This window comes from Abrus precatorius, unplaced genomic scaffold, assembly GCF_003935025.1.
Source record: "Abrus precatorius isolate BTA unplaced genomic scaffold, Abrus_2018 Scaffold3, whole genome shotgun sequence".
Lineage (NCBI taxonomy): Eukaryota > Viridiplantae > Streptophyta > Magnoliopsida > Fabales > Fabaceae > Abrus > Abrus precatorius.
This window is the reverse complement of record NW_020874373.1, coordinates 31,620,445-31,691,471: the sequence shown is the minus strand read 5'-3', so window position 1 is coordinate 31,691,471 and position 71,027 is coordinate 31,620,445. Positions and strand designations below refer to the sequence as shown.

Here is a 71,027-nt window from a genome sequence, read left to right as displayed (position 1 = left end):
AATTTATATATGATACGGTTTATTACTATTTTTATTTGTGATATACACATCTTTTAAATATATAAAATACCTTTAAATGTCTACTTTCAGTCATACATAAAACATTTTTCTAAAGAAAATTACAAATTGAAGGAACCTTCCTTGCTCCCTGTTGATTAATAATCAAACACTAAAATACGATCGACGGAAAGATATTTATGTATCGATTTTTCTATCAAAAGTTATATATAACAAATTTTATTAAAATTTGTAATATCCAATAGTCTCAATGTATTAAATTGACATTAAATTATTTACCTTTTAATACAAATTTATCATTTATAACTTTTTATCTTATATAATATTAATGTTAAAAAAGATAATTATTAATTATATGTCATCCACCTGCATTAATATTAGAAGGCATCTATCCAATTATAGCTGGTAACTATTTGACATAGATACAGCTCCCAATTGCGAACACAAATATATTAATGCATAGATATGGACATGCCTATTCAATTTACAAAACGCTTAGCTAAATATAAGCCTACAAAGCAAGGAATAGTATCGGTGGTTCACACGTATTTCTGTGGCTCTGCAAGACACACACACATATAATAATAATAATAATAATAATAATAATAATAATAATAATAATCCGAAATTAAAAGAAAAAGTTGAGTCGTGATTAGGTATGCAGAGATACAAGGGTGACCGTCACATTACATTTATGAGAGAAATGCCGAAGTGCACAGAAAGGACACGGTTTGATTCAAAGAATGAATTTTTAATTTCATGCACTCACATTATTGTACCTTATAATAACAATGTTGAGACTTGAAAGGGAAGCTTATTTATGTATTTGATATCATATAGTTTTATTTACTTATCTATTGCAAAGCGAAATTCAGAAACCAAATTTTAAAAAGCAAAACTTTGCATGAACAAACTTAATTAAGATGGCATTAGGATTTCAAATTTTAAAAAACAAATATTCATTAAACCTAGTCAAAGGGATGGATGTTTGATAACAAACTTAATTACACTTTTTAACTGTACTTTGTACATCAGTATATATGAAAGAATTAGTTAAATTTACTATGAAGTAATATAAATATATCTACATTGAAGAAAGCAAGATTAAATTTGCTCGCTTCTGCTTATGAGATCTAAGGTTGCAATTGCTTTCCTCTTTGCTCTATCTGTTCCATTTTGTTTGATCTCAGTTAAATGCTCATACACTCCAAACTGAAGTGCTGCCAATATAAAAGATGAATTATTTGAACACAACTCAAGAAGAACAGAAGCTGCACATTCCTTGTTCTTTGGACTTCCTTCTCGCATGAACTCAACAAGTGTTTCAATGAAGGAGAGTTGTCCAATCTCTTGTCTTCCTTCTGAATTTGATACAAGGAGTAACAAAATGGAGAGAGCTTCATCAATCATACCCAAGTTAATGTCCTTAAGCAATTGAAGTAAGGGTGTCACAATACCAGCTCTAATGGCTCTACCTTTATTTGCATGGTTTAAGGATAAGTTAAAAAGTGCTGTAGCAGCATCTTTCTTCCCTCTAATTGTTCCATTCCTCAATAAATCCACCAAAGGAGGGAACCCATTTGATTGACCCACAATTTCTTTATTTTCATCAAGCATTGACAAGCTAAATAATGCTGCTGCTGAGTTTTCTTTAGCCACACAACTCCCATTCTCCAACACTTCTATAATAGCTGGAATGGCACCTTCTTTAGATATAAGTTTCTTGTTACCCTCATCAATTGATAAATTTAAAAGTGCTGTCACAGCATGTTCCTGTATTTTTGAATCTGGGTAGGATAGGAGTAGAACTAATGGTGGTATTCCTCCGTGTTCAGCAACCAAAATCCTGTTCTCAGGATTCTCCTTTGATAGCATACGTATTTTCTCCACTGCCTTTCTCTGCTCTTCTAAATGAATAGACGATAGGCTCTCCACCAAAGATGGAATTTCATCTTTGTTCTCAATGGAACAGCTTTCTTGACAAGAAGCAGAATATTTTTTAGGTAGTTTGAAGTTGTTTTTCTCACACCATTCTTCAATCAAGTTTTTTAATGCACAGTTTGGTGCTAATGATAGGTGAGCCAAAGTTTGCCTAGTCTTTGGGCAGGTGTTATGGTTTGACTGGAACCACTTCTCTATGCTTTCTCTTTCATATGTCTTTCATGGAAACACACAATAGAAAGGAAAATAAAAGTTTTCAGTATCATATCATAGAGCAAGTCTCAATTTTCATCATTGAAACACTAGCCAATAAAACTAGCTTGAGGGTTTTTTTTTTTTTTACTGTGTGTTTGAAATAACGTTAAAAAACAAGAATCTAACGCATGAGTTATAAGTATTACCGTTGAAATAAGCATGAATACAAGGTTTAAACGTGAACCCAAACACGCTATTAAGCTATAAGTGTATGTTTGGTTAAACTATTTTAGACAAAAAAAATTGTTTATTTTATGCCCATTTCTGAGAGAACATTTGGAGAAAAAGAAAAGATTATTATTTCTTCAAGTTTAAACAATACCGAACATGAAAAAGCTTTTGCATTTCCTCTCAATAGATAACAAAAGAAAATCAATTGAAGAACTATGTGATTACCTGTCCACTTGCAACAATAACAGGATCTGTCATGATTTCTAGAGTTATTGGGCAGAGAAACTCATGAGGGATGACCAAAGATGTAGACCTCTCAAGCGTCTTGGGTGTGGTTGGATCATCAAGGACATTGGTTTCTTCCATTCCTGAAATTCGTTTGAATTTGTTAAGAAGGCCAATTATTCGCTTGGTACTCTCAGCATGTTGCCCTTTTCTTTCTGCAGCAAGGTTCTTAATAGCCATTGTTTCTACAATAAGATCCTCAACACTATGAAGCTCCAGCTTTATTGCTAGCCTTTCAATAATAGCACTATCAGCATTTCTATCATCCTCTTCAGAAAATACCACCATCATATCCATTGCAAGTTCTATGTCCTGTGTATCAGTTCTTCTTCTGGCTCGCCTCAGTTGCACGTGCATTAGCTCAAGCTGATGATGCAATGTGTAAGATTACCTCAAGATCTATGATATTCAAGATGCATGACAACAATGGGGCTATTTGTTTTTTTAAAAAAATGATTTTTAAGATATATAAAAAATCATTATATGAGGAAAAACTCATAATAATCACAGAATTACTTTTCACAAACATTTACAAACTTGAAAATTGATTCTTCCAAAAACATCTCTACCTGTTCTTTAACTTCATCGGAGATCCCCAATTCATCACAAGGCACACCATCAAATGCTTGGCTTAATTTGTCATACACACTCTGAAACCTAATCATAACGGACTCGCACTCCATTGCCTAAACCAAATAAATAAACAAATAAAACATTAGTTCATATATATGAGAGAATATATAACTCTATGGATGAAAAAGCTGAAGCCAAACATAACATTTGAAAAGATAGCATTGAATTATTACGAGGTGAATCTTGCTTCCTTGGCTGCACAATTTCAACAAGTCCTTGGCAGATAAAAGCGCGTCCTTGAGTTTGGTTAACCAAACTATGCCGTTTTGGGGAAAGGGTTGGGGAATGTCGCGAAGGTCTTCAAGGAGCGGAAGCATAAGCTTGAAACGACGCACGAGGTTGTGGCTTTCCTTTCTCTGCGTCCTTCGGTATTCGCCGAATTGCACCACCGATTCGATGACTCGCTGGATCTCCTCCACCATCTCCAATTCCTCCTTCGTCGACCGAGTTGACTCGTCCGACTCGTCTCTCTCTCCTTCCATCGCCATCGATCATGCCCTTCCTCTCACATATGCTTCCCCATGCATACACCTCTCTACGTAATACGTTGTCATCCAATTCACAATTAATTAATTAATTAAATCACGTGATTTGTTGTTTAATGACTATGTTAATCATTTAATTTTTAGTTCTGTTCCGACATTTTTGTGTACGGAAAAACATTTGTGAGCTGGTTCCGTTTCCTACTTTTGGCATTTAATCACCCGTTTTTTGCGGGATTAATGTTTCTCGTAAATGTTAAGGATTCTAAATCGTTTTTTTTTTTTTTGTTTTTTTTTATTTCTATGATTTTTTAAAGAAAACATTGACTTTTTTGGGTCAAGAAAAAATAACGTTGACTTGAGTTCACTGGACTTGTTAAGAGGGGAAAACTTGATCCAATACTATTGGTTTCTGGGCCAACTCAAGTTTTAATGGGTTGCTATTTATAAGGCCTGCATTGGGACTCGGTCAACCACAGAATTTATTGATGGGTTAATAAAAAATAAATGACAACCCTTTTTGTTTTTGATATTTAGATCGTATATATGTTTTACAGTGTTCAAGCACGGTGAAATTATTACATGAGATAAAAAATATTTTTAGTATTTAACATAATCATGTATTTAAAATTCAAATTTAAAATTATTGACTAAGCTGAAATCATTGTGATGAAAGTATTTAGTAGTTTTTATTTGAAAAATTGTATATTAAAAAATACAGCAAAGAGAAAATGTGAGATAAGATAATTGATAACAAAAAGAACAAAATATTGTAGAAATTTTTATTTGATTTTTTCAATGGCTTTCTCTTATAAATTTTTTTTTTGTGCAGAAAATATAACTTTTGCTCTTTTTATTCATGGAAAAATTCAAAGGAAATAATTAAATTTTTTGGGAAAATTTATATGACTTTTACCTACGAATTTATTGGGAAATAAATTAAAAATTAAATTTCCTAACGTATTCTTTGTGCAAAAAAAAATTATAGGAAAATTGAAATATTTCTACAATTTTTTAATGATTTTTTTCTGCAATAAATAACCAAAAGATTTCATTATTCACAATATAAATCCCAAGAAATTCCTCTAAAAAAATTGAAGAAAACTTGATAAATATAGGGAAAATTTAAGTATTATATCTTATTTTTAACCATGCATTTAATTTAAGATGAATTCCCAATTCTATGTAGTATTTGACAAATTACACGATCCTCTTGTTAAGGTGTATTATTTGATATATTTCAAAATGCACCGAAGAATATTATGAAACCGGTGATTAAATTTGAAAAATGAGTTAAAGTTGATGGCACAAAAAGGGCATTTATGTTTGTAAAATATTATTCCAAGTAATCAAAATTTGACAAATTCGAAACCACTTTTGAAGTGGGAGAGGGGGTCACAAACCACAAACTTGCAATATATAAAATGAATACAAACACCATTCTTTTTATAGCATATTTGAGAGTTTTCCAAGAATTTCCATTTTCCACCGACAAATCACCCTTCCATATATAGAAGACTTTCATTAGATCTCTCTTCATCGTCATTTATACTGTTTCATAACTTGAACTAAGTAATAACCTGGTTACCTTCCTATTAATGTCTGCAATTTGTCTCTATTTGGTCAATTTCTTGATTCAAAATAATAGCTTTCTTAATATGTGGTCCAAAATTGCAAAACTCTACTGGCACTTAAACCATTATGATCAATTTAAATATGATGAACTCCAAACTCAAGACACCCTTGTCCCTTCTTTTAATTTGTTTTAAATACATAAAATTTAGTTTTTCATAACAAAAACTTTTAATATATAAATTATCAATATAATTATTTCTGTCAAAATTTACTTATTGTATGCATTGTTTTTTTCAAAGTTATCAATCACAACCAAATTATTTAAGAAAGCACCATTACTGTTGAGTAAAAATACTCTTCCACTTGTAATTAGTTTATAATACTTGTAGAATACAGAGTACTAAAATTGTCATACTTTTCTTGCTTCACGGATTGGTTTTGGCTATATAATTTACAGTTTCCCTGATTCTATCTTACTTGAAGGTTCTTCACCTGCTTGCACTTGTAATACAAAGTTCACATATTTCCAAGTAATGGGTATTTAGCTACATACATATATTAATAATTACATCTCAAAAAATAGAATATGTATACATACGTATATTAATAATTGCATCTTAAAAATATTAAAGTAACTAAAAAGAGCACAAAAGAAATAAGAGAAAAAAAATTACATGGTATATCAAATTGTTAATAAGAGTTTAGGCACATGGTTTATTTGAAAGATTTATTTAAAAGACTTTCAAAATGTAACAAATTTTAGTTTTTAATTTCTAATTATATTAATAAACTACCCATACATTACAAAAACTAAATGAGGAAAAATCGTGTATTTGAATATAACTTTGGTACGAACTTCAAAAAATTCAAATAGAAACATATTAAAATATTTTTTCTTTTTATAAGTAAATTCTATTAAAATAATCCATTGCCTTTTGTTTAAACGATGTTAGAAATTATTTGGATGATATTATACTTAACAAATTTTTTCTAACTTTCAGGTATAACAAAATATAGTTTTCGATCATAAATTATAGCAACAAATTTATTATCCTTAAAGATAGATTATATCCCATTCCCAAAGGATAGCTTTTTAAAAAGTTTAACAGACTCAAACAATTATCATTTGGGATAATTGGGCAGTTATTGTATATTAAAACTTGATTTGATCAATATGAACTCCGAAGAATTTATCTTAATTAAAAGATAAAAATAAACCTACGAGTCACAGACTATCCAGTGTAACAGATGTGCCTTATTCTCTTCAGAATTCTTATTTAGCTCAAAGTATCACATAACCATAATTTTCAGTGTAACCTTCAAAGTCTCTACAAAACCCCCAAATTTCCCTTCACAGAATCACACATCACTATTCTTTCTCTCTCTCTCTCTCTGCTACTACTAATTTGTGGGGTTCTCTCTTCTCACTCTAACTCATCAAATCCTCAAAACCATATATGTCCACCATGAACATCAATGGCAAAGATTCAGAACACTTTCACTACTCATGGACCATAACAAAGCTAATGTCTTTCTTCTTCCTCTTAATTACCTCATCCTATCTCTTCTATTGCCTTGGATTCTTTACTCATTCATATGATTGTGCCCAAAAAAGACTTTACCTTCTTCCCATTACCCACCTATCTCACACTGACCCTCCAAAACCCTTTGAAAAAACCAACATCTCCCACATAGTATTTGGCATAGGAGCCTCATCCAAGCTCTGGAACCATAGAAAAGAATACATAAAACTATGGTGGAGACCCAATGAAACAAGGGGCAATGTGTGGTTAGACCAACAAGTGAAAACTGAACCTGGTGATGAGTACTTGGTCCCAACATTGAAGATTTCTAGTGACTCTTCAAAGTTCAAGTACAAGCATCCACGTGGCAACAAGTCAGGCATTAGGATATCTCGTATAGTGTCAGAGACAGTGAAGCTTAGGATGGAGAATGTGAGGTGGTTTGTGATGGGAGATGATGACACTTTCTTTGTCACTGAGAATTTGGTTAAGGTTTTGCAAAAGTATGATCACAATCAGTTTTATTACATTGGAACCTCTTCAGAGAGCCACATGCAAAATATTCATTTTTCTTATAATATGGCTTTTGGGGGTGGTGGGTTTGCCATTAGTTACCCTTTGGCTTTGGCATTGGAGAGAATGCAAGATAGGTGCATACAGAGGTACCCTGCATTGTATGGCTCAGATGATAGGATTCAAGCTTGTATGTCAGAACTTGGTGTTCCACTCACTAAGGAGATTGGCTTTCATCAGGTTAGTGCTGTCCCTCAATTTTTCACTTGCCTGATTTGTGAATGTGACACAGGTGCTGAATTTGGTTCAGTTTGTTTTAGAAAAAATCTTAAATTATAGTTTAATTTAATAATGTCAACCCTTCTTAATATTTTTTATTTATATTTTCCTAATTTAGTATTTCTTGTGCTGCTTGACATTGGTCATAAGTATATGATTAAGGTGGAGGTAAGTGCTTATAATAAAATAACAGAAAAGAAGGTAGATGATGGATGATTCATATGGTTTAGTTTCATTAAAAACTATGAGCTGTCACTTTAGGTTACCCACTTGATCCATAATTTCTCCATGTGGGTTATCTTCTTATTTTATTTTGTTTTGTTTTTCGTTTCTCAAAATTTATTAAATGGGATAATGCAGTTATAAAATGAAGCTTAGTCTTAGGCCAAAGGGAGGGTCATAAAATAGAATAGAAGCTTACCCACGATAAAAATGATTTTCTTTCACTCAAGGTAAATATACTTATGGTAGATAGTCTATGAATAATACAATTTTGAGATATAGAAACTTGTTCATGAATAATGGTAATTTTTTTCTAATCCCATAACATAAAAATAAAAATATTATAGGTGGCGGCATACACTATATTATGTTTTTATATTTAGAAAATTGAAAAATATCTTTTTCTTCTTCCTTGGAAATGCTTCAGTTACACAATTCCTCTTGACTTCCTCTATCAAATGAAACCAAAACCACCACTGAAAACGTCGTTCTCCCCCATCTCCCATTATCGAAAAAGCCAATTAGGAAAAGTTGTTGGTTTCTCCTCATTTTTCTTTTTCTTATATATTTTTAAAAATTTGTATGTAAATGAGCTTTTAAGAATATCTAAGACATGCTCAGCCTCCACGTGTGGTGCACGTGGCCATTTTATTACTAGTGCTGTGCTGAGGTGTCCTAACCCCACTCATGGCATTTTCTTTTTCTTAAAAAAATGAGATCACTTGTCACATAATATAAAACCCGTGTTGGTTTCTTGTTGGTCATCAGTTAGATGGCATGCACATAACAGCGACATCCTTTTACATAAAATTGGCATTCTCTGTGCTACATATTAAGCAGTGTTGGGAATTTGGATCCAGCATATCATTAGCTGGCTTATCAAAGTTCTTCTGTTGTTATATGTGTTGTGACAATAAATCTCCTTTTCTAAATCGGCAAATTCACTAAAAAATAATTATTATATTAATAATCATACTATTAATATTTTCATAATATTTATATTAACTGTTTAATTTTTAATACTCAAAGTTTATATCAACAAGGGTAAGATTAATGATAAAATAAATTGTTAAGATATAGTAAGACTTGAAGAAATAGAAGGTAACTTATACGACTAAATTTTCAATTTTGTATGTGTTTTAATTATTAATTATTAATTATTAATGCAGTACATATTGTTATGATATAACATCATATGTCTGTGTAAAGAGCAGCCTCACATTTATAGATAAATAATAACAAGAAACTTAGAGATATTCCCTTTAACACATTATTTATTATATAAAATTCATGTTAGTTTCATTCAATAATATGGATCTTATTTTTTATTAGTGAATTTCACATGAATTTTTGTTTAAAAATAATGTGTTGTAAATAATATGCTAGATAATATATCGTTATCAATTTTTTTTTACAATAGTGTTACAGGTACTTGTATAAAATAACATATGCCTACATTTACAATGGATTTTTTCTAATAATATTTTGGGGTTCACATATATTTGTTTTTCATTTTTTTTTTGCAGTTTGATGTGTACGGCAATGTGTTTGGACTCCTATCAGCTCATCCCGTTACACCATTAGTTTCCTTGCATCACTTGGACGTGATTGAGCCCATTTTTCCAAACATGGACCGGGTTCAGGCCCTACAGCGCCTCAAAGACCCAATAAAACTGGACCCATATGGGCTTATGCAACAATCCATTTGCTACGACAAAAAACGTGTCTGGACCATATCCGTGTCATGGGGCTACTCGGTTCAGTTAATCCGGGGCATTTTCTTGCCCCGGGACATGGAGGTGCCGCCCAGAACCTTCTTGAATTGGTATCGCCGGCCAGATTTTATCGGATATCCGTTCAACACGCGCCCATTCAATCGGAACTATTGTCAAAAACCTTTTGTTTTTTACTTGTCTAATGCAACCTATGATGGGGTTGCTAATGAGACTCTAAGCGAGTATATTCGGGTCCACCCGAATCCGGAATGCAAGTGGAAAATGGCGGATCCTAACCAAATCCGAGTTGTGAAAGTCCATAAAAAGCCCAACCCACATTTGTGGGACAAGGTAGGTTCTATTTTAAGGCCCAAATTTGGCCCATCTCTATTGTGTTTCAAATGTTATTTTGATTTGGCATGGATTTAAATGGAAATGAGAATATGCTTACTTATATGGGTTTTGTTTTGTGTTCTTGTTTTGAGCAGTCTCCAAGAAGAAATTGTTGCAGGGTTCAACCTACAAAGGAGGAAGGTACTCTAGTGATTGACGTAGGAGAATGTAGAGAAGGTGAAGTTCTTGAGAAGTAGCCAAGAGGCATGCATGGGGAATAGTTCAATCTTTTGCTCATAATTCTTAATCGTTTTTTTTTTCTTTGCTTTTTTTCCTAATCGTTTTCAAATTATTTTGAAGAATTTCATAATGGAAAGTATAGTGTGTGCAATCACGAGTGGTACAAGTGTAAATTAGTGCTTTTTCTTTTGGGTGGGGTTCTTGTGTTGTAAAAATGTTATAAATTACATCAAAATTTCAAAATGTGATGAAGAAATACGACTTTAATTAGTTTTTAATAACATTTTTACCATGTAAATAGTTGTTTATTTGTTCTATAATGCAAAATTTATTCAACATAATTTTGTATGTAGTTTTGAACAAGTGCCAAATATATATTAAAAATAGTTGCAAGTTTTAACATGGAAAGAAATGTTAGTGTATGGACTATTAGACCAAAATGAAAAACCTCATTAGTTTGTCATTGGTTTGTAAAATAGATTTAACATGTTTTTAATCAAAAAACTTGCACTAGGGTGCTCTTGTATTAAGACCAAGTTTCATGTTGACTCCATCTTTGGACTTAGGACACTTGACAATTGCTACAATCGTTATTATTAACTTTGCTGTACTGAACAATTCCACTCGGTGTAGAAATATACATACTATTCATTACGTTGACATGGAAGAAAAAAAAAAAACTCTTATCATAAACTGATTTTAAAGCTAATAATTATTTTTTGGTCCAAGTAAGTGAACATATTTTTCTTTCTTCATCTCCGAGTGAGAGAATAGGTAAAGGAATGACGAATCCAAGAGTGATCGAGTTGGATAAGATGACTGGTAAAATTTAACTTTTACAAAAATAATGACTTTTTTCTTAAAACTTTCTCAGTAATTTGATGGAAAATGTTTTTCTTAAATAAAATTAATTAATTGGAGACTAAAATTTACCGACACAGTCCAATACTTCTAAGCCAAGTGGCCTTTTCTCAATCCAAATTATTGACCATAAAATAAAAAAGGATTGAACCTCTCTTACTCCACTTATTATTAATACTACTTCAAATGTTAAATATAATAATTTTTTAATTATTTCATAAAAATAAAAAGTATAATCAATTTTATTAATGATACTCAATTTTTTAAGATTATCTCTAAAGTTTTTTACTAATTTAATTACTTTATTTTTACCAACGATATTTTTGGAAAAAAGATAATACAAGAAAATATGAAAAACTCCTCAAAAGAATTTATATTTAGGACAGGTAATAAAACTTAAATATAGTATTTTAAAACTATTTTTAATAAAGAAACATAGAAACACTTAAAATATTATAGTAATTAAGTTTTATCTATCATTAATTGAGTTTAATTTTGATATATAACCACTATAAATTTTTACACTATTAATTAATTAAAAATATAAAATTTAAATTAATTATTATAAAAACCAATAATCTTTGTCAATATAATAAATTATAATTAAATAACGTTGTTAATATATTATAATTAATTTTTTTTATTATTTTATTAGTCTTAATTTTAAAACTAAATTTAAGTATAAAAAAATACTAATTTTTTATTAAAAATAAAAGTATTTATTACATTTGAATTTTAGTTCCCCCAATTTGTACGTACAATAAAATTCAAACTTAATAGTGGTGAAGGAATGAGTCAACCCAGGCTGTGAGATAGCGTGTGGGTCCCCCCAATCCACTTGGTCCAGGTCACTCTCTTCTTCCCCATCAAAACGCAACGCATCCTCTCTTATTACAGCGTAATACTCTCGTCTTCTTCATCCTTCCATCTTCATCTTCTCCACTCTCATCCATGAACTTCATCACTAAAATCTTCTTCTCTTTTCTCTTCTCACTTTCCTTCTACTCTCTCTGTGTCCTTTCTCACCTCTTCTCTCCCCCCGACAACTACCTCGTCAATTGCGGCTCCACCGTCTCCACCACCCTAATCGACAACCGTCCTTTCTCCGGCGACCTCGCCGGGAAAGAATCCCCGTTTTCTCCCTCCTCCCGTGCCGTTGCGATCCGAAATGATAACCCCTTTCCCGCTTTGCCACCAATCTACAACACTGCTAGGGTTTTCACAAGCCCTGCTAGGTACTCTTTCCCCATCAGAGACAGAGGGACCCACATGGTGCGTCTTCACTTCCACGCCTTCAATTCCTCAAAACTCGACCTTGGTCGCGCTCAATTTCACGTCTTGCTTGATGGACATGTCGTTTTGAGCAATTTTACCCGTTTGGTAAATGGTGCCCAAGGAAACCCTAGGATCGTTGAATATCTCACATGGGTCGATGCTGAAAAGCTCGTGATTGTGTTTGTGCCTAGCAAAGATTCGAAATTGGCGTTTATCAATGCCATTGAGGTGATTTCTGCTCCCAAAGATCTTGTCCCTGACACAGCACAATATGTTAGTTTAGGGAAAATAGAGAATTTTGATGGGTTAAACAAGCAAGCTCTTGAAGTTGTTTATAGGGTCACTGTTGGGGGTCCTAAAGTTACCCCTTTTAATGATTCCTTGTGGAGAACTTGGGTTCCTGATGATGGGTTCTTCAAATCAAGTGTTGGGTCTGAAAAGCTTTACTTTGGTGGGAGGATTAAGTATCGTGTTGGAGGGGCTAGTCGTGAGGTTGGACCTGATAATGTGTATAATAGTGCTAGGTTGATCAGAAGTAAGAATGATTCTGTTCCTAATGTTAATATGACTTGGGTGTTCCCAATTGTTGGAGGATATAAGTACCTGGTTCGGTTGCATTTCTGTGATATTGCTAGTATGTCACTTAGTTTGCTTTATTTCAATGTTTATGTCAATGGGTATTTGGCCTATGAAGATTTGGATCTCTCTTATGTTACAAATTCGCTGGCTTCGCCGTTTTATGCCGACTTTGTGGTTGATGGAGATAGCAGTGTAGGGGCTTTGAGTGTTAGTGTAGGTCCTTCGAAGAACAGCATTCCACATGTCATTGACGGTATATTGAATGGCGTTGAGGTTATGAAGTTGAACAATTCTCACAATAGTCTTGATGGAGAGGTTTGTGCTGATTTCGTTCTGAAGAGCTGGTCAACAAGAAATACAGGTATTTTGTTTACCTTGGTGGCTGCTGTATGCATTGTTTTAAGCTTGTCCATAGTGATTCGTAGAAGGTTGATTGGGTCAAGGGAGTCTGTATCATGGTCAAGGTTGCCTGTGAATTTATCGGATGATAGTGTTAAAATTGGCAATATATAGTTATATCAAAAGAAAAGACAAGAAGATTAGCAATATATAGATTTATCGGAAGAAAAGAAAAAGACCGGCAATGTTTAGTCAGCAAGTAAATAAGTTGTGTGTAAACTATCACCAAATGTAGCCATCTAAGGTGGCATTCATAAGTAAAGAGAAGCATGAAGGAACATGCTGCGAATCAAGCTAGAAAGGAAGACATCTTGAAAGCCCGACTGTGACCAATTTTTTAGTTTTTAGGGATTGTTGTGCTATATCTAAGCTGCCTTATTTGTTTATATCATATCATAATATTAAGCATTAAGGCATACCTTTTGCCACTAGACTTTGTTTATTTATCATTGTTCATTTTGCTCTGTTTTATAATGTAGCTTTTATCATTGTAATTGTTTGAACTTTGGAAAATAATTATGTAACTTTCATATTGAGTGAGAATATGAGTTTGCTGATGCCTCAAAATAATGAGATTTGGCAAGTATTGTTGGAATTAATCATGGAAAAATTTCTAATTCCATGAGCACGCTGAAAAGTATTATCCCAAGTCTGCTGGAAACTGCTGAAAATTTTCATTGGAACTTCCAGCTTTTCCGGAGAACTGCTGACATTCTCCTTGGATCTACAAAATTTGTGAGACTCGCAAATTGCATGTTTTCTCCGCTGTTGAATGATTGCTTGTTCATCAAATTTAGACAATTAACAAATGCTTTTTAACACACACACACACACACACACACATATATATATATATATATATATACACGCGCGCGCGGCAGGGTTGACACAACATTCTGAGCTTTATCATCTTCAAGAGATGTTTGTTTTTTCCCCCTCTTTTGGGTGGAAACTTCAAATGATGTTCACTTCAGGCAAAGATTTTGAGTTGTGCCTTCCAAATTTGGGTCATTTTAGTTTTGCTGTGCACTCACACTACTGAACAGAACACAAAAAAATCCATTTGAAGCAGTGATGCATTGGTTTGTGAGGAAAAAAAAAAGGGTGTGAGAAAGAGGAGGAAAAATATAAGAGGTGCGTCGACTAAAGTTTTGTAATCTCTATGTTAAAAATATCACTATGTAGAATCACTCACTTGCAGTCGTGCCTTGTGCCCACGAACAAACTTCACAATATTTCAGTTTATTCCTCCATCCAAGTCTTCTTTCAATTTTAGAGCCAGGTAATATTCGATCTCCGTTTATCCTAATGAATACAGTATAATTCTTTTTTTAAAGGAATCATTTTTTTTATTGAGAACATTTGCAACATAGGCATTGGCAACACTCGACTTCCAGATTAGACCTTATTTGTGAGGAGTAATGCTAAACTAAACAGATACCCATCACCTTATATTTGCTATTTTCAATATTAGAAATGCATCTAGTCTCATTATTTTCTGCATGCTTTTATTTTGTTTCAGCACGTATATTTGGGGTGTCAAAACGGCCAGCTTGACCTGCCAAAAGCTTGCCTAAGAACAGGCTAAGCTCGCTTCATTTAAAAAATGGGCTAATTTGTTTTAGTCTGACCCGTTTAAAAGTGGGTTAACAGGTTAGTGAGCCAGCTCGTTAAAAACTCAAAAAATAAAATAAAAAAGTTAGTAAGTCATTGAATTGATGAATTTGTCTACTGAAAATTAATAGAAAAAAGTTACAATAAATAATAAAAAATATTTTTATATTAATAAAAATTAATATTTAATTATTTTTTAAAAAATAAAATTTGAGCCCAACTAGCTAACGTGCCATTAGCTCTCATTTTAACTTACTAAAACAAGATGAGTTAGGTGAATTGGAGGATCCACAACATTTAGTCCAACTTGCCAATTTTAATAGGTTAGGCGGACGAGCTCATCGAGTTAAGCTCATTTGTCACTACTAATATTTATACCTGAGGTGATTTAATTTCAATAGATTTGTAAATATTTACTAGTTGTCTGGGACATATGAGTTAATGGCAATATGATATAATGTATAGAAGTTAGTTTGCTTATAAATTACTCAACAGACTCCAACATCATCCATTGTTATCTTTTTTTATTACATGGAAAAGTAAAAAAAAAAAAAAAGTTAATAGCTAATATCTAAAGCTAAGGCTGGACAAATAAAAGATGGTAGCTTACTTTAAATTTTTTGTGAAAGATTTTCTTCAGAGTCAACGCGGGTCAGGTTGTCAGTTACACCATTTTGACTCCTTAGAATAAGCCTAATCTCCATTTTCCATTCTTAGGAGAGCATGTTTCGCACCTCCTGGATGTGAGACTTGAACTAATGTGTTCTAATATTTATTGCTGGTTCCAATGCTTGTGCAAGGTTCGAGCAGTCCATCTCACACACAATATCCCTATAGTTCTTGTCCCACGTTGGAGGCCCATTCTTGTAGTTTTAAGTTCAGCCAGAAATGCACATCCGCTTTCAAAGTAAGATGTAAAGCCAAGTATCTATTTTTCTGTACTGTCTTGTATAATACCACCACCCCCCATCCGATCCGTAGAAGGTAACCAGCTACCATCTACATTTACTATGACCATGTGTTGCTTTGGGGGCAACTAACCAATAGCCAATTCCATTTGAGGTCTCCTAAAAGCAAATTCTAAGACGCTATACATAATTTGTTGAAACACAAAACTAACTGGCTAGACTTGTCTCTCAAAAATGACATTGTTTCTCCATTTCCAACCCCACCAGATTGTGGCTAGTGCTAGGTAAAGGCAACGCAATTTCATCACACTCATAACCCAAGATTGCATGTAATTCTAATATTGATGAACAATATAAGTCCAACACCTGCCCAAAGTTCATAAGAGAAAGGACACCCATGAAGGATATGAGTAACATCCTCTCTAGGAGCTGAGCACTTAGGCAAGCGGGGGAGGTGGTTAAGTGGCAGCAATATTTTTTGTCATTTGATGGAAGTGCATTTGTAAGGGTCTGCTCCAAATGGAGTTCCAAATGCATGTGGTTAGGTCTCCTGCTTCCTCATTCGTCAACCACTGGTAGCCCAAGCGAGTTGTATACTTTGCCTTCAATAGAGTCTTTCCATGCTAGAGTATCTATGCCCATAGGGCAACGGGGGAACTTGAATGGCAGCAACCATATGTTTTAGATGGCCAGTCTAGAGAAGTCTCACTCCCCTTGATTCCATAGGCTTCTAATACATGTTTCAGTATCTGAAATGTTGACAAAAGGGACGAATTGGCAGAGGAGATCTTTCTCGATACAATTCCTAATCCAATTATCATATCAAAAGTTAGCGGTTCTCGCACCAATTTGGGATTCAAAACCTTTCATAATTTCATGTTTTGCCTTAGGAAAGTTGTTCCACATGTAGGAAGCATTTGGGACCTTTCCCGATCCAATCATCCATTGTTATCTAAAAAAGGAATGATTTTTTCAATAATTTTGGAGAATCATCAACAACGAAAAACCAAATCAATTTTGAGAAAATATTCTTTGTTTTTTAGTTTTAATTTTTAACTTTTTTTACTGTTTTATATAAATATTTGAAAATAAAAAATAAATACAAGGTGTCATTTTTTAATTACACATAAAAACAAGAAAAAATAGAAAATAATTCTTAATAGTAAACAAGCCTTATAGTTAAAACATATTGACAAGATTAATATCCGCAAACATTCTTAATAAAAAACATTTTTACTTTTCAAAATTGTACTATCAAATTATTATCTTTCATTAATTATTCTTTCTTCCAAAATAAACCAATATTTTCTTTTCATTACCTAAATTACTTTTACATTACGTATTCTTAAAACATTTGCTATATTTATTATTATACTTTATATATATATATATATTTTACTCATAAATATCTCATAATAATGGTGACGACTAATATAAGTTAGTGTAATAAGTCTCATAAACAAGTTAGTAAGATCACATGTTATAATATGCTTTAAAAGTTATACTTCTGTCATTTTTATAAAAAATAAAAGACTAAATTATCAGGACTAAGAAAAATAATTAATTTTGTTATATTTTTTATAAATATAAATTTTATTCTAAAAATACTCATGATATTAAATGATGTAATTAATAATTTATATATTTAATAATACTAATAAAAGAAGAGTATAAAAGAAATTTAACAATTAATACATCTTAAATCTATCATTTGTTTATTATAATAAGAACAAAAAAAAAAGTTCCATTTTGTTTCTTGTAAAAAGAACTAGAGGGAGTAGTATTTATAATTTAATTCTTAATAAATTTTTGTAGGTCAAAAAATTAAATATTTAAAATAGGTTTTTAAAGTATTTTTTTTAAAGCAAATATCTTTTAAAAATATTAGTGTAACAAGTATGAAGATAAGTTTTTTTTCTTTTTCATTCACATAAAACTCAATCCTATTTCTCAATCTCATTCTCTTTTATCTTTATTTCTAAAATTAGTTCAAACATTTTCTTTATGTTTCTAACGACTAGTTTGATAAATTCAATGATTGTTGTTGAAATTTGAGTGATAATAAGTTGAAAAGGATATTCAAATAACAAATCAAATGAAATTAACTAATCTATGCTTAGAATAATGTCGTAAAAATTTAGTTCAATTCTTCTTTGTTTTTCCCTCTCAAATAGCATGCAACTCATGTTTTTTTGAATCTAAAATATTAAATAATCATATTCTCTTTGCATTGTAACATTTTTAATCATGATCTTTATAAATGAAAATAATTAAATTTACAAATATTATATAATCATCTTAATTCTCTTAGAAACAAACAATTTGGCTAAATTAGAATAGGAATAATGAATAAAGAGATGTGATTAAATGTTAAAAAATGAAAAAAGATCATTTTTTTTAATTTTTGCTTAAGCTAATTTTATACAGTGATGAATATATAAATTTTGTCAATATTCACTTAAATCATTATTTTTAACTTAAGCCAAGTTATTTTTTTAAGTCATAATTATTTAACTTAAGTAAAAATATGATATAGTGTAAAGATTTTTTTAACCTAATTTTTACTTAAGCAAAGCTTAAACCAAAAATTATCTACTTAAGTGAATATTAAAATATCTTATGTGATTTAAATAAATTAATAAACACTTAAGTAATGTTCATTCAGTGAGTTATTTTTGTGTGTAACTTTTATTTAAGTCATATTTTCTTCACTTAACATTTTATTGGGTATAAGAAAAATATGACTTAAGCGAAATTTGCATAAATTATGCGAAACAAATATAAATAGTGTATAAAGAAGACATGAGAAATATTTAGAAAAATATTTAACTATCTATCAATACAAAAACTGATTTTCAAGATGAATTGAGATTAAAAGAGTAAATGTAAAAATTTTAATTATGAATATAATAAAATTCATACATAAAATTTACAAACAACTCTAAAGATCTAAAATGATTTATTAATTTAAAATTTATTTTAATTATAAATTAAAATTGTATCACTACATGTTAATGCAAACCTTCTTAAATTCACTACCTAAATTAGGAATACATATCAGATTTGTTTGAGAAAAAAAATTAAAAAATAGCTATTAATATTATCTAAAGATATAAAATAACAAATTTTAAATATTTAAAAAATAATTTTATAATTTTTATAAAAATTAAATCATAAATATATAAAAAGTAATATTATTAAATTACATGTAAAAAATTTAAACCATTTATTTATTTTTAAATATATCTAACTATTTAAAAAAACCAGACTACTTATTTATTAACTCATACTTATGAACTCATCTGAGCACATAACAATCTAAGTATATAATATATCATCACCGCTAAATGGGAGCATTTATCTAGTTTACTTTTATTTGGGGATCAACTTAAAGATTCTTGATATCATCATGCACACGTCTTGGAAGTTGATCTTGATCCTCTCCTAATGTTAAAAAAAACAAAGATGAGAGAACAAATCAAACCCTGAAAGATCACCGACTTTTTGGCACATTCTTTAGGCATCTTCATTGTTTCCACCGTCTGTGCTTGCAATATCTCTCCTTGTCTATTAAAATTTCCATATTTTTATTAATATTTTATTGCACAATTTATCATATATAAGGCCATCGCTTGTACGAGTAAGCTTATCAAGTTAGATTGAAGTGTTGGAGCAAAATTTTCCCCAAAAATAGAGAAAAAGAAATGTTAAGAGGGAATTAACGTACTCTTCCTCTCACTCGTGAGTTTGTGTGCATTTTACACTTTGTTCTTTCTTTCTTCTCTTTAAACTTGTACTTCTAATTATGTATGTCTCCGATTAGTTTTTAGGATTCACTATTTTTGGATACAAGCAAAATGCGTAAAAAACTGTTGCTACTTTTCTTCTTGAAATCTTATCTTAAACTTTTAAGCCTTAAAATTTGAAAACCAACGAACAATGCCAATTATTCTTTTTTTTTTTTTAATTGTGTGATAATAATTATTTTGATTTTTTTATACTTTAAAATTTGCTTGAAAATTTATAAGTATTTATAGATGAAAAAGTTTAAAAATAAAAACTTAATTTATAAGTTTAAAATAAATGAAATATTTTAAATTTTAAAAATGTTAACTGAAAATAAATCTATTAAAATTAAAGAATATAAATTATTTTATTTTATAAGGTTTTAACCAATTTTACTTACTTATTTTTATACTATAAATACTTGTTATTTTTTTTAAGTTCTTAGTAATACAGAGGCGTTCACATTTCAGATTGAATTAACTTTTGTGTGAAAAATTATTTGACCAAATATAAAATAAATTATGGTTTGGTTTAAATATGGTTGAATTGAATATCAAATTTAATCTAATTAAAAGTGTTTTGAATAGAATTAGATTATTAATTTTATTAATTCATATTTATTATTTTTATTTGATTTATATTAACACATTAATACTTTTTAAATAACAATTTATCTGTGTATTTTTCTATAGTCTAACTATTTTGTACAAATTTTTCAAACAACTAGCTATTTTAATGATTACCGTTTCTTTTATATTACTTAAATATATTAAAAGAATTAATTATAAGAATCTGAATATGTTTATGAGGTAATAGTGAAATATTTGACATTTTAGTACTTAAATTGAAGATTTTAAACATTCATAACATTAACGCAATGATATTGATTCATATGATCACTTTAATAGACAAATTTAGGTGTTAACAGTGTTCTTCACCAATTAAAATTAGACTTTTGTTTTATTAAAAAAATATATTTATGTTATCGTAGATTATTAAAATAAAATTTTAAGTTTGATTAGTGAATAAAATCATCAACAGATAAGAAATTGCACCTAAGTTTTATCCTTTCATTAAATAGGATGATTACAAGTTTTAGAAATAGAAGAATTTATTTATTTCAGTTAATTAATTGATTAATTAATTAATTTTTAAAATGATTTAAATATGATTTGAACACCTTCACTAATGTGTACAATTGTATCCTTACACAACAAATTTCAACGCATGCCTACACACTTCAAACACAAGCAGACCAACTGAAGCTTCAGACAGGCACGAGCCTGGATGGTATTAAGCATATTCTCCTTATTAATTGCAAAATTTACAGTCCAAGTGATCCCAAGTTACTAAATTTAATTAATTTTAATTACTCCCTATTTGAAGGCGCTGATTCAGCAATGAATCCTGAATACTCACCATTCATTTTGGTTCCCAATGAAATGAACAAAAACACCCTTCATACAAAGCCAAATGCAGACAAAAGACTTCCAATTTGCACCCTCTCTTTAAGTGTCATCCTTTGATTTCTTCAGTTAGCATAGATCGCCATATTGAGGAGGTTGACCATGAAATGTGTTAACTCTTTATGGCAACACAACATTAGGAGGTGATTTTTACTTATATAATTTGTCACATTATTGGCTTTAGTTTTTCACTACACTTAAGTAAGTTCCACTCAGAGATTCCACAGGGTCTTCTTTTCTCCAAACTCACTACTTTGTTATCTCTGAAGAGTGTAAACTCTAAGGTAGAGGAAACCAACGGATAAAGAAGCCAAAGATGGATGTAGAAGTGATGAAAAAGTCACCTTCTCAATCTGCAATAAGGCTTTTAGTGCTGGTTGTGTTTCTGGGTTGGATTTTCATTTGGATAATGGCTCCCACAAACACTTACAAACGAAAATGGATGCCTCGGCTTCAAGCAAAGACTCATTCTATTTTTGGTGTACAAGGTCTCTTTTTGGTTCAGTTATATATATAACCAAAATTCCCTTCATGATTACTTTCTTTTAGGTTATATTTGATATCCGAAATCCAACAATATTCTTCTTGCAGGTGCAATACTTCTGGTTTACACTTCTCCAATCTTGTTCATAGCAGTTTTGGGATGTATATACCTTCACATAGCCGAAAAAGAAAATGGATTCAACATGGAAAGGTCCAACATTTTCTTATTCTTAAACCCCCATTTATATTTTCTTGTCATTGTTCTTCTACCTGTTTCTATAAGCAAAAACCAGTTCTGCTAATTGGCTTTTGCACCATCAGATGCATTAATTATGGCAATAAACATGAGGTATCCATATGGAAGCGTGCAGTGCTCGTGAGAGGCCCTCTTGGCATAGTTTCTGGCACAGAATTTGCTTTCTTATTTATGTTCATTGGACTCCTAGTTTGGTCCTTTTCAATTTATCTGCACAATGACTTTGCCAAAATCACCCACAAAGCAGCAGCAGAACGCGGAGTAAAAGTGTAAGAATGTTATTATCAAGCACATGTACAACAACTTGATGTCACAATGACACATGCAGCAAAGTTTAAGATTTATTTTATTTTATTAATTGTGATGATGAGGCTTGGACACTTGGTGCTGATGGTGGTCAATTTCTTTTTTATTTATTTATTATAATTATAATTATTTATTTTGATTTTTATTTTCATTTTCATTTTTGGCAGATGGGAGAAGAAACTAGATAGTGCAGCTTTGAGGTTGGGCCTAGTTGGGAACATATGTTTAGCATTCCTGTTTTTTCCAGTGGCTCGTGGTTCCTCAGTGTTGCCACTGCTTGGACTCACATCAGAGAGTTGCATCAAATACCATATTTGGCTTGGACACGTGGCCATGGCCCTTTTCACTACTCATGGTATTTGTTTCATCGTTTATTGGGCAGTTACTGATCAACTTTCTAAGGTTCATCAAGATCCCTACTATCTCTTTTTTGGTGCATTTTGAGAATATTTAATGTGTCCAAACATTTAAAGTGCGGTGCATGAATCTATGAAACTCAGACAATAAATTGACTTGAGAAACATGAAGGGAGATAGAGTCAGAGAGAAGGGATCGAGAATAATCAATAATCCTTAGAAATGAGACGTGATAAGCTCACTCACCCCACTCGAGGTGTATGTTGATCATATTTTTTCTCCCATAAATCTGACCGTAATACTTTCTGGTTTTATTTATAAATAATAATAATAATAATAATTTTTTTTTTAAAATAAGAAACTTCAAATACATTAATAACTATTAAATTTATTTTATACTCTTATTGTAAGATTTAATAAATTTATAACATATAATTTTTTTTATTAATTTTAATAAGTTATTTATTTCTTGCATCACTTACCTATTATTTGTACACGTGTGTATATATATATATATATATATATTTATTTATTTATTTAACATATTAGTTGTCAATTTCACCACTTATTATTATGTATAATTTTAAAAATCTTAATAAATCAGTTATTTATTTTTTATGAAAATATGAGAAAAATGTATTTAGTAACCCCTTAGTTCCTTTTTATCTCTCATCATTTCATAAAATTTTATTCTTTTTATTTGTTAGTTTAAAAGTTGAAGAGAAAAAGTATTATTATTTTTATCATATCTTTACCTTTTACAAAATTATTAATTATTATACATATTTATTATAAAATGAATAATTAATAATTACAAAATCTAAATATTCATGGGATCTAATAACAATTCTCCATGACTTATCAGCACATTAATTGATAAAATATATTTTAGTCCTATAATTGAGAATTAATGAATAATATTAATAAATAAAAAATTAGTAATTAAAAAGAGAAAAAAAAGTGTAGAATTAGAAATTAGATAACATATTTTATACTGCATTAATTAGTTTTCTTAAACTACGCACATAAAATAAATGGAGGATACAAGAACATTATGTTGCCGTCAAACATGTTCAATGACGAATTGGCACATCACCCAGAAATAAAAAACGCAAATCTGTTGTGTCAAACCACCAGTCTCAAATTAAATGTCCAATAAAGAAGTTTCCAAAGTTCCGAATTTTGTGCAGGACAAGATTTATACGTAGTTGTTCAGGTGTTATTATTAAAAGTAAAGTTTTATTTTAATAAAATATTTATATTTAATATTATTATGAATTATTGAAGTAAAATTCAAATCTCAATTGGAGAACAATACAAAAATACATGTGATCCTGTACTTAAGTTTTATCTTTTTTATTTACTTTAATTTGGCTGTCTCATTTGCTTTAATGTTGATTACGGAAGCTATAATGCAAATTGAGCATGTTGTTTTTAGTAGTTAATCCTCGACATGTTACAAGTTAATAAACTGTAATTGGCTTATTTTCATAAACCATAAATTCGTGTTTATGAAATCAAATTGAAAACAGCACATATCCATCTGTGTATGTATGTGTCTGTGATTTCGGTCTAATCTTTCTAATCTCATCAACGAAAGGAAAAAAATTGTACAAGCACTTACAATGACACAAGCATTTCATATCCAAAGAAGTTACTACATTTTTCTAACATGTCTTTTGACTATTTTATTTTATTGTCCAAAGTATTGTGATTTATTTCGGGGAAATCTATGTTATTGTGTTCTTGATCTTGAGGCTATGATTTTGTATGACTGCAGATTCTGGAATGGAAAAAAAATGGGATATCAAATGTTGCTGGAGAACTTGCTTTGCTTGCTGGTTTGTTAATGTGGATTACAACCATCCCTCGCATTAGGAAAAAAGTCTTTGAACTCTTCTTCTACACTCACTACCTCTACATCCTCTTCATTGTATTTTTCATCTTTCATGTGGGCATCTACCCTGCATGCATTATGCTCCCTGGTTTCTACCTCTTCTTAGTCGATCGTTACCTAAGGATTTTGCAATCAAGACGCCAAGTTTGTTTGGTTTCTGCTCGTGTTTTGCCTTGTGAAACTGTAGAGCTCAATTTCTACAAGAGCCATGGTAATTAACATGACTATCCTAGTTCAATATCATGTAACTTTCTCTACTTGAGAAATACTTAATTTTTCATGTTTAGATTTTTTTAAGAGTAGAAGTGATATGTGTTTCGGTTTTTTGGCAGGGTTGACTTATAATCCCACAAGTATTATGTTCATAAATATACCAAGTATATCAAAGCTACAGTGGCATCCATTTACCATTACTTCTAATAGTAACTTGGAGCCAAAAATGCTGAGTGTAGTCATAAAAGGTGAAGGAACTTGGTCCCAGAAGCTCTACCAGATGCTTTCAACACCTTCTGTAATAGATCATCTCAATATCTCTGTTGAAGGTCCTTATGGACCTTCATCAACCAATTATCTAAGGTTTGAATCTTAGAAGCAGAAACAAAATGTTATATGCAATTTGGAGTCCTCACTTTTAGCTTCATTTCCATCAAGTGCTTTAATTTTCATGCATATAATAATAACCATTTGGTTTTTGATTCAGTAGGTATGACACTATAGTGATGGTTAGTGGAGGGAGTGGAATCACCCCCTTTGTGTCCATTATCCGAGAGCTAATGTATTTGAGCGCAAATTTCAGATACAGAACCCCAAAAGTTATCCTAATTTGTGCATTCAAGAACTCTTCATATCTCTCAATACTAGATCTTATCCTTCCAAATTATGGTACCCCATGTGACAGTTCTGATATGCAACTACAAGTTGAAGCCTACATCACAGGAAAGAACGAGCCAAAATTGGATAGCCAAATTCACCTTAAACAAATATGGTTCAAACCCAATGCAAAAGATGCACCCATATCTGCTATTTTAGGTCCAAACAGTTGGCTGTGGCTCTGTGCTATAATCTCATCCTCATTCATAGTTTTCCTTATCTTAATCGGGATGATTACCAGTTACTATATTTTCCCTATCGATCATAATTCTAATAAAATATTTTCATACCCTTTGAGGTCTTTCCTCAACATGTTAGCAATATGTGTGTCCATAGCGATGGCTGCTAGTGTAGCTGTTCTTTGGAATACGAAACACAACAACGAAGAAGCAAAGCAGATTCAGAACATGGAAGGGTCATCATCATCAGTGTCCCCAGAGTTGAAGAGTGATAGAGTAGATAGAGAAATGGAAAGCCTCCCTCACCAATCCCTTGTTCAAGCTACGAACGTGCATTATGGTGTAAGACCTGATCTAAGAAGTAAGTCACGTACCTGTCCCTAGAGGCTGATCACTAAAATGCTCTCAATTTTTTTCCCTTTTTTTTATAGGGTGTTTTGTTAACCTCAACCAATATGGTGGAGTTTTAAACACCAAAAAGTAGAAAGTTTTTACTAGAGAAAACCACGTTTATTTTATTAAAGTGTAATAAATGTTTTTTTAATAAATTTTAATACTATTAGTTGCTTAAACTAAGAGTTGAAGTTAACAAATTTTTTAATTCATTTTGCAGGATTGCTATTTGAACATAAAGGGTCAAGTGTGGGAGTTTTTGTTTCTGGACCCAAGAAGATGAGACAGGAGGTTGCAGCCATTTGCTCATCTGATGTAGCTAAAAATCTGCATTTTGAGTCCTTCAGCTTTAACTGGTAGTTTTATTCATACTGTTCTAAGAGCTGTAAAATATCGCCTGTTAATTTAATTTGTTCAATACATTCCCTCCTAGCTTCTGAGTCCTTTCTCTGAAGATTCTTGTTCTTTCTTTGCACTTGACTTCTGTTAGAAGTAAGAAATTTAGGCAGTTATAAAAAATGAAAAGCTAAAACTCACATTTTCATTCTTACCAACAATCTTTAAATATGAGAAAATTAAAATTAATTCTAATTCTACCCATTAATCCGAAAATAAATCAACATAAAACTATCCATAAATTTGTAACAATCCATTAAACACTATATTAGATACTGATTCAGATTCTCAACAATTTCTGAATGCTGATATTTTATGGTATCATCATATTCATAGCTTTATGCTCACTAATGGAGTCCAATGCAGCTGCAAACTCTTCATCATCAAGTTTTTTTTTTTTATGCTCATTACTGTTTCTCCGTAGTTTTTCTTGTTAAACTGGCGAGTAGACTTCCATTAAATTAAAACTGCCACAGATAGAGCTGGCAAAATAGGCTACTCAACTCACATGGGGCTGGCCTGATTCCATATCCTTTCAAGAAAAGGCTAGATGGGACAGGTAAAAAATGCCCAAGGTTAATTTGGGCCCAAAATTTAAGGTCCAAGCCCTATAATTTAGTGGGTTAAAATGGGCCGAGCTTTGTCGGCTTTAGCCGTAGAGGAGACAAAAAATAATAAAAGAGGACTTCATTTCAATTGTACCTAAATATAGAACAAATATTCCATACAAACATATTTTATTAATTTATGGATGCAAACGATCTCATTTAAATAGTTAAATCAAACTTCAAATTTAAACCACACCAAGTTGTAGATTGTCATGGACTGAATCTAACATAGATAAACTCTAGTCACCGTGGCATCTTAAATACCACCCTGAAGCCCAGCTTCATTTGGCCACCCAGATGAATTCCAATCCAAACTTTCTTATATACAAGATCCTGTCTTTGTCTGATATTGCTTCTAAAGTTCTCTCTTTGTGAAGATCACATTTGTCACACCATGTCACTGGCAACTCCATGTCATCCCTGGAATGGATGATGTTATTGTGAAGGACCAACTCCATGAAATCCAAATATTTTCAACTCTTATTTATTTGACTAATTGCGTTTGTCCAATCTTCAACATCTTGCTTACACACCAAACGACTCCCACATCTCACTTTTTGCAATGAATCACAGCAATAACATTTCAATGCAAATTCAATTTCATTCCAGTAATCATCTTCAAGAATTTTATCACGGAATTGATCAATGGACAAATAGAGAATATAAAGGTGAGGATAACATGGATCCATAGGAGGTAATCTCCTAGTGCTGACCAACATCTTACCTTTAGGTCCAAACAAATAGCATTCAATTTCATGATTGCACAATTCAGGTGGAATAGAATAACTTACTATTAGGAAACACAGAGCAAATCCTACCCAATCATCAAGCAGGCAATTGGTAGGGGCTTGTACTTTTGCCCAGGAAACACATTCTTGAGGGACAAACCAAGATGGGATTTCGGTTCCTGGGATAAGCATGTCAAATCTTGCAGTGGGAAGACAACGTCCCTGTAACAATGTAGGACATTATGTCTAGCATATACTCCATATTCTGGCTTAAATTTTATTACGAAGTTAATTTATGGTACATATTCTATTTTTGTGTCACATGTAATGTTTTGATTGACTTACGTCTTGTTTGGATAAACTTTTTGAGATGTTTTTACAGGAGAAAAAATCAATATAAAAAATTCATTTAACTTCTCTAAAATTTGAAGACATAAGTTATTTTTAATCTATGAGAGAAATTTCATTCATTTTTATACTATTTTTCTCTTCTAGAAGGACTTCTCCACGAGTTCACTCAAACAGACCTTAATGAATTACCATGAAATTACTTCAAGAATTTCTCTACACTTACTGATAAATTCAGGATACATACCTCAATAAAACTCCTAAATTCTTCGGGTAAGCCAGTTTCTATAGGTGATGCAAAGAGACTACATGGCTTTGATGGATTGAATTGGGAAGTTTCTAATGAATCACAATTACTTGCATCCAATTGTATTATACTTGATGGAAGCTCAGGCAACAATTGAAGCTTTTTGCACCAATTTAGCGTAAGAAATTTCAGCTTTGAAAGTTTAGAAATGCTGCTTGGTATACTAACAAAATTGTTACCAGTTAGATCCAAGGACTTCAGTGATGATAAGTGGAAAAAGTCACGTGGGATTGATTCTTCAGATAGATTGCAGTAACTTAAATTAATATATTTCAAGGAGGGAAGACTTGAGGCAGAAGGTGGTAATCTGAATCCAGTGGGAGTTGGTTGATTCCCAAACATCCAATTGAAGGGAAGAAACCAATTCATTGACTTGGACAATGGTCCTTTGCACCTAGCAAATGATAATGCTTTAAGACCATCCAAATGCAAGATGAACGAAGGTAGTTCTTGAATAGCAGTATCACTGGCATAGAGTTCCTCCAAACACTTGATTTCCTTTAAACCCTCTGGCATTCTGCAAAGCTTTGAGCACCCAGAAATATTCAGAATTCTGAGAGAATTCAATCCATGAATGGTGTCAGGAAGGCATAGTAGACTTTTGCAATCCTTCAAGTTCAAAATTTCAAGGCCAACTAGGCATCCAAGTGATGAGGGTAGTTTTCTTATAGCTGTTCCCTCTAACGCAAGCACTGATAGATGTTCCATCCTTTCCCCAAAATCTGGAAGACATTTAAATTCAGAACACCCAGAAAGAATAAGCTCCTTCAGGGAACTCATATCCAATTTAGCTGGAAGAGCTTTAAGACTTTTGCAGTCTTCTAAATTAATTAGAACAACTTTCTCATGGTGTACAAGGGATGGATGAACCTCAGTTAGGCTTGCACAACCTTTAAGAACTAACTTTTCAAGATTTGGAACCCCAGAAAAATTAGGCAACCGCTTTAGGTTCTTGGAGAATGTCAAATTCAGGTACTTCAGCTTTTCCATAAACTGCTCAAAATAATAAGAGGTGAAAAAAGATATCAGCTTTGAATGTCATTTTGATAAAATTTAATAGAGCTCTTGATGAAAGGTTCCTACCAGTATTCCTTGCCAAAGTTGTTCAATTTCACTATGAGACAATATGATGTCAACAATTTCATTGAGTTCATGTATTAGTGGCAATGTTTTTAAAGGATATCCTCTCCAGTGAAGAACTTTTAAGGAACTAGGAAGACAGCTGAGACCAAGGGGAAGTTGCATGCCACACAAACTGAGAAACTTTAGCTGAGTTGTCTTTGAGAAGGCTTCAGTGCTCCAGCGTGCTCTATATGGTTTGAGTTTCAGAAGTATACCGTTTATTGCTTCAGTTCCCTGCAAAACCAGAGTAACAAATAAAACAACCTTAACAAATGAAGGAAAACATAAACTTAAGAAAACATGATGGTCAAATGCAAATCATTGTTTGTATCTTAATACCATATTTAGTTTATCTAACAACGAAAGTGGCAAATCATTGGCACTTACCTTGTTCATTGTCAACACTTGATCAATGTCCTCTTGAGACCACAACCTGCTGCGTTGGCCAGGATCATTTGGAGATTCTTGAAATACAATATTCCTGCCCATTTCTTGAAGCAAATCATGCATCCCCAATTTATTATTCAATCGATCAAGAGTTACCAAAGATCTTTCAATCAAAATTTCAATTCCAATTCGGGGACAATAACCGCAATTTTCTAACATATTTATCAATTTATCTAACCTCATTCCTTTGAAGAAACAGGCTATATCTAGAAAAATATTCTTTTCCATGGAATCTAAACCCTCATAACTTATTTTCAGTTTATCTTGAATTTTGGGGTGTGGAACACTCCTTATTTTTTTTACTGCACTGTGCCAAATGTCAACATTTCTTCCAAAAAGATAGGAACCCAACACCTCAATTGCCAATGGAAGTCCTCTAGTATATTCAACCACTTCTTTGGACAAATCCAAGTACCCTTCTTCAGGTTGATCTTGTTTAAAGGCTTTCAAACAAAAGAGATGCAAGGCTTCATTGTGGAATAATCTTCCAACCTCATAAATTTTATGCACTCCATGTGTCATTAGCAGGTGCATATCTCTAGTTGTGATTATTACTCTGCTTCCAGGACCAAACCAATCTTGCTTACCAGCCAAATTCTCCAATTGGTTCGCTTCATTTACATCATCAAGAACAAGAAGAACCTTTTTTTTGCATAAAGAGTTACATATTATCTTTTTCCCATCATATAAATCATAAAAATCACCACTACTAATATTTAAACGAGAAAGAAGTTGTCTTTGCATGTGAAATAAACCATTTGTCTCAGATACCTCTCTAACGTTTTCAAGGAAGCAACTAACTTCGAAGTTACCTTGGATGGCTTCATAGACTGCTCTAGAAATAGTTGTCTTTCCTATGCCACCCATGCCCCATATGCCTATAAAGCGAACATCATTCAACCCCATACCTATGAGCTTGTTCACTTCCTCCACTCTTGAATCAATCCCAACAAGGTTATCAGTGCAAGATGGCAATTTAGGAATCAGCTTTTTATGTATGTGTTGAGCAATGCTTTCTACTAGTGCTGCCTCGTGCCTGTATGGATAAAAGGAAGACAAAGCCTTGGATTGAATCCAACAACCATAAGCATATAAAGAAACAAACTAAAACCACATTTTTTTTTAAATTTTGGAAATCCTAGGTAAAACCTGAAACACAAACCTTGACACTATGAAGGACCAACACAACGTTACGGATGCTAAATGAAAATTTACGAATGATTTTGCCTCATGACTATGCTTGACACTTGGCATTAGTCAAGATTCTACTGAAAAATGAATAGATTAACGATTGATAATATACCATAAATATCAAAATAAAGTTATTTTTCCATAATAAAGTGAGAGATATTCTCTCTCTGCAATCAAATTAGTCTTTCTATGAATTCAACAATCAGATCATCAGATAAAAAAACAAATAAGACTAATGGTGAGACAACATACCGATCCTTGGAGTCCCAACCAGAGTAACCCGCAACTTGTCTTAATGCATGTCTCCATTTTGTAACTTTCTCACTGTCTTGTCCAAATTTCTCCTCATGCATTTTGAAAGCTTCCTCAAAGCTCTCTCTCTGATGCCTCACATTAGAGGGGTCCACACCATAGAAGACTGGCAAGACTTGTAGATCCTGGTTCTTCTTACATTCTACAATCTTTTGGAGTTCATCCAAACACCAAGTAGAAGAAGCATAGTTTGGTGAGAGAATTATGATTGCAAACATAGATTGTTCAATTGCTTTGAGGAGGCGTTGTGAAATGACATGTCCTCTCTCAAGGTCTTTGTCATCCCTGAATGTTGTGATTCCTTTTCTCTCAAGTGAAGCACACAAATGATCAGTAAATCCTTTACGAGTGTCTTCTCCTCTAAAACTCAAAAACACATGGTAAGTCCATGACCCTGGTGGGGTGGAAGTTGAACTATAAGAAGAAGAAGAGGCACCTTCCATGTGGTGAATGCAATATACATATATCCAGCCACAACATGTATTTCAGTTTTTGTGTTGTGGTATGGTCTTTGATTTGTGGTGTTGCTACCAGTTATGTTTAAGCTTATTATAAGATAGTGAGGTGTAGACTTTTCCAAGAAACTCTCAATACAAAATGTTGTCTTAGCAGAAGCAGGTAGGAAAGAGTGTGGAAGTTAGTACAGGTAGAGTGAAGAGTCATCAAGGCGCTATTTGAGTAAATTTGTATGGAAGTAATTGTAGAAAATATATATATACACATATAAGAAATAATAAAATTTCTTGAAGTTAAAAATAACATATGCTTTTTTATTTTTTTAAAAAGTTTTCTCATTTAATTCTTTTAAAATTTGAAGAGAAGTTATTTTTGACTGGCGAGAAGAATTTTATTATTTTTATAGTAATTCTCTTAAAAAAACTTTTACAGAAGTTTATTAAATTTACCTAACTAAAATTCAAAAAGAAAAGTATGCAAGTGTGTGTAAATATAACCATATGGTCTTTATGGAAGGAGAGTGGAAGGTACTTGTATGGAGGGAAATTCGGTGCCAGCTACTTTAGTTGCTTTCAATCATCATTTTCTATTTTTTCTTTTTGACGGAGAACGTTGTGCCTTTTTCTTTAGGGGAATAAAGTAAAGAAAAAAGATAAGTGCTACTAACACACTGGCTAAAATTTGTTCGAAGCATAAAATTTTAACGGGTCTCATTCTTAATTTGTTGATTCCCTTTAATATTTTTGTAATTTTCAATAATTACAAAGTTACGAGAAAGGTTGAATGATAGGAAATTAAGACAAGAGACTCATGTTATTAAAAATCATTTTGTACTTATGTCGAGGCGTTTAACCATGAAAGTAATATATTTTTTGCAATATTTAATAGATATATAGAAGGAATTAAAAAGATATTCATTTGGTCCTCATTAACTTCGAAGGAAAAAAGTTTATGATCAGATGCCAATATATATTTTGTAGAAGGTCCCAGAAAAGAAAGAAATTCGTTTGAAGGGATCGTGACTAAGGAGAGAATACAAAAATAGTCACAATAATTAATTTTCTTAAAATCATTGGACTGCACCAAGAGTTAGCTTTAAAAACAAAATCCCAAGCTCAAATAAAAATTTGATTGTACAATTATGAAACCTACGATGTTGTGTGGAACTCACTGTTAAGACTGTAAAAAACTTACAAGAGAATAAACTCCATGTAATAAAGATGAGAATATCGCATCAGATGACTGAACATGATAGACAAGTTAAGAATAGAAATGAATAGATGGTAGAATCTCTCTTTAATTGATTTGAGCATTTGTGGAGAAGATTTGTATAAAAGAGTACATTAGATGGAGGGTAGTTCAATTAAAAGAAGCGAAAGAGTACAATTAGAAAGAACTTAGCAGTCAATAATCGGGAGACTAACGGAAAATTTTTAAAATTTCAAAGGCTAAGTTACATGCATCGTACAATCTTAAGAGCCATATACTTTGGAAGTTTACCAGTTGACCACCCAAACGAGTGCCAAAGTTTCTTGTACACAAGTTTCTGTCTTCATCTTTCAACTTGTCCAACATATTCCTCATCATATCCAAATATATATTAATATAACTTTTATTGCACATAGTCGTTGCTTCATTCTTTTTTTGCTAATCTAGTTTGTCCCATCTTAAAAGTACTACTTATCTACCAAACAGGCCCCACATCTCACTATGTTCAAATCCATTTGCTTTGATAGACTGGAAACATTAGTGAGTCCAAAGCGATGGTCTTGGAGAATTTGGTCACTGAATTGATCATGGGTCAAAAAGATAATATAAAGGTGAGGAAGATCCATAGGAGGTAATTTCCTCTCACTGATGTATACACTGTATTTCTTAGCAGTGCAAGCAGTCAATGAACATTCAACTAAATAACTGCACTCCTCAGATGGATCCGCATAACTTACTAATAGGAAGCACAAAGTAATTCCTGCACATTCATCACGAGGGACTGAAACATATCTACCATTTTCTTGATGCACAACCCATGATGGAATTTCACACCCTGGGATCACCATATCAAATCTTGCACGGCTAACAAGCAATTCCTGTAACACATAATTAGAATGTCTTAAGTAACTAGAAAGGGTTATTATGTTACTTGTAACCAACCTAATCCACATGCACAGTGAAATTCTTATATTTTCTCAAAGTAATACACCTAATGGGGACATGAAGTTGCACATAATTTCTTTGTCACATAATATGTGTCAATTAGCTGGTGTACTACTTTGTACAAAAGAATTTTCTACACTCGCAAACGCACACGAGACCAAGAATAGACCTTAGGAGGATGTCGTGCAAGCGATGAAAAGAGACTGGATGGATTGAATCTGGAAGTTTCTAGTGAAGGACAATTGCTTGCATCCAATGCTCTTATACTCGATGGAAGTTCTGGCAACCTTTGAAGCTTTCCACAATGATTTAGCTTAAGAATTTCTAGCTTTGAAAGTGTAGGAATACAACTTGGTGGGTCAACAAAATTATTACCACTTAGATCCAAAAACACCAATGATGAGAAGAGGCAAAAATCATGTGGGATCGATTCTTCAGACAAATTGCAGTAGCTTAAATCCACAACACTTAATGATGGTAGATTCAAGATAGAAGGTGGAAATCTGAGCCCAATGGGAATGGGTTTACTATCAAATAGCCGTTGAAGATAACAAGAATTCATTGAAAATGATGATTCATTAACTTTAATAACTATCCCACTAGCTAAAAGTTCATTCAAGCAATTCATTTCCCCTAAACCCTTTGGAAATTTGTAGAGCTTTGAGCATCCAGAAATATCCAAGACTTTGAGGCATTTCAGTTCCCGAATGGTAACCGGAAGGCAAACAAGTTTTTTGCAATCCTTTAAGTTCAAAACATCAAGGCCAATTAGAAATCCAAGTGATATGGGTAATTTTCTTATAGCTGTTCCGGCTAAAGAAAGCTTTGATAGAACTTTCATACATTTCCCCACATTTGGAAGAAGTTCAAATTTTGAGCAACCAGTTAGAACTAACTCCTTCAAGGAACTCATCTCCAATTCACCTGGAAGAAATTTGAGACTTTTGCAGTCTTTTAAATTCAGTAGAACAAGTTTCTTGTGTTGTATTAGGGATGGATGAACCTTACTAAGGTTTGTACAGCCTTCAAGATCCAAAGTTTCAAGATTTGGAGCCCCAGAAAAATTAGATAGCAGCTTCAGATTCTTGGAAAATCTCAAATCCATATGCTTTAGCTTTTCCATTAGCTGTTCAAAATAGAAAGATAGAAAATGGTTACTATAGATTTTATGTTTGTTGTGACAAAATTCAACAGAGCTCTTGATGAAAGGGTCTTACGGTTTTACCTTATTTCCATGCCAAAGTTTTACTATTTTGGAATATGACAATTTAATGTTAAAAAATTCATACTTTTCATCAGTAAGTGGCAGAGTTTTCAAAGAACATCCTCTCCATTCAAGAACTTCGAGTGAACTAGGAAGGCAATTCAGGCCCAGAGGAAGTTGCAAATCATCTAAATTAAGAAATTTTAGTTGACTTGTCTTTGTGAAGGCTTTAGTGCTCCACCGCGCTTCATGTGGTTCAATTAAGTTTAATTTTATACCTTGAGTAGCTTCAGTTCCCTATAGAAAACCAGAATGACAAATAACATAACCTTATAGAACGAAGTACTACATTCATTATTCAGTTTTCAATGCATCTTAATGCAAGAATACCACATTTTTCATCTAACATCAAACACCCCACATTTTTAAGAAGTTATGACAAAAATTTATATCCAAGATTAATTTTAGCGCATATCTCTGTCACATTCAATAGTTTAACATTAATTTTCTCAATTAATTCTACTCAACTTTACAACAAACAAGTCCTAGGACTTACCTTATTTTGTGTAAACACATGATCAATGTCCCTTTGAGACCACAACCTGCTACGTTTGCCAGGATCATTTGGAGATTCTTGAAATACGATATTCTTGCCGAGTTCTTGAAGCAAATCGTGCATCTCCAACTTATCACTCCCCTTTTCTATAGTTACAAAAGATTTTTCAATCAAAACATCAATATTTTCTCTATTAGGACAATGACCGCAATGTTCTAATATACTTCTATTCATTCCTTTGAAAAAACAAGCAATATCTAGAAACAAATTTTTCTCTGGGGGATTCAAACCCTCATAACTTATTTTTAGTGTATCTTCAATTTTGAGGTAGGGATAACTTCTTATATGTTTTAAGGCATCATCCCAAAAATCAATGGTTCTTCCATATAGATAGGAACCCAATACCTCAAGTGCCAATGGAAGACCTCCAGTATATTTAACCACTTCTTTGGACAAATCCAAATACCTTTCTTCAGGTTGACCTTGTTTAAAGGCCTTCATGGAAAAGAGGTGAAGGGCTTCATTTTGGACTAAGCATCCAACTTTATAAGTGTTGTGTACTTCATGTATCCTTAGTAGATGCATATCTCTAGTTGTGATTATTATTCTACTTCCTGGACCAAACCAATCTAGATTTCCAGCCAAACACTCTAATTGACTTACATCACTTACATCATCAAGAACAAGAAGAGCCTCTTTGTTGCATAAGGAGTCTCTTAGTGCCTTCTTCCCATCATACACGTTACAAAAGTCACTAGTACTTAAATTTAGATGAGAAGCAAGTTCATTTTGAATGTGAACCAAACCATTTGCCTCACATAGCTCTCTAACATTGGCAAGGAAGCAAGTAACTTCAAAATCACCTTGGATTGCTTCATAGACTACTCTAGCAATTGTTGTCTTACCTATGCCACTTGTGCCCCATATGCCAATAAAGCGGACATCATTCAACCCCATACCTATGAGCCTCTTCACTTGCTCCACCCTTAAAGCAATTCCAACAAGGTTAGTACTACAAGATGGCAATTTTGGAATAAGCTTTTTATGTATGTCTTGAGTAATGCTTTCAACAAGTGCTGCCTCATACCTGTAGAGAACAAGAAAAATATTGCTTGGAGTCCAACAAGAACTGTAGGCAAATAACGCTTCAACCAAGGGTATTAATTTATTGTATTTACATTTTACACAAATTTTATTATCCTAATTTTACACTATTTTTTATAAATAATAATTTTTCAAAATACATTTTAATGCATTTACCTTCTCAAGCTGAAAATTTTAAACATATTATATCATTTATTGAATAAATAACGTCAGCCTCAAATACAGTACGTATTTCTCATTTTATATTTTGCTAGTCCAATTCATTTTAACATATATTTTGTTAGTTAAATTTATGTGAGTCTCATAACACTACTAGAATTATATTTTTTTTTTCCTGCAGAAGTTCTTGCAAAAAATTATAAAATATCTGCAGGAAAATACGTTTCCTGCATATTTTCTTGCAAAATTTAGTTCACAGTAAACAACTTCATTGATAATTCTTTCTGTGAATTTCATAATCCACAGGAAACTTTCCTGTGAATAAGTAGGGATGTGCACATAATCACAGCAAAATTTAAAACTGACAACCAAAAATTTGGTAAAGTATTTCTACTAAGTAGGGACTCGGCCCACAAACAAGGTTCGATTGAAAGTCAACTTTGATGGATTTGAGTTTTAAAAATTAATTCGGCATGTTTTGAAGATGAATTGCGTTATATTTGAGTTGTTTCAACTTAATCCGATGTTCTCTATTCTTTTAAATTCAATATTTTTAAACAACTATGTATTAATAATAACATTTCAAGACTAAATAGATCACGTTGCATACCATGATATTATTCATCTTAAAATATGTAATACAAAATATACTGTAATTTTATTTTATACATTATTATTTCTATCATTTAATACAGTATGTTAATACTAGCATTTTATGTCAATAAATTGAATTGTTCCGGTCTTGGTCTTGTCTATAATATTATCAGGTTTTAATCGGAAAAAAACAAAAATAAACATGTACCAACCCATTTCGCATACAATCTTGCTTCCATGTGCCAAGAAATGTTTCTACCCAACAATCGAGAGAAAAACAAAAAGGAAGTTAACTAAAAGCTTAGTTTATTATGCACAAGATCATGGTCTTTCGTGGATTATTGTTTTCCCTACTGTGTGCGAAGCTTGGAAAAGACGTTGCTCATAGTTAATGGTTAATGTTTGTGTGGGAATAGGATCCGAACCCTCTCCAAGCCTCTCCGGTTTATCTTTTTCTATTTTTTAATTATTGATTTAATTTATACTAAGATTGAGATTTTACTTAACATGACATTTACATGATATCTCTAATATGATAAAATTCAAGTAATAATTAAGATTATATTAAAAATAATATATCAAAACATATATTACTATCATCCTATAATACCATATGTTTTTAAACTACTTGCAACTTCAGAATAATAACTAAGGTATATAATTAAATGTGACCATCATCATAACATAATAAGACGGGCGGTTTCAAAATTTTTAAAATTTAAGAATACTAAAAGTACTTAAAAAATAGGATTAAAATCAACTTAATTATATATGTTTACATCTATTAAACACACGTTTAAGAAAGAAAAACATAAATGGTAAAAGAACTTACCAATCCTTAGAGTCCCAACCAGAATAACCTGTGACTCGTCTTAAGGAAATCTTCCATTTTTCAACTTTGGCGATGTCTTGTTGAAAATTTTCTTCGTGTTTTCTAAAAGCTTTTGCAAAGCTTCCTCTTTGGTGCCTCACATCTGAAGGGTCTACACCGTAGAAGATTGGCACAACTACTAGACCCAAGTTATCAGAGCACTCAACAATCTTTTGTAGCTCATCCAAACACCAAGTGGAGAAAGCATAGTTTGGTGAAAGGATAATAATAGCAAACATAGACTCTTCAATTGCTTTCAAAAGTTCACGTGAAATCACTCCTCCTCTCTCAAGATCTTTCTCATCCTTGAATGTTTTGATTCCTTTTCTTTCAAGCGAAGCATAGAGATGATCAGCGAAACCTCTACGAGTATCTTCTCCCCTAAAGCTCATAAACACGTCGTAGTTCCATGTTCGTGGAGTCAAAGTAGCTATTGAAGGAGAGGAATATGAAGAGTCTTCACTTACCATGGATGCCATCTTCTGAATGTGATGTCTCCCTTGTTAACTGTTGCTTCTTTTGGCGGATATATATATAATTGAGTCTTGTTTACGGTTGGCGTCATCACATTAATTAAGAAATAGACAACTTCTATTCAAATATGAGTTGACCTGCATTAAAATCATGAAAGTGGTACATGAACAATATTTTTAAATAAAAATTTTTATTTTTTATTTCTTAACTGATATATTAGCATTCTCCCTGTATATAAACTTAATGAAAAAAAAATATTTATTACGCTTTTATATTTTCAATGTCATGAATATTTCTTTTTTAAATATTTTTTTTTAAATTCTTAAACTTAATATTTACGATTGAAATTAACAAAATAGATAATTAAAATAAAGAAATATTACCAACATATTCTTACCAGCACTTTATATAATTGATTTAATTAAATTTATCTATTCTTCTAGCATGTGCTTAAGGACACATATTAAGAAATCAGGAAATGGTAAGTTTATAATAAAATTTGCAACATTTAATGTTAGAAATACATTGAATTTTGTAATATCTTATTTTTTTAATAAAAACTTACTGTACATAGGTGCTTATTGTGTTCTTGGAAATATGTTTGTAAAATTGTAAATTTAATTAAGAATTATAAAATTATGCTAATATTACTCTTAAATAATTAGTTTCACTCATAATTTTAATATTTTTAACAAATTTTAATCAATAATATAGAATGTATTAAAAATATATATTAAAAAATGAGTTACTAACCCTCTAGATATAGAGAGAAGAATCTGGTTACTACTTAATAATTTTTACAATATTAAATATCAATATTTTATTAATCTAATTGTCAAATTAAAATATCATATTAAATATATATAATATTAAATGTTTTATTATAATTTTTATTTTAACATAAAATGTAGATTTTATAAAAAATAATAATAAATATCAACTATAAAATTGAATTTTTTTTAACATTTAATTTATTTAAAGTATAATTTTTATGGTCACTAAAATATTATTGCATAATTTAATAGTTAAATTTAATATATTTTATTATAAAATAAAATAATTAAATAAGCATTTAAGACATTTTTAAAATAAATAAATCCATTGATCTTCATCCGTGTTGAAATTGGTCACTCCATTTTCTTACATATTACCCAGACTACATGACCTGTTGGAAAGGTCACAACAGTACATGGAAATGGAAAATGGAAAATGGAAAAGCTGTGTGTTGTGTTGACATGGAAAAACTGAGCGTAAGAAATATGCCGATTCTAGAAGGAAAACTCAGATAACTTTGTTATGTTTCGTGTTATTAAATTTTTAAAATGAATAATGATATGAAGAATTTTAGTGGTCCCAGAAGCATAAGATTTAGATTATCTCAATGTCAGTGTTGAAGGTATAATAATGAACCTGAATTAACCGATTATCCAAAGTTTGAATCTTACAAGCAAAAACGCAACCTGAGCAATTCGGAGCCTTCGCTTTTGCTTCCTCTCAAATACTAACTCTTTGATTTTATTCACTCGGTATGAGGCTTTTACAATGGTTGTAGGAACAGAGGTAAATACTGTCTTGAACATCTACATAAACAGATAAACAGTAACAAATTTTTTTTTCTTTCTTTCAGCAGATAAATAAGAACAGAGGTAATAAGTAATTATTTATAATAAATTCTTTTTAAAGGACTGCTATTTGGGTATCAGGATCAAGTGTGAGAGGAGGTTGCAGGCATTTGCTCATAACATTTAGATGAAAATATGCATTTTTAGTCCCTTAGATTTAGTAATAGCTAGTGATTTTATTGAAGTTAAACTTGATCAATGTTCCGCTTCTGCGACCAAAGTCATCACTAAGAAGTCATTTTGGTTTCTAATGTTAATAAAGATATGCGTTGTAAAGCACATTAAAAAACACATAACACAAAGGCGTTCATTTCAATTTCAAGCAAATACACAACAAAAGATATTGACATACAGACAGAATTTATTAGTGTATAGATTGAATTGGTCTCATATAAACAGTATCACTAAGCTCAAGTAACATATCTCTGGAAAGGTTGATGGTACTATGTGGTGAGCTCCAATATCTCTGAGTTGGGTTGCAATTGCTTGGTGGTAATGGTATTGTTCAAAACTTGAATATCTTTTTTATATAACCAACGGGAACCACAGCTCACTACTTTCAAATCCAATAGATCTGGATGACCACATTTGTCATCATCGGTAAAATCTTTTGCTTTTTGAAACAGTCCAAAGCGACTACCTAGGCAAATTTGGCCCCAGGATTGAGGATCAGCTAGAAAGAGAATATAAAGGTGAGCATAACCCGACTCCATCCGAGATAAACGTGTTTCCCTGATGCATTTACCCAAAGGGCTACCTAAACAGCATTTGACTACATAATTGAATCCCTCATATGGATCTGCATAACTTATTAATAGGAAACACAAAGCAATTCCCACCCTATCATTCAGCGGGCAATTACGAGGGACTGAAACATATTCACCATCTTCTTGATGGATAAACCATGATGGAATTTCACTCCTTGTGATCACCATGTCAAATGAATCTGCTACCTGCAACACATATTTGAGTAAGTAACTAGAAAGGCAGATTATGTCACAGTAACACACGTTACCCAAAGAAAATTCTTAAGCAACCATTGCCCAGATTTCATACCAAGTCAAAGATTACGTCTTGTATCATATTTTGAATGGTTTAGTGTATTACTTGACGCCCTACGCATACCTTAGGAGGACATTGCCCACATGATGCAAAGAGACTGCATAAATTGAAGTTGGATGTTTCCAGTGAATAACAATCGCTTGCAAACAATCCCCTTATACTTGAGGGAAGCTCTGGCAAGCATCGAAGCATTGTGCAATGAGTCAATGAAAGAAGTTCCAGCTTTGAAAGTTTAGAAATGTTTATTGGCAGAGTCACAAACTTGTTACCCTTCATCCACAACTTCTTCAATGATGTTAAGTTAGAAATATCATGTGGAATTGATTTCTCAGACAAATTGCAATAAGATAAATGTAGAGAGATCAGAGAGGGCAGATTCAAGAGAGAAGGTGGAAACCCAAGTCTAATGTGAGTTGGTTGACTCTTAAACCCCAGCCTCTCATTCCCAGAAAATGATAATTTACCAAGCTTCCAGGCTTCATAGATATATAGGTATTTAAGGGACTTCAATCTACCAATGGCATCTGGTAGGCCAACAAGTTTTTTGCAATACGATAAATCCAAACGAACAAGGCCAACTAGGCACCCAAGTGATGTGGGAAGTTCTCTTATACCAGTTCCATCCAAATAAAGCTTCGATAGATATTTCATACCTTCCCCAAACTCAGGGAGATTTCTAAATTTAGAGCAACCAGAAAGAACCAACTTCTTCAAGGAGCACAATCTTTGCATGCTGTCTGGAAGGGAAACAAAAAGCTTGCAATTCTTTAAGTTCAAAACCTCAAGGCCAACTAAACATCCGAGTGTTGTGGAAAGTTTTCTTATAGCTGTTCCCTTCAAAGAAAGCACTAACAAATGTTTCATACTTTCCCCAAATCCTGGAAGAATTTTGAATTCAGAGCAACCATCGAGATGTAGCTCCTTCAGGGAACTCATCTCCAGTTTACTTGGAAGAGCTTTAAGACTTGTGCAATAATCCAAATACAATGTAACAAGTTTCTTGTGGTGTACAAGGGATGGATGGACTTCGGCTAGGCTACTGCAAAATCCAAGATCCAATGTTTCAATATTTGGAACCCCAGAAAAATCAGGCAATCGCTTTAGGTTCTTGGAAAAACTCAAATCCAAGTGCTTCAGCATTTCCAGAAACTGGTCAAATTAGTAAATGAGAAAAGGTTAACAGGTTTCAACGTTATTCTAATAAAAATAATAGGAGCTTCTGATAAAAGGATCATACCTTTTCTCCATGCCATACTTGTTCAATTTCGCTATGAGACAATTTAATGTCAGATAATTCATATGACCGATCCATGAGTGGCAAAGTTTTCAAAGAGCATCCTCTCCAATGAAGAACTTTTAGTGAACTAGGAAGGAAGTTCAAACCAAATTGAAGTTTCAGGTCATCTAAAACGAGATATTTTAGCTGCTTTGTGTTGGAGAAGGCTTCAGTGCTCCAGCTTGCTACGTGTGGTTGAAGCAAGTTTAAAACAATTCCTTGAATTACCTCAGTTCCCTTACAAAACCAAAAAGACAATAACATTATTTAGTTTTTGTCTTACCATAATAATGCCACGTTTTTTTATTTGTACGACACCTAAATCCAACAACTGTAAAATATTTGGCACCTACCTTACTTTCTGTAAACACAGTATCAATTTCGTCACGAGACCACAATCTACTGCGCTTTCCAGGATCATTTGGAGATTCTTGGAATACAATATTCCTGCCCATTTCTTGAATCAAATCATGCATCTCCAAATTATCACTCCACCATTCTATAGTTACCAAGGATCTTTCAATCAAAACTTCAATTCCTATAATGGGATAATGGCCACTATTTTGTAATATCTTTATTACTTTATTTCTTTTCATTCCTTTGAAGAAACATGCTATATCTAGAAATAAATTCTTCTCCATTGCATTTAAGCCCTCATAACTTATTTTCAGTGTATCTAGAATTTCAGGATGTGACTGACTTTTTATTTGTTCCAAAGCACTATGCCAAACATCAACGGATCTTCTATAAAGATAGGAACCCAACACCTCCAGTGCCAATGGAAGACCCTTTGCATATTTGACCACTTCTTTGGACAAATCCATATAACATTGGTCAGGTTGAGTTTGTTTGAAGGCTTTGAGAGAAAAGAGATGAAGGGAATCAGTTTGGACTAACCCTTCAACCTCATAAGTTCCGTACACACCATGTATCAATAACAGATGCATATCTCTTGTTGTGATTATTACTCTGCTTCCTGCACCAAACCAATCTTTCTTTGCAGCCAAATTTTCCAATTGGCTCCGATGGCTTACATCATCAAGAACAAGAAGAACCTTTCTATTGCATAAAGAGTTTCTTATTGTCTTTTTCCCATCATACAAATCGTGAATATCACAACTGTTTATATTTAGACGAGAAAGAAGATCCTTTTGTAATTGAACCAAACCATTTTTCTCATATACCTCTCTAACGTTGGGAACAAAGCAACTAATTTCGAAATTCTCTTTTATTGCTTCATACACTGCTCTTGCGATAGTTGTCTTACCTATGCCACCCATGCCCCATATGCCTATGAGGCGAACATCATTCAACCATATTCCAATGAGCCTGTTCACTTCCTCCACCCTTGAATCAATCCCAACAAGGTTTTCATTGCAAGATGGCAGTTTTGGTATCAACTTTTTAAGAATGTGTTGAGCAACGTCATCGACGAGCATTGCTTCAGGCCTATATAGACAAAAGGAAAGAAAACTCGTATTAAGCCCATCAAGAACCACAGAAAAATAAAGCCTTGGCTGCAAATTAATAAGGTCTGATTTTATGTTTGCAAATTCATATAATCAAAGTGTTTCATATTCTATTCTATATACATAAAGAAAAGGGATAACAAATTACATTTTAAAAACCTAAATTAACTAATCCTTTGTGTTAAATAAAAAGAAATTAGTGAGAGAGCTTACTGATTGTTGGAGTCCCAGCCAGAATAACCAGCAACTTGTCTTAATGCATTTCTCCAATTTTCAACCTTGTAACTGCCTTTTCCGAATTTCAGTTCATGTATTTTGAAAGCTTCCTCAAAGCTATATTTTTTATGCCTCACATTAGAGGGATCCACACCATAGAAGATTGGAAAGACTTGTAGGCCTTGTTTATTCTTACACTCAACAATCATTTGGAGTTCATCTAAACACCAAGTAGAAGAAGCGTAGTTTGGTGAGAGTATGATGATTGCAAACATAGACTCTTCAATCGCTTTTAAAAGTTCTTGTGAAATGACTTCACCTCTCTCAAGGTCTTTGTCATCCCTGAAAAACGTGATTCCTTTTCTTTGCAGTGAAACACGGAGATGGTCGGCGAATCCTTTACGAGTGTCTTCTCCCCTAAAACTCAAGAAAACGTGGTATAGGTAGGTCCATGACCCTGACCCTGACCCTGAACTATAGGAAGATGCAGAAGAAGAGGCTTCACCTTCAGCTTGTATTTGCATGTGTGCAGCTTAATTAATTTTAGTAGCAGTACTTGATTGATTATAAGAATTTTACTGGTAAGATTCTGGTTTTGTTTGGAGATGCTGTATATGGGGTAGTAATAGTAAACCACAAATCTCGTTTCACAGCATTCTGGTGTGGACGATGAGACACTGGTGGAAAGAGAGATACACAGAGAGAAGTGAGCAGAGGTTTCCTACTGACTTAGGTGTGTTTTGACTTCGTTCGGTCGGCACCCCAAAGAAATTAAAATAGCAAGCACGAGTGAAAAGCTTAGTTAGCTTTGGATTAAATAATATTCTCACAATAAACTTTATTCTCTCCTATCACCTGTCTTAATACTCCTTTATTCTCTTCCCATTTTTCATGTTATAACAATTTTTTTTAAAAAATTATTAGCTCAAATAACTAAATAGTAAGAACAAATAATTTTTTTAATTTTTTTTAAAGATAGTTGTAGTTTTTTTAAAATAACTTTTATTGTTAACCGAAAAGTCATCAAATAATGACTAAAAAAATAGTATTTTGTATCACATCTATAATGTGAAATAATGCTCATATAATAAATTTTAAATAAATATTTAATTTTAAAAAATATATCTTTTTTAAAATTAATGCTTCTCATAAAATTGTAATTCATCATTTTATTTAGAATATTTGACAAAATATTACATGAAGCTAAAAGATTATATTCTTGTAAAAATTTATACGATGATTAGAAGTAGTTGTATTATGTGATATAAGAAAATTTATTTTAATTTGTTATTTTTAATTCATATTTTTATCTTTAGATAATGTAAAGATTCTTTGTTACACGTGAAATAAAAAAACTTATTCTAATCATATTAAGTTATATCATGAATAATAAGAATATTGACTTTTTCATAACAACAAAAATAAAAAAAATATTAAAACGTTGCATGTTAAATGTAATAATAAAAAATTATTTTATTTAAAAGTTTACAAGACTAAAACAAAAACAAAAATCTAGACAATTTTTTAAAAACAATATTTTTTATAGAATTAAAACCAAAATAAAAATAAAATAAAAACTAATTTTATAAAAGTATACTTTTTAGAAAGTAATTATTTATTTAAACTTTGTCACATTTGAAGCTAGCACTTTACATGACATATATAACATAAAACATTATTTGCTTATTTACCACTTGACAGTTCTTTATTAATGATAAAGACTATTATAAAAAATTGCAAACTAACTCTAACAAAATTTTTTTTATAAGAACTAATTATAAAAAAAAGTATATTCATTGAGACTATTTACTTATTTAAGCTAAAAATATTTTTGTACTTTTGCACAGAAAGTACTGTAAAAGAAAAGCAAAGCTAAGTTTGAAACTTAAAAAACTAGATTATCTTTGCTGGAAAACTAGAGGAAGCTGGTCTGGTAGCTTCAAGGGTGCATTTACTATGCATTTACAACGCAATACTATGCATTTACCCCAGTGTTGGTGTGTGTACAAACATGATTATTCATATTCCTCTGTGAGTTAATTTTAACATTTTGTAGCTTTAGTATTAATTTAATTTGATTACGGTAGGGAACCAAGTGCCAAAAGTAAGGCTAATATAACAGGTAAGATGTCCATGTTACCACTTATGCTTCAGATTTCAAATATTTATAAATGGATTATATATGTTCATTAAAAATATTACAAAATTGAATAAATTTTAAAGCTGATTACATTTAAAGAAATAAAAAAAAAAAAAAAGAATAAACAAAATCCGTCATTGTGGGGAGAATGATTTTATGGACCTTTAACATAGCTTTTCTGCAGTTCATAGACAAGAATTGTTGCAATGATTATTTCTCATTAGCCTTATAAGCTATGCGTTTCAGTTGGCCAACTTACGCCCTCATTGGCTATGCTCATTGTCCGTCAATAACACCCAACAATAAGCCAATGTTTACACGAAATAATGTAATATACTAAAAAGAGAGACAAGTCAGAGTATAAGAGCGCATCTTAACTTTAGCTCCATAAAACATAAAATAGCTATGTATAAACAAATAGTAAACACGAAACAGTAACAACTCTATGATATGCTAAATTCAGGGGGGAAAAAACCAAGTACATAGATTCCACTATAATGTTAGGCTGATCAACAGCATATGACTAATATATACAGATGGATCCATTGATGCTTTTACAAAAACACATTACAAAATATGGAGTAAAAGTGAAAAGAATGATAAAATCCTCAGACATGCACAAGCCTACCTACAGATATTTCTAATCTATCTACACATACTACTCCGGATTCGTTGGATTAGCACCATAAAATGACTTGTTACCAAGATGATGGTAAACCAGCAAGTAAATGTTGTTTCCTGATCTCCACAATCAAATCCAAGGAAAATGATGCATAGTCCTTACGTGTGACATGGTTAATCAGACTGAAATGCTGACAAGGCAAAAACCATCCAAGCAAATTTCTTCAGCAAGAAACAAGTGTGCGAAACTTCAGATGTGAAATCATTATTTACTTTCATTTTCGTTCCACATTTGCAACTGATGAGAGTTTCTCTTCCAGGTCTTCCAGCAAATCTTGGTATTCAGTAAATGCTGGGTGTGACTGTAATGCAAAGAAAACAGAAAAGAATATTATAGTTTGTTCATTTAATTCATGGTGCCATGATAATAACCTACATCAAGAAAACTAAAATAGATATACCTGCAATGTGGTGCTGTATGCTTTCCACAACCGAACATCATGACGGAATAAGTCAAAAAGAACCTGAAAAATCTCAAAAGAATACACTGGTCAACAAAGTGAACCCTTTCTAAAATGGCAAAAGATGCATAAGTGACAAAACCATGTAACAATATCTCCCTTGGACACATTTGACCATCTCTTCAAAATGAAAAAGAAAATGGAAAGTAAAGAAGTCAGAGAAATAACCCTTATCACAATCCCTACACCATCCTGCATCCTAAAATATGTGAAGGTGAACGTGAAGAAAATAATGTTAGATGGCATTCAACAGACAAAATTATGTATCTAAATTTCATTTTTCTGAACTAAATTTAATTCTATATTTTTACCTTTCCTAAATCAATGTGGACACCACATGTGCATATCTATTTGACAATTGTAGTTTATCCACTGTTATTATTACTAACCTTTGTAATAAAATCATTCAAAAAGGAAAGAAAATAAATAATTCCATAGGAAACAAATAGAACGGTATATATTTACAATAACAGACAAATCTTATCTCCCTATGTATGGCTGGCTAAATAGATCACACAACACTATTGAGCTAGATTAAAAATCAAATTTTCACTATTAATCAAAAGATTTCTTTTAATAACTTCCTATAAGATTCTTTTGGGTCTCTCTCTACTTTATTTTACTACATTAAAAGTCATATCATATACTCTCCTCAATAGTGTCTTCAAAAGTCCTTTCTACACGTGACCAAAATCATCTTAAGCCATTTTTAATCATCTTTTCCACTATGAGTGTTACTCAAACATTTTCAAGTATAAAATTATTTTTTATGTGACCACTCATTTACTTTAACATTATCATTTATGTCATTCTCACTTTTTTACTAATGTTGTTCTTTTAATGTTCAACATTAATTACCATATAGAATAGTTAGTCGTATTGCAATATGTTAGAACGGTATATATTTAAAAATTAAAAATTATTTTTATATGATTTTCTCTTAAAAGTATATAACAAAAATATGCATATCAGATTTCAGTCAGTGATACCCTCTTGGAAGATAGACCAAAGCAAATGTAGTGGTAGAATAATATTTTTTTAACTCAAAAGACATTTCATCATGACAGCTAGCAGTCTACAGCAATGCTACAGAGTGATGTTGATAGAAACCTGCCCAAATATAGTTGAAAAAACTGGGAATGAACACAGAAATTACAAAAAATGAAATACGAAAAATGGAAAATAATGGTAATTAGGCCGGCTCTTCAAAGGGTTACCTTCCTCCCAATCAATGAATTCTTGCCTACCTCTCTCCCCCCACTTCTCCTTACATCTATCTCCTTTCTTCTCTAACAGAAATTCACACTCACTTTCTCTCCCATGCTATGTGCAGGTAGTTAAAAAAACCCAATGCATATTCCCTGTCTCCGCACCTCTTTTGCTCAAATGGATCAATAATCCACGCTCTTTTTCTTTATTTCTCCTCCGACAGGCTCTAATAATGGAGGGTTTCTTTTAGTTAACTTAATGAGAAGAGAAACATGTCCATATGGTAGTTCTTATTAAGGGTTTTAAAAAATCCAATAAAAATTGAAATTTCCTCTTCTATTTACTTATTGTTGAAGTCCCACATCAATTATAAATATGGGTAAATAAGAGTTTATACAGATTAAAGTAATCCTCACCTTACAAGCTAGCTTTTTGAGAGTGACTTAGGCCCGAAGTCCCACATCAATTATAAATATGGGTAAATAAGAGTTTATACATATTAAAGTAATTCTCACCGTATGAGCTAGCTTTTTGAGAGTGACTTAGACCCAAAATTCTTAATATTGTATCAAAGCCTATCATAGATATGATATGGGGCCACCCTTGGTTGAAAAATAAAATCTGGCCCGACAAACTTTTCCTATGTAATTAACCTGGTCCTGTGGATTTCTCAATGATACTTACCTGATCCCGTGGCTTGTCTAGTGCTATAAAAATAAATAAATAGTCCAACAATTTTCATGCTCTAGATGTCCGATCTTAAATGTGAAAGGGTGTATTCAAGTCTTACATCGATTATAGGTATGACTAAATAAGAGCTTAAAAAAGTTAAAACAATTATCACCTTACAAGCTAGCTTTTGGAGTTAAGCTAAGCTTAAAGCCCAAATTCAACACCTATTAACTTCCGAAACAAGTCATAATGAGCTTCTCACACTACAATTATGTCTAAAGGGGGAGAAAGAGAAGAGCCATACTAACTTGGAGAACATACTTTACCACAATGTCACATGGCTTAAATATCTATGATTCATCGAACAAAACAACATAGAAAAAGAGGGAAAGGTAAAATATAGGAGTGCTTCGGGAGCTATGTGACAAAAAGGTACCAAGCAAAGCTCAAAGGAAAAATTTACCATACAACTATAAAACCTACAATGTCGAATGGAAATGAATGTTGAGCAATGAAAAAACAAGGAGAATAAAGTCAACATAACATAGACGAGAATGTTGTGTTAGGAATGTATGCATTGCAGAAAAAGTTGGGTTAGCAACTATTGTAGAAAAAATGGTAAAAACTAACATTAGCTGATTTGGACACGTGTAAAAATGACCTATACTTGCCCCAAAAGGGAAGTAGATTAAGGGCCTATTCGTTTTGGTTTCAAAATCAATTCCTTTCACTATACACATGTTCCAATGTAAAAATTGTGGTTGAGATTAATTTGAACAAAACCCAATTAGGTTCAATAGTTCTAACTAATTCTAAAAATTCTACTTAACTTTAAAACAAACGAGCCCCAAATGGAGGATAGCCCATTAGTCAAAGGAAAAAGGAGACAGAAAAACTATAAGTGAGAACATTAAAAAGGATTTAGAGGTCAATAGTTTGTTTATAGACATGATGTTTTTGGATTTCTCTGATCCTATTTTTTGTTGTTAGGAGTCTTGTTATGTCAGTACTCAGTAGTGTTATTGGGCTAGCTTTGTACATGCTGGACCAAGAATATTAGTATAAATAGGAGTAATAGGCAAGTGTTCTGTATCATCTCATATAATATTAAATCATTCATTCTCTCCTTTCCCTATAATTTCAGCACTGGTTTGATGAAATCCTGTCAGCATAATTTCAGATCACAGTCCTGCACACAAAGAAGCCAAACATACCTCAGAACGTCTTAAGAGAGTAGCCAGGACAACTATCCATTCCTTAAACTTGACAGAGCACATATGAGCCAGGAGAAAGTCAGCATCCAAACGGCTTTGTAATGTTCCCATTTGAAGCTGATAACACAAAATAGTGTTCAATAAGAAACAAAGCTAAAGAAAATATTGCATTATAGAAGTTGCCAAAATTGGCTCCTGCAATGAATGATCAGTGTTACCCCTTCAAAGATCTTAATCATGATTCATGGTTATTCTGATATAATGAGACTTTTTCCATAGGAAAAGAAACTATATCAAAGAGAGAAAAGAAGGAAAGTAAAAGACAGGAGGATAAGGAATCCTCGAATACCATTAGACCTTTTGGAGCGTAATTGATCAATGTTACTAAGTTATAGCAAAAAACCTACCTAATAAGCTCCTAACTAAACAATAAAATGGGTGCCAATATATGGGCCACAGAAAAAGTTCGTAGTATCACCAGAGGAAAGTAGGAAACAACCAAGGCTTGAGTAAATAAGACAAAAAGGAAAGCTACACAGTACACATATATCAAAGATTTTGTGTCAAATAACAACATATCTAGAAAGGTTGAAAAGAGAAAAAGCAATTACTCATAGAAATATGAAATGAAAATGTTAAAAACTTCAACCTTTTGGCTTATTAGTTCAAGCCCCGAAGCAAAATTCTCCAGCCGAGCACTTCCATATCTTTCACGTTGTAGATATTCCTGCAATTGGTTGTCATTGAACAATTTAAGGACTTAAAACTAAAAGAAAATTAACAAGTCAATCAGCAAAATCTTACCACTAAATCAAACTGAGTGCCTTTTACAAATGCAACAAGCTTGGAGAGCTCTTTCCCAGACATCAGGAAGCTAGCATGGTTTTCTAAAATATTCTTAACAGAGGTAACATGAGCACTTTGCTCCTTGAATGAGGTGCTGATCCAAAGATAATTACTTGTTAGTATGGTCAGCAACTTTGGTGCTAGAGCAACCAAAAAATACAATTCAATAAAGTTTCCATGAACCTTTTATCAAATGATTGCTTCCGGTCACTAGAACGAAAAAGAAAATAGCCTAAAAATCTAGGAGACATTTTATCTGAATCGGTTGATGCTTGGTCATATTCCCTACCAGATCTTAGCAGAAACCGCACCTGAGGACAGAGAAGAAAATAGTTAACACAACGGAAAATGCCATGATCTCTTGTACAAGATATATTACTTGACCAGCAACAATGAATAATCTGAAAGTGTTTCAAAACAATACCAGCTCCCCAGCAAGCTCATACAATGATTCATCAAGTGTTGCCTGCATAAGTTCAATAAGCACATTATTGATGTGACTTACGTTTATAAAGAAAATGAAAAACAAATGAATGAAGCAATCAACCCAAAACCTGTAATAACCGTAAAGCACAGTACTGACTGACAGCAGGACCTTCAAGTTTGGCAATCACCTGATATATTTCAGATAAAATTGATCATATAATGGCATATATTATAGATTATCACCACTAGTTTGAAATTTTGAATGCAGAAACTAGAGAAACCATTATATTTTGTTAAGAAAGCCTAAAGCATATACGACAATCAAACCAGAAAAAATGCGCTGTTCTCCACAAATTAAACACAACAAAATTTTGTCTAATTGGGAAGAAAACCTAAAACCAAGTGAACATTTGAATCATTACCCTTGTCAACAATTATGCAATGCAAAACTCAAATCATAAACCAATTCTACCAGAAAGAAGAAACCTTGGCATGAATATTAAACTTGCTAATTATGATTTAAAATTGAATCAAACATTTTCTATTTATGGGGAAGGACAGAAAATAAATTAAAGAAATATTAAAAAGCAAGAAACATCAGAATGATAACATTAACAACGATCCTACAGATAAAGGGATATATATTGAGAAAGGCAAGTGAGTCTTACAAGTATATAGCAAGCTGCAGTGCGATACCATCTGCGTTGAAAGCATTCTTCAAACAATCTATATAGAAACCCCCAAAAAATATTACACATCTAAAATATGCAGTGAATTAAGCATTATAAGTAGCACTAATGGGCCAAAAAGGAAACAAAATTCAGGAGACTTTGCAGTACAGAAACAGCATAACAACCATTTTCATAGTAAAAGGTAAAACTACTTATCATATATAAGATACAAATAGGAAAAATATTAAATTTTGTACAAGTTGAGAGCATTTCACATGCTAATCAAAGTTGAAATTAAAATGAAATGCATAAATGCTTGAAAGACATACTCTGTTGATCTTCCTGCGGCAGCAAACAAATCTGCCCAATGACGACCATCAGTTTTTCTTGCAACACTTACAACAACATCAAGGTACTCTGGAAAATTCCTGATCAGGTCACAGGTCTTCTCTAAAAGAGAGCTTTTAGCATGTTTAAAAACTGAGATCTGGTTCTTGTTGACATTTGGCCTGGAATAATTGGTGTGAAAAGTAAACAGTCAAGACAAAAAACCAATTGGAAACTAATTTTCACACCAAGAAATTTCTGCATTCATGCTCAAGCAAAGGAAAATGCCAAGAAACTACAGACAACTACCAAATTGCCTTTGTATCAAAGTAAAAGCATGTTTCAGAGTACAGGAATGACAGGATCATGAGATTAGGTCTTACTGATCTTATAAATGCAGGCCTCAACAGCTAACTTTCAAAGTGTTTGGGTTTATACTTTTTAGGCAACTCTTCAGTGTGAAAAGAAAACCAAAATACTGATCCAAGGATGAATTATACTATGTTCTCATCAAGGAAGTCAAAGGTGAATGACACAAGGCACCAGAGGCAGCAAGAAGAGCACAAAGGGACAGATCTGGAAGACCAGTATGGGAGGGCCCAAGGATAAACAAAATTTTACATATATAATTATATTATAATTATAATATTATATATTTTTATGAGTCGGGATCTATTAACACTACATGTTAAATTTTGTAAAATTTCATCTTTATGAAATTTTGCAAAATATAAACTTTATCAATTTACCAGTTTTCATAAAGTAAATCAAGTCTCCCAAAATTGTATAAGATTTAAAACGAATTGATACTTTATTCTGCCAGATTATTTTAAACATACAATATGCTATCTAAAATATAAATAGATATCTACTATTAGATTACACATATATGAATGTCTAAATTATCTAAAAAATGATATACATCAGGCATGATCATAAGGATAATATATGATTCAACAATTGGATTGATGAAATTTACTTTTTGGAATTAACTGTGAAATTATATACAGTAAGACACTTAGTGTTGATTGATCATATCCCATTTTTTATATATAATATTAACCTTCAGATATAAAACTTTAAGAAAAAATTGAGGGGGGTTCCATCCCCAACGACACTGATGAAAGGTGTGAACATTACGAAGAAAACTAAAAATAAAACATTAACATGTTAACTAATAAAGTATGATGTTAATTTGATAACAAGCTCTAACATTAAAATTCCTTAATTAAAAATTATGCAGGAGAGCCATAAAAATCATAATTCATAAAACAGGAAAAATCCTAGATTACATAGCACGTGCCATGAATACTGAATAAGAACAGAGCATACAAGAAGTAAACAGAAAACTACATAAGCAAAGCAAATAAAGAAGAAAAAAACACAGCTTTAGGAAACAAGATTAAATCTAAAAAACAAATGGGAAGTAAACTGCTGATATAGGTAAGAATAGAACAGTAATTAAAGAAACATTTAATGACAAAAAGTAATCGATGAGAGAAAAAAAGACAGATTCAAAACAAAGTGCCCTCACAGTATGAGTTCATTATAGAAGTAACACTCCCCTCTCTCACTTCACCTTAGTGCCTAAGGCATGTTTCTTGGTGCCTTTAACTACAATGTTTTTTACCCCTTTTTATAGCAGAAGTTCTCCCAATATTTTCTACAAATGCCCCAATTTTCATCCATATCGAAGAAGAGAATTCAGTTTCCCATGATACAAGTTAATTTTATAAGTGACCAAATTTTAAGAAGCCTACCAACACTTGCTTATATACTAAGTGCTGATCAAATTGTACAGCCAGAACTAGATATAATCCCCTTATAGTGTTTGGAAGGTTAGGTTGAAATTCACATATTTGACTGAAAATTTCAGACTGAAACTACTAACATTTCCAAATTAAAGTACCTGGATATATCTGCTTCAAATACTGTAAAAAGAAGCCACTCTAGACAATGTGAAAAATGAGGCTTCTCAGCTGATAGCTCTGCCAGCCTTAATGCTTCCTCAATTTTGTCCCTCTAGCAGACAAATAAATAAACAGGAAAGAATCAGACAGATATCCCTTTCCCCAATCTTGTCCCTCTATTGCAACTTTTTCTCCTTAGATATTTGTTATGTCAATGCACACAAATTTATAAATTTTCCATGCAAATTTACAACACTGAAGTTCATAAGATAGCCAGTAAAATACAAGTGACCCCATTCATTTTAATATAATACATCTCTGGCTCTGAGGTGCAGCATATATGATATCTATTGGACCATTTACAGCATGCATGCCATGATCTCCTTTTAAGAATTGAATGAAAAAGGCAACCAAAGACCAAAAAGTTCCAAAGATAAATTATGAATTAAGATTTCAGAAATTCTAACAATCTTCAATTTAACTCAACCTAATACCTGAAGAAGATGGCGGAGTAAGCAGTGTAGTATTGTTTGTGCTTGAGGAGATGGTTCAAAACAGGGAAATTCTGCACCTGCTGAAAATGACATTCTCTGGGAAACACCAACAACTACACCAGCATTTGGAAGAAGTCCCAGAGGGTATACTTCACGATCAAACTCCAGCTCCGGATCCAACTAAAAATTAATTATTGAGACCCAAATCAGTAAATCAACTGATTCCAGAACAAAAAAACAGCTGAATTCATTTGCCTCAAATATCATAAAGCATTGTTTTCTTTACAATGTCCATATATTTACAAGATGAATTGTACAATGACACAGCAATTGCTCAATAAAGGAAACAAAAAGAAAACAGAGAATAGGTTGAATGCCTTGCCTAGTGCTTCATTTAGGGAAAAACCAGAGTATCATATAGAATATGAAACCAATCAACAGCAAACACACACTAACTACATGGACCTAGTGTTGCATGTGTTTTATCAACAAAATATGCCTGAATGAATGACTTACAATATCAAATGCTAAAGAAAGAAAATTTAGAATTAATAAACTATGAAGTTATGCAATATCTCAATAAAGCCTACTAGATTATAAAAATCCTTTCCAGCTAATTTATATCCACACCTGCAAGAAATCTTCCTGCTTAAAAGAATTAGCACCTGGAGATGGATACCAAACCTGCAAAAATGAACTTTCCACGTAAAAAACTATCAAACAAGTAAAAAGGAAATACACTAGAGGGTGAATCAAGATTCATAAACCTAGTAAATTTTAGGGATGTACATACAGTGAATTAGAAAGATCTTAACAGTTAATTACCTGCATGCCTCGATGACCATAATCTAACCATGAAACTTCCTCAATCAAATTTGTTTTATCCTCAGATTGGCCACAGGTGACCCAAAATAGTTCGACTGAATCAGTAAGATTTCTCTCCCGTCCATCATCCAAATCAAGAAGTGAAAGCTCCCCATTTGCCCTCAATATCAAACATCTAGAACAAATCACTTTCATGAGGAATGTCATATGAAAGTATACCCCCCCCTCCCCATTGCTTCCATCCAAGTATTCTAGTAACATTTATCATGACACAAAAACTGTAAGGAAGTCAATTTTCTTCAAGATGAATTATTAATAGGGGGTGGAAAAGCACTATTAGCTTTGAGAACAACAACAAAAACAACCAAGTTTAGGGGCATATCAATCCTAATTTCCACTTTAAGCTTGGAACTCAGATCTAGTTTAGACAATCATATATAAGTTTAATTGGTATGAGTATGACAACAATTACATGGGATACTTAGTAGTAATGCATTCTGATTCACTGATAGTGACATTTTACCTGCAAATATTTCAATCATAGAACTATCAAAAGAAATTGGAAGCAAATAATGCTGTCCCCAAGGATTTTACCTTGCTGGCTCTCTTGTTAATGAATCTGATGAAACTGAAGTGTAATTGTTTGAAATAGATTCTCTTGGAAGTTGATCAGGAATGAATCGCATTGCTGCAGGATGGCTCTTGGCAGTCATTATTGAGAGTTCTCGTACTGCAGAAAGCTGTTTGTCATGTTATCACTAAAAAATGTATAACAAAGCAGGCTTTATTGAATAATTTTTTAAAAAAAGGAGCATATCAAGTAATATTACTAATTAAGACTATTTGAAAGTATGCATTTACCTGTAAATCTGGATTTCCTGAAGGACTTAATTCACCAAATAATTTCACATGGAATATGTGGACATCAAATGGTCTATATGTAACCAGCATATAATCTTGGTACACATCCATCACCATCGGTTTAGCAAGCAATGATTTTCGACAGAGCAATGAGCTCTGATCAAGGTGATACCTTGGGTAAAAGAGCAATTCATACCTGCAATAGATAAGGAGACCAAAGAGACCATTGGATGTCGAACAAAATGGTGTTGCATACTGCTACAGTAAATGTTACAGGAAGTCAGCAACTATAATTGTAATGAGACCTTTTTTTTTTTTTCCGGAATTTTTCAGGAGGCTGAAGCTTGGAAATGTATAGGAGAATAGGACAACACTTGGCTCACTAAGCTACTTCACAAGATTTTGAAATCTAAAAAAATGTTGGATGAGTGAAGGAGGGGAACTTTAGTTCCTAAATATCAAAACGAGAGATATTCAAAGTTGTGCAAACTACCAAGGATTTACAAGTCACACTCTAAAATAATGCCAGAAGGACTAAGAATTTGAGACCACTAAGAATTAGTTTAGTTTTATGCCAAGAAATCCTACAACCGAAGTTATTTGTCTTCTGCAAAGGTTAATGGAAAAGTACCAAAGCAAAAGAGTTTTACAAATGTTTTTCATTGATTTGGAAAAAGCATACCATTAAGTGTCAAGCTGTTAGAACCGAAGTACAAAAACAAGTGTTAGATTTTGTACATAGGACCTAAGACCTAGGATATGGCAAGTTTACTCTAGAAGAAAGAGACCGACTATTAGCACTAAAAGGACGGTTAGTTAGTTAGTATGACAGCTGTAATGATTAGTGGATATAAATAACTGTAAAACAAGTTGTTAGAGGCATTATTTTTCTTCCTTGATTTGCTAGAAAACGGAAACTCTATCTCTGTGAAGAGCACATCACTCTTGGGCTACGATATATGTGTAACTGATTCTTCTCTTTGATAGTTCAATAAAAGAATTCAATATTTTTCTTCCAAATTTCCTCTCTCAGGTCTTTTCACAAGCTGTAAGGATCCCTTTACAAGGTATGGGACTTGAGTCCCACATTGGAAATATGGGATTCTAATGTGGGTTTTATAAAGCTTTGGGCTCTTCAACTACAATAGCTAGCTTTTGGTGTGGTTCTTCCAAGGTTCTTATCATAAGCAAAGTGCTCTAGAAAGATTTAGAAAAGAAAGGTGTTTATGTAGCGTACATTAAAACTATACAAGATATGTATAATAGGATAACAACAAATGTGAGAGCCTAGAGACAATGATCAAAGACTTTTCTTACAGGGATAAGTTTACACTATGGTTCAACCTAGAGTCGTTACTTATTTGAGAGCCTAGAGACATGACCAAAGACTTTTCTTACAAGGACAGGCTTACACTAAGGTTCAACCTTGAGTCTTTACTTATTTAATCTGGTCTTGGAAGTGCTTATCAAGGACATGCAAACAATTATCCCTAAATGTTGCTACTTGCAAATGATATATTTCTAATTGAAAATTTAAGGAAAGAGATTAATTCTATATATATATAATTTGTATAATAAGAAACAACAAAAATGATTTCAAGGTAAAAATTAGAGACAATGACATACTTTAGGAGTTTAGGTTTTTAAGTTTAAGTATATTAAATCAATTCTACAAAGTAATGCAAAAATTAATAAAAAAAGTTACACACAAGATATAAGATATGTGATTAAAGGGAAGAAAAACATTCAAAGTTGTTTGTAACCGCGAAATATCTATCACGCTCAAAGAGAAGTTTTATTGATTTTAAGACAACTAATTATCCTCCATGGTAGTGAATATTGGATTTTAAAAGAACAATAGAAAAATTAAAAGTAGCAAAAATAAGAATTTAAGATGGATTTATAATCACAATAGGAAAAATAGAATCAAAATATGTTTATATACGAGAACATAATATTGTACCCCTATCAAAGAAAAAACTTAGCAGCCTTTAGAGTTATGCCTCTCTATGCATGTACATTGTTAAACACCACTTGATTATGAAAGACATTTAAACACAATTTGTAAGCATCAATAGCATGCAACATGTAAGTAAATAAAAGTGTCTCACATGTTGGATGAATTAATATAGTTGCAGACAACGACAATCTTCCCCAGCCATAACAAACCTTTACACTGAATCTTTTGCTCCTGAGTAACATCTCCAAATACTCTCCATCTTTTCAATCGTATATCATACAATATCAAACCATGAAGTCCAGCAACAGCCAAGTACATCCCATCCTGGCTAGCTGCAACATGTTGAACAGGCCAGTTTTGGGAGATATAAGAAACCTGCACAAACTTTTAAATTTTAGAAGGGATATTCATTCAATGAAGATCACATGTTCACAGCTTGACATTCAAACACGTAACTGGAAGCTTAAGATGTAGCATTTTAAGTTCATCAGTCTCTTCTGACTGCACAATGAGTAACCGATCTTCCCCATAAATCACTTGCCGAATGTATGTAGTGCCTGAAACACCTCTGCTAAGACAGCATTTTCCAAATGAGAATGATAGAATTCTCTCTGACGATCCTGCCTCAATTGTATAAAGTCTATATCCATATTCATCCCACTGCATCAGCGAGGTACCACCCATCAATGGTTCATACTTACAATCATAGTTTGGCTTAGCAATTGGAGAAGACACGGAACTTAAACCGATTTGTCGAACTGTTGACATCAAGCGACATCCAGAAACAGACCAAACTGTAAGCCCCCTTAACTTCCATCCGACTGCAAAAGCAGAATTATCAGGTGTCCAAGCAATGCAACTAACAGGGCCAGTGTCATCCATTGAATATCTGCAAAATAATCATATTAATAATATTTCAAGACATCAAACCAAAGTCCTGTTAGAGTATACAGCTAGTTTGCTCTTAGTAAAATGGTTAAACTGTTACAAGTATACAGTTAGTAGTTGTTAGTCTGACAGCTTAGCTGTCAGAGTTCTGTTATTTCTATAACAGAATCAGTTTTTTGTTAATCTCTGTTTTGAAACAGAATAGTAGATAGGCCTCACTGTATACAAGACACATTGCTGTATTACATGCATTCACTAGACAGTATGAGAAATTTAATTTTATTACAAAGAACAGTTCTGGTAACTTAGATAATGTTGATCTTAGCAATTAGGTTAACAATTGACTGTGATGATTCATTTCTAAACATAAAAAAATAAGTATTAAGAAACCTAAGCCTAACTCACTCCCAAAAGTTAGCTCATAAAAAAAGAACTATCATAACCTTTAAATGGAATATTTTGGCTCTGTTCTTAGTTAATGTGAGACATCTTAACACATAACCCTTACGCTCAGGACTGGACATCTGGTGCGTAAAATTTGCAAGACTAAACATCTACATGAGTAGTCCAATAGGATTAGACATTTATGGACAGCCACGAGTAGTCCAACAAGATTAGACATTTGTGGGTAACCCAACATTCAAACTGAATAGTCTCTAATACCATGTTAAGAAACTTGGGTCTAACTCACTCTCAAAAACTAACTCATAGGAGTAAGACTACCCTAACCCTTCTAAGGAATATTATGGCTCTATTCCTAACTAATATGGGACATCTTAACATTAAGCAATTGAGATAGCATTAACATTGAGGAATACATGACAAACATTTAACTGAGTATTTATGCACACTCTTCTTGAGAACTAGAGCATCAAGCTTGGGGAAGTAAATCACAAAGGTGTTCATTTGATACTGATTCATTGTATGCATAATGAACAAAACTTACCCCCAGTCATACAAAGAGACCGCACGCATAAGTGATGCTGATTCAGCCAAATCATACAACTCCACTATTCCTCTTCTAGTACCAACAGCAAGAATTTGCTGCTCTAGAGCTACTGAAGCACATACAGCATCATCACAGGCCAACCTCTTTTCTGCTTTGATACAGTCAACTTGCTTTAAGCCCTTCTTACTCATGGAACATGAGACAAGTTGCCCGTCAGAATACAAGACAAATAGCAACCTCAATGGAAGGCAAAGTTCCAGCTGGTTGATGGCAGATTTTCTAGGAAGAATGTGATTGGACATAAGAACCCTTGGGTGACTTTTAGGAGAAAGACCATTGCCAACAGTTAGTGGTATTTCAGAGTCATCAAAGCTAGCAGGAGGATGTGGATCAAATTGAAAAGCCCCATAGAACTGCTCAGATGATCAATAAATGATAGCAATATTGTTAAACAACAAACAAACAAAAAAAATTGCTGTATACTCAGCTGAACACTGTCAGTACACCAATGACCATAGAATTTAAGTTTAATTAGGATAAAGTGTCCAAAATTGTTGAGTTATGTTTAAATTACCTCTCCCTTCCACGACATACTGTATAAAGTTCCATCAGAAAGTCCAAGCAGCATATGTTTGTTATCACTAACAATATTGCTCCTGGTAAAACAGTTGTATAAAGAGAAGTATCAAGATCACACTGCAAATGGCTTCAAATTCAGACTGATATAAAGAGTGAAGCACAAAAATTGACACTTTTCCAAAAGCGCTGAGGAATTACAGTGCAACAAATTCAACAATATACCATACGGCTTTAGAATTTAGATAAGGACAGTGGGTAAAATAAATCATGCAGACAATCAGTTGCCACAATAACTAGTGACCATAATATGACAGAGACCAAAAGTTACTTTGTAAAGCATTGGCAGTTTGGCAACATAATCAAAGATTCAAATGGATACGGACCTTTCTGGAAAACATATTCTTCACAGCTAATACAATATTTTTTTTTCTACTTTTGCTATACAAAATATTTAACTTTTCTACTACTCTCTGCATTTCCTACTTATCAGTAACATGGAAGTAAGTAGCATGGTACACTCAATTTCAATGATAACAAAGAAATAAAATATCTTTTCCTGCTTCATAAAATGGAAAATATATCTTTTTTAAGCCACATTTACAAATACAAAACCACATTCCACTACAATGATTCCAATTCATATTCCATAATCCATAACAGTAGTAGTTTATCAAATAAAAATGAGCAGGAAACCTACACTGACAAATCCTTTACTCCAAAAGGAACTTGCTCTGTAAGCAGAAGAGAAATAGTAGCTACACACAAAGCAGAGGGTTGTTTCCCACCAGTGTGTATTCTTTTATCTGAGAGCTGGACCTTGAAAATATGAAGAAAGAATGAAGATGTCTGCAAATGGAAAATATAGATGTATGAGGAACATAATATAAATACAGGAGCAGATTTATACTTAAAACATAATATATTAATATTAAGGAATGAGTTACTAGTGGTGTGAACAAAATAAAGAAATGAGATCAATTACAAGATAGAATATCTTCTAACAAAGATATCATAGGCATATGTACACGGTTCCCTGCACCATTAGTTAGTTGCTGCTGCATATTAGCTATGACTTCATAATGGACAGTTAGTTGGAATTTAGTTATATCAATTAATTATGCTTCTCTTATCATACAGAGTTGTATCATTACTTTGTGTCATTTATTCATGCAATCAATACAATGACGTGATATTTCTATGGAACTCCTCTCCTCTATTTTGAGCTCCATGATGTCTGGCCAAATCAAGTTGGTGCCACTTGCATCTTGTATCCAAGTTCTGATATGGTATTAGAGCTATCTGATGAAGAGAGTTTTGATTTAACTGCAGAAGATGATGAGAGAAGGTATCCACAGCCGAAGACCCAAGCTCTGGAGGAAGAAAAACTCCCTAAAGAAGAAGGGGGAAAGAAACACAAGATCTGAACAAGTTGGACCTGGTGTTTGGAGCCATCACCAAAGATGAAGACAAGACCTTTCCAGCAGAAAGATGAATGATATTGACTGCAGAAGAAGAAGGAAAAATGGAGAAGTTGGGGCCTGTTGCACTCCAAACACCATCTTTGGGATCATTGATTAGAACAGAATTGAAGTAGTGAAGAAAACAAAGGAGGCAGATATGTTTGCACAAGATCATGGTGAACAGTGTTAGCATCTATTAGAATCTTGTAAATATAGTAACTATATATTTTGTAATTATTTACTTTTCTCTATAAATTGGAATAACTCTGCTGTGCCCTAAACACACAGATTCAATATTTTCTCTCTTAACATGATATTTAGAGCCTAGAGAGGCAACCCTGATTCTTTTTTTTTTTCTCCGGTGGACCCACTATTCACCGGTGCCTTTTTTTTTCCGGCGCCGCCGCCACTGTTCCACCACCACTGCCGTCGCTGCCGCCGCCGTCCGACCTCCAATCACTACAGAAACCCCGCCGTCGTGATCGCCCTTGTCAAATCGGCCGAACCCCGCTGACCGCGCCTTCATCGAAACCCTCACGTGCCCCTACACACTGCCTTCTCCTCAAGCGGTTTTCTCCCGCGCCACCTTTTCTCTCTGCACGTGACAGCACATCCGACGTCCTTTCTTGACGCCGTCGACTAGGGTTTGCTCGCCCCTCTCTCCTCTACTTGTGTCCAGTCTCGGTTTGCTGTTTGAACATTTACTCTCTCTTGTTTTGCCCTTTTTCGCTGCTGTTTGGGCATTTTCTCTCTCTTCTCGCTGACCAATGGCTGCCTCTATCACTCCAAAAGCAGATACCCAGATTTTTACCAACCATGTCACTGCTCCTCTTTCTTTTGAGCAATTGGACGGTAAGCACTACTCCTCCTGAGCTTCTCACATTGAACTTTGGCTTGTTAGACAGGGTTATGAGACACATCTCACCCAAACAGCAGATGATGTCCCGGAGGCCGACCGTCCTCTGTGGAAAAAGGTTGACGCTCAACTGTGTTGTATCATCCGAGCCACCATTCACCCATCTCTTCATGATGTCTTTCGCACTCACAAAACGTGCAAGGTTGTTTGGACACAAGCTCAACAACTCTTTACCAACAATTCTCGGCGACTCTACCAAGTTTGTGAAGACCTCATGACTGTCCTTAGTAACCATCAAATTAAGGATTCTATGTCGACCTATCTTGGCTCGGTATCAAGCCTTCTTTATGAGTTCAACAAATTGCTTCCTCTTGCTGCCACTCCAGATGCAGAACTTGACAATTGCAAGAAATTTTTCATGTCCTTGGCTTTATACGGTCTGCCCCCAGAATATTCTCATGTTCGTGATCAGATCCTGGGGAGCCTCACAGAAGCTACTATGGATAGTACCTGGGGAGCCTTTGCTTCCCATTTCTATTGACTCTTCGGCTTTGGTTTTTTGCAACACCAACCGACCTCCACAGCGCAAGGGCGGCAAAGGACATCCCTGATGTGATCATTGCCACTGCCCGGAACACACAATTGATAAGTGCTGGACTTTACATGGTTGACCTCCTCGCACTGTCCAGGTGGCCCAAAGTTCTATATCTCTTTCATCCACTTCTGCTCCGTCATTGGCTCCGTATCCACATCCATCACCTTCCTATGACGATTTCCTAAAATGGTATGACGATCATTAGGCCTCCGATTCTACTGCTGCTGTTGCACACACTGGTAATTCTTTCGTTGGTCTTTCTCACTCTTCAGGCCCTTGGGTCCTTGACTCTGGGGCCACCGATCACATCACTGGTAATAAATCCCTTTTTTCTTCTCTTTCTACTTCTGGTTATTTACCTTCTATCACCATGGCAAAAGGGTCTCAAACTCAATCCCAAGGTGTTAGTATTGTTCATCCTCTTCCTTCTCTTTCTACTAACAATGTCCTTTATGTTCCCGAGGCACCCTTTAATTTATTGTCCATTAGTCAACTTACTAGGTCTCTTGATTGTGTCATATCTTTTACCAAAAATTTTGTTTCCCTACAGCAACGAATTACGGGGAGGACGATTGGCTCCGGATGTGAGTCTCATGGCCTCTATCAGCTCAACAAGCCCTCTCTTGTTGGTTCAGCAGCAGCGTCTCCACTTCTGATTCATGCTCAATTAGGACATCCAAGTCTTGATAAGTTGAAGCAGCTATACCCTAGTCTTTCTAAGTCAGAGTCTTTGTCTTGTGAGTCATGTCAATTAGACAAACATGTTCGTCATTCTTTTTCTAGTCGCATTATAAGTCGGGCTTCGTCCCCTTTTGCTTTAGTTCATTCAGACGTTTGGAGTCCAAGTCGTATTTCCTCTACATTAAAATCTAGGTATTTTATCACTTTTATAGATGATTTTTCCCGTTGTACTTGGTTATACTTAATGAAAGAACGTTCTGAATTTTTTTCAATTTTTCGGTCTTTTTTTCATGAAATAAAAAATTAATTTGGTATCCCTATTCGTACTTTACAAAGTGATAATGCACGTGAATATTTGTCTACTCAGTTTCAGACCTTTATGGCATCGCATGGTGTGTTACATCAAACATCTTGTCTTCATACCCCCCAACAGAATGGAGTTGCAGAACGCAAAAATAGGCATCTACTTGAGACCATCTGAACTCTTCTTCTCCACTCTCATGTTTCTCATCAGTTTTGGGGTGATGCGGTACTTACTACATGTTATCTCATTAACCGCATGCCTTTCTCTATTTTACAAGGTAAAATCCCTCATCAAGTTCTATACTCCCACCACTCTCTTCATCCTTTACCCCCTCGTGTCCTTGGTTCTACATGTTTTGCTCATATTCTTGGTCTCAGCATTAACAAGCTCTCTCCTCGGTCTCATAAGTGTGTTTTTCTCGGGTATCCACGATCTCAAAAAGGATACAAGTGTTATTCTCCTACTTTTCGCAGGTATTTCATTTCTACTGATGTTACCTTTTTCGAGTCCATTCCATTCTTTGAACTTAGAACATCTACACTCGAGTCTTCCCCATCCACGACTGCCCTTAGTTCAATCATTTTATGTCCTCCAAAGGCGTCTCCATCCCCTCCACACCCATCTCCTCCACCTTTACAGGTATATCAGCGTCGTACTCGTCCAGTATTAGAGCCACCGAGCATTGACAATACCATGGACTCACCTTTGGAGCCACTCTTTCGCCTCATCTTCCAGTCCTGTCCTCTGAATCTGACATTCCCATTGTCATTCGAAAAGGTATACATTCTACTTGCAATCCTTCTCCTTATTATATTTCTTTAAGTTATCATCGTCTTTCTCCCTATTATTTTTGCCTTTCTTCCTTGTCCTCTGTTTCTATTCCTAAGAGTGCAGGCGATGCATTTTTTCATCCCGGGTGGAAACAAGCTATACTGGACGAGATGTGTGCATTACAGAACAGTGGGACTTGGGACCTCGTTCCTCTACCACCAGGGAAGTCAATTGTTGGCTGTCGGTGGGTGTACACAATCAAGGTTGGTCCAGATGGCAAGGTTGACCAGCTTAAGGCCCGTCTCGTCGCCAAAGGCAATACTCAAATATTCGAGTTGGATTATAGCGACACCTTCTCTTCCGTGGCCAAATTGTCCTCTGTGCGACTATTCCTGTCCATTGCTGCCATACATCATTGGCCTCACTATCAGTTGGATATTAAGAATGCTTTCTTACATGGTGATTTGCTCGAGGAAGTCTACATGGAGCAACCGCCTTGCTTTGTTGCTCAGGGAGAGTCCTCTGGTCTTGTTTGTCGATTGCAAAAATCTTTATATGGCCTCAAGCAGTCATCCAGAGCATGGTTCAGCAGATTCACTACTGTGATTCAACAGTTTAGCATGACTCAAAGTGAGGCTGACCATTCTGTCTTCTATCGTCACTCTCCTACCGATTGCATCTACTTGGTCGTTTATGTTGATGACATTGTCATCACAGGTAGTGACAATCAGGGCATTGTACAGGTGAAGCAACATCTCTTCAAACATTTTCAAACAAAGGATCTTGGCAAACTCAAATATTTTTTGGGAATAGAAGTAGCACAGTCCAAAAATAAGATCATCATTTCCCAAAGGAAGTATGCAATAGATATTTTGGAAGAAACAGCAATGTTAACTTCCAAGCCAGTCGACACTCCCATGGATCCCAATGTCAAGCTCCTGCAAAATCAAGGGGAGCCTTTTCTAGATCTTGAAAGGTACAGACGATTAGTAGGAAAGCTGAACTACCTCACTGTTACCTGTACAGATATCTCATTTGTAGTGAGTGTAGTAAGTCAATTCCTCAACTCTCCATGTAAGGAACATTGGAATGCAGTGATTCGCATTATTCAATACATCAAAGGAGCTCCAGAAAAGGGTCTTTTGTATGAAGACAAAGGACACATTCGAGTTGTGGGATATTCTGATACAGATTAGGCAGGATCTCCCGTAGATAGAAGGTCCACCTCTGGATTCTGTATATTTGTCAAAAATAACCTTGTCTCTTGGAAAAGTAAGAAGCAGAATGTTGTAGCCCGGTCGAGTGCGGAAGCGGAGTATCGAGCTATGGCTATAGCGAGTCAGGAGCTTATATGGCTCAAACAGTTGCTTCAAGAATTAAAGTTCAAAGAGGTCACACATATGTCACTTATATGTGATAATCAAGCCGTTATGCATATTGCCTCAAATCCAGTATTTCATGAGAGGACAAACCACATTGAAGTTGATTGTCACTTTGTCAGAAAGAAAGTCATGTTCGGAGAAATATCTACTAGTTTTGTCAATTCCCATGACCAACTAGCAGACATCTTTACTAAGTCACTAAGGGGTCCTCAGATTAACTACATATGTAACAAGCTTGATGCATATGACCTATATGCTCCAGCTTGAGGGGGAGTGTTAGAATCTTGTAAATGTAGTAACTGAATATTTTGTAATTATTTACTCTTTTCTATAAATTTGAATAACTCCGCTGTACCCTAAACACATGGATTTAATATTTTCTCTCTCAACAAACAGGATATAGATTTTGTGAAGGTACGGTCAATGGAGAACAAACCATTCAAGAACCTTGCCAAATGTGCAAGTCACAGGAAAATAAAGATGAGCATAGTAGACAGAAAAAAAAAACTGCAAGGTCAAAGCATCCCCTCTGCCACTGCTAGTGTCATCAATGATGCCACCAAAAGTTCCTAGAGTCAAATTGATGGAGAAGTTAGCCACTAATCACTGAAAAACCTAATGATTCAAACCTCCATGTCCTCTAAGAATCAGGTTGCTCTGAATCCCACCAACACCGTCTTGATGCTCACATTCAGAGTGGCTTGAAGCCATGGCCCTTCAGGGATGTGGCTGGTCCCAATAAGCGTGTAGGAGAAGTTAATTTGGTCTGGTTCTGCTCCCTATAAATAAATGTAAAACACTTATCCCATCACATATTATTCCTTTTAAATATCAAGGGCATTCCTCTATGGAAGCCATCTCTATTTTGAGCTCTACCATGTTTGGCCTCCAAGTTAGGGTCACATGCCTAACTCCACCAAGTTCTTATGTGGTATCAGAGCTTTGGTTCTGATATCTTCAAATAATAAGAGATGAAACTTAATGAATTAAAATCATGGCTAAGCTATACAATATTCAAGCAACAACTTGCAACTGTCCTAAATTTGCATGCAACAAGCTGATCTGGATCCAAAAAACACCTAATATTATTAAATGGGTTAAAGTGCATCTTTCTTTTCACAACATAGCTGACTGCCAATCAGAAAATTTGAATGCAAACTTGCTGACATGAGTGAGTTTCATTTCATTTGCATGCAGCTTCCAAAGATTATACCCCATAGTCCATCTCAACACAAAATGCAGGTAATCAGACATGCACACAAGTTACCTGCTAATTAAAAGTGTAATCAAACAGTTTACCAAGCAATATGCAAATTAGAGCTGAAATGCCCAAAAATTGGCTACTCATATTGCATAGCATAAATCCGATCATAAGTCAACACATTAGCAAACTTACAAGAATGGCTATTAATTTGGCATCAGGGCTCCACACGGCCTGCAAGTTTTCTCCTTCCCTCCGCAATGAATCCGAATCTCTCTTGTATTTTCCCAATCTCACTCTATGCTGAACCAACAGAAAATCCAGCACACTGTTAAGCCAAACTTCATCTTTTACCTCACCACAATTCCCTATACCCGCAATACAGTAATTCACCCCAATGAAACCCACTCCAACTATTTCCCCAAAATTTAAAATAAATAAATAAATAATAATAAATTATACACTGGTTCAAAGTTCAAACATCAACTCCAAATTCCCACATTATAGAAACACAATTCCATCAAAACCCAATTCATTTTTTTTCCAATAACAAAAATATCATACATGAATTCCAACTAACAATTCAATACAGTTACAAATTCCCAGTAAACTCACCTCAATGAAAACCCTGTTCATAACCAAAAACCAAAAACCACACACAAATTCAAACACCCACATTGCAGAAACTCACCTCCATGAAAACCCATTTCAATTTCCTCCCAAGAAAACAAAAATTTACACAGAATACAAACACAATCGGTAAAACACATGTTATGCACGGATCCATGTACCTGGGAAGAACTCCAAAGTTCAAAGTGAGTGGGGGAGACAACAAGCAATAATCGATTGATAACTTTAAGGTACACAATCTTCTGTGAAGAGGGACACAATCCTTGCTCAAGAGGGATGACCTGAGGCCACCCATATGCCATATACATCTCTTCTTCTTCCTCTTTTGTTCAGATTTGCTTCAAAATATTCAAATCTATCACAGATCTAGAATCTGCAGAGAAATATAAGGGACTGCAAAACCGAGATCACAAGCATTTCTGGAGGATGCAAATGTTTCAGCTTTGATCCGCGATTTGATTTGGGATTGGGATGAACCAAGTTCAACTACAAGGCCAACCCAACAACACACTGAAAAAATAAATAAAAATTCCGTTTATATGACAAAATAGTTATTATAGTAATCGTAATAGTAATAATAGTAAGATTTTTTTTATATGCATAATAATAAATTAATTGTAATGTATATTATATATATACACACTGCCTTATAATATGCAAATTTTATGCTTATAGCCATGTAATGTACACTTGTCTTGATTCTTTGTCACCTTTACTTGTTAATGTGATATAATTTTTTTTTCTTAAAATTTGTGGATTTAATTATAAAAGTTAAATTAATATTTTTGCTTTAAGTGGTTTTTTTTAAATGCGGATTATTTAAGGGGAAAATGGATGGAGATATTTAATATAGACATGTGAAGATAATAATTTAGTATGGTGGTGTCCATTGAAAGTTAGCTGATAATGTTGGGTGGTGTCTACTCTTATATATACATACTGCAACCATGCACTCGTATAAGATGAAGAAGCTGTGAAAGAGTACTTTGCAATGCTTAAACGATCAACTTTGCTAATAATTTATTATTAAAAATAAATTTTTATATTAAAGTTATAAAATTATAATAAATATTTTAAATAAAATATTATTATCGTTAAATGTTTTTATTGGTTTTAAAAACTGAATTTAATATTTTCAATGAAATTTGATCATGTGTTTTATTGATTTAAAACTTATAAAATTACGTGTGTTGGACAAATATAAAAATTAAACATAATATAACAATATGATTAATTAAACTAACAAGTAACTTTAAACCCTTAAATAATCTCAAAGTATTATTATTATTATTATTATCATTATTATTATTATTATTATTATTATTATTATTATTATTATAAGTCAATCTATTAAGTGGAAAGGACTTTTTAGATAACTCAAAATCTAACTTTTATAATTAAATATAATTTTAAAAAACTCTTGAGTTGACCCTTTAATAAATAAAATCAACCCGACTTAGGTTTAGGAGTCTAAATGACTCAATTTAATTTATTTTACAGATTGATTAAATTAATTTTTTATCTCGTTTAATTTTTGTTAAGAGA

The 71,027-nt window shown here is 33.1% G+C and overlaps 8 protein-coding genes across 11 annotated transcripts; 3 read left to right on the top strand and 5 right to left on the bottom strand.

Annotated features, from left to right (window-relative positions):
• Positions 1-1,122: 1,122 nt before the first annotated feature.
• On the bottom strand, positions 1,123-3,725 carry LOC113863496 (U-box domain-containing protein 15). The gene is made up of 4 exons (XM_027497096.1): positions 3,477-3,725; positions 3,240-3,356; positions 2,611-3,036; positions 1,123-2,175 (listed from the first exon to the last, which is right to left on the bottom strand). The coding sequence occupies exons 1-4, from the start codon at positions 3,723-3,725 to the stop codon at positions 1,123-1,125; spliced, it is 1,845 nt and encodes a 614-aa protein (XP_027352897.1).
• Positions 3,726-6,826: 3,101 nt separating this feature from the next.
• Positions 6,827-10,202, top strand: LOC113862491. Its single transcript, XM_027495576.1, has 3 exons — positions 6,827-7,636; positions 9,424-9,963; positions 10,101-10,202. Exons 1-3 carry the CDS (start codon positions 6,827-6,829, stop codon positions 10,200-10,202), a joined length of 1,452 nt encoding a protein of 483 aa, XP_027351377.1.
• Positions 10,203-11,942: 1,740 nt separating this feature from the next.
• On the top strand, positions 11,943-14,972 carry LOC113861757 (probable receptor-like protein kinase At5g24010). The gene has a single exon (XM_027494775.1). It carries the CDS (start codon positions 11,998-12,000, stop codon positions 13,411-13,413), a length of 1,416 nt encoding a protein of 471 aa, XP_027350576.1. The 5' UTR covers positions 11,943-11,997; the 3' UTR covers positions 13,414-14,972.
• A 6,291-nt stretch (positions 14,973-21,263) lies between these two features.
• On the top strand, positions 21,264-26,173 carry LOC113863360 (ferric reduction oxidase 2-like). The gene is made up of 8 exons (XM_027496916.1): positions 21,264-21,561; positions 21,665-21,767; positions 21,878-22,081; positions 22,286-22,520; positions 24,255-24,582; positions 24,704-24,947; positions 25,075-25,781; positions 26,034-26,173. The coding sequence occupies exons 1-8, from the start codon at positions 21,390-21,392 to the stop codon at positions 26,171-26,173; spliced, it is 2,133 nt and encodes a 710-aa protein (XP_027352717.1). The 5' UTR covers positions 21,264-21,389.
• Positions 26,174-26,885: 712 nt separating this feature from the next.
• On the bottom strand, positions 26,886-31,879 carry LOC113862995 (TMV resistance protein N-like). Its single transcript, XM_027496350.1, has 5 exons — positions 31,213-31,879; positions 29,710-30,805; positions 29,284-29,556; positions 28,141-29,193; positions 26,886-27,767 (listed from the first exon to the last, which is right to left on the bottom strand). Exons 1-5 carry the CDS (start codon positions 31,713-31,715, stop codon positions 27,291-27,293), a joined length of 3,402 nt encoding a protein of 1,133 aa, XP_027352151.1. The 5' UTR covers positions 31,716-31,879; the 3' UTR covers positions 26,886-27,290.
• A 1,152-nt stretch (positions 31,880-33,031) lies between these two features.
• LOC113862648 (TMV resistance protein N-like) lies at positions 33,032-38,849 on the bottom strand. The gene is made up of 5 exons (XM_027495748.1): positions 38,332-38,849; positions 35,643-36,729; positions 35,108-35,383; positions 34,052-35,008; positions 33,032-33,815 (listed from the first exon to the last, which is right to left on the bottom strand). The coding sequence occupies exons 1-5, from the start codon at positions 38,847-38,849 to the stop codon at positions 33,405-33,407; spliced, it is 3,249 nt and encodes a 1,082-aa protein (XP_027351549.1). The 3' UTR covers positions 33,032-33,404.
• Positions 38,850-40,750: 1,901 nt separating this feature from the next.
• On the bottom strand, positions 40,751-45,252 carry LOC113861574 (TMV resistance protein N-like). Its single transcript, XM_027494489.1, has 5 exons — positions 44,487-45,252; positions 43,158-44,253; positions 42,766-43,041; positions 41,592-42,677; positions 40,751-41,419 (listed from the first exon to the last, which is right to left on the bottom strand). The coding sequence occupies exons 1-5, from the start codon at positions 45,011-45,013 to the stop codon at positions 40,910-40,912; spliced, it is 3,495 nt and encodes a 1,164-aa protein (XP_027350290.1). The 5' UTR covers positions 45,014-45,252; the 3' UTR covers positions 40,751-40,909.
• Positions 45,253-46,994: 1,742 nt separating this feature from the next.
• Positions 46,995-69,994, bottom strand: LOC113861498 (RAB6A-GEF complex partner protein 1-like). 4 transcript variants are annotated; one of them, XM_027494345.1, is made up of 23 exons: positions 69,644-69,994; positions 69,048-69,155; positions 62,300-62,448; positions 61,598-61,679; positions 61,021-61,436; positions 59,643-60,075; positions 59,338-59,561; positions 57,227-57,422; positions 56,960-57,105; positions 56,366-56,540; positions 56,171-56,224; positions 55,541-55,720; positions 55,046-55,158; positions 53,139-53,318; positions 52,807-52,864; positions 52,267-52,326; positions 52,137-52,178; positions 51,896-52,023; positions 51,671-51,806; positions 51,516-51,593; positions 50,867-50,983; positions 47,712-47,774; positions 46,995-47,612 (listed from the first exon to the last, which is right to left on the bottom strand). In XM_027494345.1, exons 1-23 carry the CDS (start codon positions 69,788-69,790, stop codon positions 47,526-47,528), a joined length of 3,372 nt encoding a protein of 1,123 aa, XP_027350146.1. In that variant the 5' UTR covers positions 69,791-69,994; the 3' UTR covers positions 46,995-47,525. The 4 variants fall into 4 exon arrangements, with proteins under 4 accessions (XP_027350146.1, XP_027350149.1, XP_027350148.1 ...); XM_027494347.1 differs by having other exon boundaries at positions 47,083-47,612; positions 62,300-62,331; positions 69,644-69,983; XM_027494348.1 differs by lacking the exons at positions 69,048-69,155; positions 69,644-69,994 and adding an exon at positions 68,281-68,399 and having other exon boundaries at positions 47,055-47,612.
• Positions 69,995-71,027: the final 1,033 nt, after the last annotated feature.

Coding starts and splice junctions, on each gene's coding strand:
- LOC113863496 (XM_027497096.1), bottom strand. CDS start 3,725: ATGGTGGAGGAGATCCAGCGAGTCATCGAATCGGTGGTGCAATTCGGC. Junction 3,357..3,476: donor AAGGAAGCAAGATTCACCTC/GTAATAATTCAA, acceptor TATTTGGTTTAG/GCAATGGAGTGCGAGTCCGT. Junction 2,176..2,610: donor TTATTGTTGCAAGTGGACAG/GTAATCACATAG, acceptor TTTCCATGAAAG/ACATATGAAAGAGAAAGCAT.
- LOC113862491 (XM_027495576.1), top strand. CDS start 6,827: ATGAACATCAATGGCAAAGATTCAGAACACTTTCACTACTCATGGACC. Junction 7,637..9,423: donor AGGAGATTGGCTTTCATCAG/GTTAGTGCTGTC, acceptor TTTTTTTTGCAG/TTTGATGTGTACGGCAATGT. Junction 9,964..10,100: donor ACCCACATTTGTGGGACAAG/GTAGGTTCTATT, acceptor TGTTTTGAGCAG/TCTCCAAGAAGAAATTGTTG.
- LOC113861757 (XM_027494775.1), top strand. CDS start 11,998: ATGAACTTCATCACTAAAATCTTCTTCTCTTTTCTCTTCTCACTTTCC.
- LOC113863360 (XM_027496916.1), top strand. CDS start 21,390: ATGGATGTAGAAGTGATGAAAAAGTCACCTTCTCAATCTGCAATAAGG. Junction 21,562..21,664: donor TTCTATTTTTGGTGTACAAG/GTCTCTTTTTGG, acceptor TTCTTCTTGCAG/GTGCAATACTTCTGGTTTAC. Junction 21,768..21,877: donor AATGGATTCAACATGGAAAG/GTCCAACATTTT, acceptor TTGCACCATCAG/ATGCATTAATTATGGCAATA.
- LOC113862995 (XM_027496350.1), bottom strand. CDS start 31,715: ATGGAAGGTGCCTCTTCTTCTTCTTATAGTTCAACTTCCACCCCACCA. Junction 30,806..31,212: donor GGTTGGGACTCCAAGGATCG/GTATGTTGTCTC, acceptor TTATCCATACAG/GCACGAGGCAGCACTAGTAG. Junction 29,557..29,709: donor AAGTGTTGACAATGAACAAG/GTAAGTGCCAAT, acceptor CTGGTTTTGCAG/GGAACTGAAGCAATAAACGG.
- LOC113862648 (XM_027495748.1), bottom strand. CDS start 38,849: ATGGCATCCATGGTAAGTGAAGACTCTTCATATTCCTCTCCTTCAATA. Junction 36,730..38,331: donor GGTTGGGACTCTAAGGATTG/GTAAGTTCTTTT, acceptor TGTTCTCTACAG/GTATGAGGCAGCACTTGTTG. Junction 35,009..35,107: donor AACTTTGGCATGGAAATAAG/GTAAAACCGTAA, acceptor TATTTTGAACAG/CTAATGGAAAAGCTAAAGCA.
- LOC113861574 (XM_027494489.1), bottom strand. CDS start 45,013: ATGCAAATACAAGCTGAAGGTGAAGCCTCTTCTTCTGCATCTTCCTAT. Junction 44,254..44,486: donor GGCTGGGACTCCAACAATCA/GTAAGCTCTCTC, acceptor TTGTCTATATAG/GCCTGAAGCAATGCTCGTCG. Junction 42,678..42,765: donor AAGTATGGCATGGAGAAAAG/GTATGATCCTTT, acceptor TAATTTGACCAG/TTTCTGGAAATGCTGAAGCA.
- LOC113861498 (XM_027494345.1), bottom strand. CDS start 69,790: ATGTATATGGCATATGGGTGGCCTCAGGTCATCCCTCTTGAGCAAGGA. Junction 52,865..53,138: donor GCCGCAGGAAGATCAACAGA/GTATGTCTTTCA, acceptor GTTTCTATATAG/ATTGTTTGAAGAATGCTTTC. Junction 52,024..52,136: donor ATGAGCTTGCTGGGGAGCTG/GTATTGTTTTGA, acceptor CTCTGTCCTCAG/GTGCGGTTTCTGCTAAGATC.